General features: G+C 36.7%; 2 protein-coding genes across 2 annotated transcripts; both read right to left on the bottom strand.

The window, feature by feature from the left end:
• Positions 1–2616: 2616 nt before the first annotated feature.
• Positions 2617–6399, bottom strand: LOC131948454 (uncharacterized). The gene is made up of 6 exons (XM_059310063.1): positions 6394–6399; positions 5880–6076; positions 5089–5222; positions 4545–4609; positions 4341–4373; positions 2617–4101 (listed from the first exon to the last, which is right to left on the bottom strand). The coding sequence occupies exons 1-6, from the start codon at positions 6397–6399 to the stop codon at positions 4081–4083; spliced, it is 456 nt and encodes a 151-aa protein (XP_059166046.1). The 3' UTR covers positions 2617–4080.
• A 3293-nt stretch (positions 6400–9692) lies between these two features.
• Positions 9693–53744, bottom strand: LOC131948455 (mucin-2). The gene is made up of 40 exons (XM_059310064.1): positions 53725–53744; positions 50897–51857; positions 42047–43360; positions 39119–41494; positions 32689–36427; positions 32132–32149; positions 31829–31950; positions 31008–31238; positions 30638–30754; positions 28829–29039; positions 27595–27863; positions 26792–27062; positions 26134–26246; positions 25565–25688; positions 24629–24769; positions 24107–24310; positions 23718–23963; positions 23086–23305; positions 22440–22609; positions 21760–21924; positions 21459–21578; positions 20975–21094; positions 20727–20852; positions 18941–19063; positions 18435–18683; positions 17726–17857; positions 16689–16814; positions 16125–16247; positions 15464–15595; positions 14696–14806; positions 14179–14322; positions 13643–13768; positions 13095–13217; positions 12704–12826; positions 12534–12614; positions 11807–11932; positions 11179–11304; positions 10485–10597; positions 10091–10152; positions 9693–9723 (listed from the first exon to the last, which is right to left on the bottom strand). The coding sequence occupies exons 1-40, from the start codon at positions 53742–53744 to the stop codon at positions 9693–9695; spliced, it is 13449 nt and encodes a 4482-aa protein (XP_059166047.1).
• Between the last annotated feature and the right edge of the window lie 18345 nt (positions 53745–72089).

The raw sequence follows: 72089 nt of genomic DNA on the forward strand, positions 1-72089 counted from the left end.
CAAAAAATGTCGCTATTTTAAAAATATAGTAAACTGTACTTGATCAAAAACTTTGTTATGTCAATTAAAATACTGTATATCTTGCTTGCTTTAAAAAAAAACATTGTTGGGAATTATAATTACGTGTAACTATTAACTATAAATGTATTGTTTATTGTAAATAAAAATTATTTCTTTTAATACTCAGCATTGTGTTCATTTACTTTTTATAAGCTTTCATTCATTTCAAGTTTGATTTATTTATTTTTTTTTACCTTTTCAATACATTTAAAAGATGATTATTATAAAGGTTTTTTTTTAAATTAAATTATTGTTCTATTGTTGATTATTTTCAACGGAGCAAAAAACATTGGGAAACGTTTATGTGGATTAAAGTAGGTACCTTGCTGACGCTGTTACTGGTAGAAATGATACAATTCAAGAAAGATCAGCTTGCTTGTTACTCGGTCGAGACAGCCGGCACAATTATTTCATGACTGATGTTATTGTAAACATTGTCCTGTGAAGTGTACATTATTTTATGGTTTTTAATTGCTTAAAACATCGGCCAATACACATAGATAACAATTGCACAAAATGTAAATACAAAGATAGCACCCAACAGGTCAATAATTAAAATTGTAAGAGTGGTTAACAGCGGTTAAAGATTTTATTATCTTTCGTTTGTTGACGATTCTAGTTTTTAATTACACCCACGCCCAGCTCGATACGACATTTCTGTAACAATACACTTTGTACACCTGTCTTCCGCGGCCAATTTGTTATGAGAGTTTCGTGCAACTCTGCCATAGCCACACCGGCAGTAAACCACCATGACACACATAGCCAGCTAGACCTACCACAATGGCTGCTAGGCCAGGTAAAAGCTGCATTTCTAATTATTTTTTTTAATCTAAAAATTATTTTATTTATATCTTCATTGTTTGATTGTTTATACTTGGCTAAAATAATAACCATTGTTTCAAGCCTCTTTTATTTATAGGATTTGGATTATGTTCTTATTCTTATTTAGTTATTTTCATAGTTGATAGGATTTTTCTGCTCTATAAACTAAAAAAAAAATTAATTAGAATCACTAAAAATAAATATTCGTGTAATATGGAATGGAACCGGCAAATCTTCAATGGTTGTGATAAAAAATTATTAGACTCATTGCATCGTCAAATTATAATAATTGTACTTTTTAAAAATGTATTACATTTGACTAGGTCCTACCCACTGAGCCATCGTATGGGAACCATTGAAAGCTAGAGTTACATGTACGTCTTTACCCCCTCCCCCACCTCCCCCCCCCCCTACGTTCTCTCCACCCCCTCCACCAACCACCTGACGACAGCAGACTGTAATCCACACTCTGTAGAGCTATCAGCTAGTGCCTAACGTCTCAGCTTACCTATTTCGTATTAGCTTTCTTACCAGGGGGTGTAACACAGACAGGTTGCTTCCCTTGTGTTAGTGACTGTAGGACGGCTTGCTTCCCTTGTGTTAGTGACTGCTGACAACTCACTGGGGCGAGGGGGATTGATGGCTTCATGTTTACCATATGTTGTATATGGGACATTTTTACAATATGTTGTATGTGGGACATTTTAATATATGTTGTATATGGGACATTTTTAATATATGTTGTATATGGGACATATTTACTATATGTTGTATATGAGGCTTTTTACTATATGTTGTATATGAGACATTTTTACTACATGTTGTATATAAGACATTTTTACTATATGTTGTATATGGGACATTTTTAATATATGTTGTATATGGGACATTTTTAATATATGTTGTATATGGGACATTTTTACTATATGTTGTATATGGGACATTTTTACTATATGTTGTATGTGGGACATTTTTACTATATGTTGTATATGGGACATAGGTATAAAGTACTTTCTTACTGTGGGATGTTAGGAGAGATTTTGGATGACTAGTACATTGAAATAACACCAGTGTCTAATGCACTGAAATAACACCTTTAGCTAGTGCACTGACATAACACCTGTGTTTAGTGCACTGAAATAGCACCTGTGGCAAGATCACTGAAATAACACGTGACATTTACACAGAAATACCACCTTATGTAGTGTATCATGAGACTAGGTACCACCACAACAAAATACCACCTTATGTAGTGTTTCATGAGATTTGGTACCACCACAAGAAAATACCACCTATTAACTTGCTGTTTGAGCAGTCTCAGGCTGTCACTAACCACCTCTAGAAACCAACACCCACCTGCGAGCCATCAACTCATCAGATCCAGGTTCAAGAACTGGTGGCACCAGCTCTAAAACTTGGAACCATGGGATATCAAGAGTTTCATCAAGAGGTGGTACCATCCCTAAAACTTGGAACCATGGGATATCAAGAGTTTCATCCAGAGGTGGTACCATCCCTAAAACTTGAAACCAAGGGATATCAAGAGTGTTTCATCAAGAGGTGGCACCAGCTCTAAAACTTGGAACCATGGGATATCAAGAGTGTTTCATCGTTCCATTTTATAAAAAATAAAATGCTAAAAAATAAATGCACAAAAAATATATATATTTTATTATAAATTATTTATTGATATAAAAGAATTTTTAAAAAATAAAAATAACAAATGCATGAACAATGTATTGAATATAAGTTATGTATATAATTGCAAACATTTCACAACATATGGTAAAAAGCTATACATTTTATTATAGTGACAATCAAGAATATATAAACATAATATTGACATAAAAATTATAAGGCATTAGTATATCACAAATATTTGAACAAAAAAAAACTTTTAATAAAGAAGAAACATTTTAAAAAGTAATCCAAGTACAAATGTTTAAATATCATACATCACATAAACCATCACCTGATTAAATTTACAAGAAATTCCTGTTCCATGGCCAGCATGGTTTATATATTATGTAAAGGCACATTGTAAGAAAGACAGGGGAGGTAAGCATTAAATAAAACAAACAGGAGAGGTAAACAATAAATAAAACACAGTGAGTTGTCTTTTAGCTGAAATTGTTGTAAAAATAGTTCATATGTGGAATAGTTTAAAGGTTAAATTTTAACAGAATGTATGTGTAAACATTTCAGGGAGTCTTAAAAAATTTAGCTGTGATATAACCATCTTATATTCTAACCATCAGGGTTGTAGTCATACACTTTAGTCTATTACCATAGGAGAATATTTTAAAATCAGTTGTGTATGGCTACATCATTGATTATGGCTATGCTTCCAAAAAGTGACAGGATTTTCACAGGAGTGAATCTATGATTAATCTTAAGCTATTAATCTAGTGGCGATTCTGAGATCAAGTAAATAAAACAAATTGCCATGGAATGTTCAAGAGTCATTGAGCAACAAAAACACTTCAACTGTTTAGGGTTGGAACTTTTAAGCTATCAAACAAGATATCAGCACCACAGTGAGCTGGTTTTATTTTAAAAGTTTATCAAAAAGTTAACCCACATATAACAATACATTAATTAAATCTGTAATTAGCTTTGATTGTTTTTTTTGTGCGCTCATTAAAAAATTAAAACCCTTTGATGCATTGTTCGACACAAAATAAAATCTACTTCAAATTTATCACCAGTTTTAAACTCTTTCTATTAAATGCAATTATTGGAACCCTTCCTTTTTAGAGAACCTCTTCCTTACTTAATAATTTTCACAGTAAGAAATAATTTCTCTGAGCCACAATAAATAAATAGATTGGCACCATTTTAAACATTCATTCACCCATTAAAATAGTTTTCATTTGTTAGTAAATAACCTAAGACACAAATAAAATAAAAAGCTGGTATATATAAAAAAAAATTAAACTAAAATTGATTTCATAGGTTAATGATTTTAGAAATTAATTAATAACGTAAGTACTTTATAATTTACAACAGTGTGATCCAACCACTAGGTTTAAGAAATAATTTCTCTGGTTAAAATCTACAACAATTAAACTGCCTTGGTGAATCCGTAGAAACTGGTTGGTTTGTGGTTGAGAATCTAAAGACTGGTTGTCTAGAGGTTGGCAAGAGTAGTAAATAAACATCTGGTAAAGCTGGAAGTGGGTGGAGGTTGGTGGACTATATTTTGGACGTATATCCCTGGAGGTAGAAAAATGTTTTGTTTTGATTGTAACAAAAAATATTTTGACGACAACATGTGAGTAGGAAGGTGCGAGTATATAAAAAAAATATATTTCACAAAATTTTAAGTGAAATGTTGCTTGGAAATAAATGTATGATACAGTAAAATCTTTAGCTATAGTAAAAATCTATTGCATAGCCTCACAATAATACAATTTAAATTCAACTAAAAATGTTTTAATATTTTAATAACTTACTGGACTTAACTTGGGTCTTGGTAACTGGAAATCCTGAAAAATAAAAATTTTGATTATTATTTCATTTGTTGAGTTATAAGATCTTTTACTTTTTGAAAAATGGCAGTCAAAAATAAGATAACATTTGAACTTCCGCATATTGGAATTTCCAATTTTTTTTCTTGTAAAATAATATTGTGACAAAAAATAACAAAACAAAATTACCTCTTTATTTGTATCCAGAATTTTGTATATGAAGTCCCACGAAAAGCTGCCCTTGGCTTTCTCTGCTGAACATGTCAGAATAATAACAGTTACAAAATCTTTCCTTTTAGATAGACCTTATCTAAACTATATGAGACCAATTCTAAACTATAGTACCCAACTTATTTCTGTCACTACATTTCTGAAAAATGCTTAATTAAAAAAAAAGAATTGCTCTAGAATATGTTAAGTAACACATGATAACAACATGGCATTTACCAATGAAAACCACACGGCAAATTTAATGATAATTTTATCCTGCATAAAGCAGAAGCTTTTAATAAACTATCTCAGATTTATCTCAAGAACAGAATTCATGACATAACAGATATACCAACGATTTCATAAAACAGGCCAACAATTGTGCTCTCCATGTTGTGTTCTACATCACTAAAACATTACCACCAATGTGGCTGAGCCTCAGTGTTATGATCCACACAGGCTAGTACATTTCAATTGTCTTGGTTAACCCTGAACCCTCCAGTGAGTTTAGAAATAAATTTACCTTTAGCTCCAGTTTCTGTGCTTGCAGAAGCTCTTGAAGCTACATCAGAAAAGCCATCATAAAACCCTGGTCTGTCTTTCCCGTCAAAAATCCCACGCTTAGCAAATCCTTGGGCGAAAACTGATCTAAAGTGACTGAAGATAAAAACACACAAAGTAGTTAACACAATATGAAGTGGTTTTTTTTTAAAGATGACCTAGTAAATTGCAACAAGTCATTTTTGAGTACACACTTTCTTATATATTTAGATTAATGATACAACACACCTTAAGAAATTAAATTTTACTTCTGGAAATTATTCACCTCTAAAACTAGACTTTACTCTTAGTAATTAAATAAAGTTCCATTTTGAACATGTTGAACTATGGGACAGATGAAGTAGAGTTCACCTGTTTCTGAGACCTCAGCATATGAAGGGCATAAGTACTTAATCTTTACCATCACTTTAAAACCTGTCAGTATCAGTGTTTTACTTACCCATCCTCATCATCTGACTGGCATAAGTACTTAATCTTTAAAAGTAAAGTTTCCCTTTCAAACCTGACGGTCTATAGGGCAAGTGAAGTAGAGTTCACTTGTTTCTGTGACCTTGGCATAAGAGATAGTGTGGTCAGCACTATGCCCAGCCGCCTTTACTTTCCCTAACGTGAGTTAGGTACCCATCAGAGTTGGGTGTACTCAGGGACGGTCTACTGACTTGAACCCGGATTCGAACTTGAGACTTACATGTTAGCAGTCCAGCTCTCTACCGCTAGACCACTCTGTACTGTCAGTATCAGTGTTTCACTTACCCATCCTCATCATCATCTGACTGCAGGGACCTTGTGACAACCAATTTATTTTGCCGCCTCTTCCACAGACAGAGCAGGACAACCACCACAGCAACCAGAAGACAGAAGAGTGGGATGCCCACAGCTAGACCTATGGTCAGCGCCTTGCTGTCAGCTGATGACAGGAAAAAAAAACCCAGAGTCAAACTATTGATTAACTGATACAAAAATAGAAGATAAATAATTTTAAAACATGAGCTATCCCCTAGGTATCTCCTTAATGTTTGTACTAAAAAGATTGTTTAATAAGGTTTACTAACCTAAATTGCAAAGAAAAATGAAACATGCTAGGATTAGAGTATCAAATATCAATCTATTTTTACAAGTGTGGGATTACTTACATGATGTACTGTAAAGAAAAAGAAACAAAAATCAAATAAATTTCAATAAAACAAATACAGACAATACTAAAATAAATTATGCTAAGGCTACATAAATTATGCAAATACCATTTGGTTTACTAAACATTTCTTACCCGCATGTTATCTAAACATTTCTTACCTGCATGTTATCTAAACATTTCTTACCTGCATGTGACATTTGTTGAGGTGTCATCACAGCCAGGACAAGAGCTTATCTTATTGATGATTTCACACAGTGATGTGCTGTTGTTTACTAAACATTTAAAATAAGATACATGATAAATATCTTGCAGTAATGTGTTCATGCAATTCTTGACCTAAACAATGCTGTCATTATAACAATGGGCTGATAGTGGATTAAATACTGTTATTTAAACAGTAATATAGAATATAGAGTCCTTGCAAACACGTGACCTAAATCACGTGATACCTGCGTCCGCCGCCACAGTGGTGTACATCGGACGTAAACACAATCAGCTGTTCACCAGCGCTGGACGTGTTCACCAGCGCTGGACGAGTTCACTGTGTGTAAAGAACGGCACCCGCGGAAAAGGAAAAATACGTTAAAAAACTTGAAATCTTAGGAATTGAAGATCCTTATACTGTTTGACAGTTTCGTGGATAATATAAATATGAGGCCGAAATTTCTAAATAAATATTCTGTTAGTAATACTGTTTGCGTTTCGAGTTCAAGTAGGTGTATTATAGGTTATCTAAATCTGGTTAATGTAGATTATAGATTCTCTGTTAAGTACAAGATTTAGTAGCAACAGATCTAGTACAACCACACTACTGTAGCAAACGTGAGACCATTTAACTCCTACAAAACCCACACTACAACGGCTAATATAATTCATGGGTAATAACCACTGCTGTTCTTAGATCTCAGGCAATCTGGGTAGCATGTTATACAATTTAAGACCCTTATAATCCAGCAGGGAAGTGATCAGACACATTAATACTGATGTTCAACCCTCAATAAAACCAAAGAGGAGTCAGTAGCACTGCCCTCCCCTGAAAATTTCTCACCTCCGTGATACCCTCAGGGCCCAGCAGGGAGAACAAAGGGGAAAGTCCCACTGCTCTCCCCTCAACATTTCTCACCTCGATGTCATGTTATGTCATTTATAGCACACATGGCTTATCAGGGGAAAGTATTAAGAATCTTAACTCTGGACAGCTACACACTAGTATACTAGCTACACACTAGGTGCCTACTGTAAACTACTAGACTGTAGGCCCTATGTAGACCTGCAATTGTATCAATTGTAGACTGGGTCCATTGTTATTATTCTAAACCATCTCACTTATAATGTTTCTAGCTTGATTTGTTTCTTTTATAAACAGTGGATTTTTAAAAAAAATAGCTTAATCATTAACCAAATAATAATAATGTGGTTATTTGTTGTTGGCTGGTATGATCTAGATTCTACTACTAGGCTACATAAACTTAGTAGACTAATTACTAGATATGCATTTTAATTTAATTAAACTCAGTCCAGTATCAGATACATATTGCTGTAAAAAGACACAAAGTAGGTAGGCCATAGTAATTTATTAAAGTCTTCTACTACAATAATATCAATTATATGCTTGTATAAAAAATTTAAAATTTAAGTAGCAGATTCTAGATCTAAGTCTAGTCATACAATCTATTTCAATTTCAGAAAATTTCGTTTGCTAAAAAAATTATTAGATTGTAAAGCAAGATTTTAGATTTTAGAGACAATTACATTAGGCCTACTATGACTACTTTTGATTTATTATGGGTGTATTTTGAATCGAATGTAGATCTAAATTTTGTAATTAAATTTAAGTAAATAAGTAGATTCTAGATTCTATGTCTACCCAGCGGAGCCAGTCACCCTAAATCCAGAATCTAGAGCTGTGGTCCGAATTTTGTTTACGCCATGTTTAGAGCTAGATTCTAGATCTAGATATCAAAACACTATTATTAGGCCTACTATTAGACCTTATTATTCTTATTATTACTTTTGACTTTGTCTTTTACTATTAGTATTTGTGAAGGTCGAGCATATTTGTTTTATTAATAGTTATCTTTTAGAATTAAAATGAAGTTTATTATTTTACTGTCCTTACCTGAAGCAAAGTATCGAGAACTGCATTTGATCAGATTCGTCTACTTAAACTCTAAACGCAAACAGTATTACTAACAGTATTTTTTATTTAGAAATGTTGGCCACATATTTATATTATCTACGAAAACTGTCAATAACAGTATAAGGATCTTCAATTCCTAAGAGTTCAAGTTTTTTAACGTATTTTTCCTTTTCCGCGGGTGCGGTTCTTTACATACAGTGAACGCGTCCAGCGCTGGTGAACAGCTGATTTTGTTTACGTCTGGTGTACACCAGCGTGGCGGAGATGTAGGTATCACGAACGGACGTGACGTCATATGAAAGGACTCTATAGATGAAATTGCTAAGGGGAGTAACTGAAATAAATGGTCAAATACAAATGATGTCACCTAAGGGATAAGCTCAGTAAGGGTGTGATACATGGTGACACAATCATGAACAATTCCAATTTTGGCTAGAATCTTTGACAATTTTTGTGAGTTTTGGTTAAATATTTATCAATATAAACAGTTAGAGAAACCATCTAATCTAGATTAATAGCTTACTCATAAAATAAAATGTAAAGTGTAGTATAAGGTGAGTTATATCAATTGTGTACTAGTTATTTATAAATTTCCTTTTCTTTCCATTAAACTTCCTTTAAAAACAGTGTTAACAAAAAAAGAGTATATTATTATTTATAGTTATGGATCATTTGTTAATGTTTATATAAGATGGTTGTTGACTTACTAGACAATGAATCATACTCTATTTCAGATAAAACTGCAGTTGAATTCCCAAACTGCCAAACTTTGTTGAATAAATCCTTGAAAGCTGTACCCAATTGAACATTCTTATCTTCACTTTTCCCAAGCAGCAAACTGAAGTTTACAATTAGACTGCCCTTTCTATAATACAAAAATGAAACTTGTTGAAATAAACATAGAGGAATTATGAGTAATAAAAGAGATAAACAGAGAAATTATGCTAAACTAAAGAGAAATATTTAAGTTCCATATTTATTATATTACAAAACTAGTCAATGCATAGCAAAAAATAATAATCCTTCAGTGTTCGCTATAATAGGCTATCCAATTGTAAAACTGTAACAAAAAACTATAGTTAGTACAAATATTCAAATAATACCTAAAACACTGAGTATTCAATCTAATTTTTAAAAACTTTCGTTTGCTTTCCCTGAACTGAAGAACCCATAATTAGCTTGGTGGATTAATTATAACACCTATTACAGCAGAGCTTGGTGGTCTTACAGATGTTGAAAAAACAAGACAGGCTACCAAAGACTAATGATTAGCAGCAAGGCAGTAATACACTCAACCATGCAGTTTCTCCCAGGCATCTCTTCTGAACAAAATGGAATTTATATAGAAAATATACACTTTTAACAGTGTCCGCCCCCCCCCCCCCCCCCCCCCGAAAATATCAAGTGCCCCCCCCCCCCCCCCCCCCAAGAGAAAAAAGTCTGGAAGAAACACTGACCATGCACTCCATCCTCTTACATAACACTTGTGTAACCTACCAGCCTAGAAATTTACATAATGCTTGTAACCTACCAGCCTAGATATCTTACATAACTCTTGCAACTTACCAATCTAGAAAAAATACCTAATACTTGTAACCTACAAACCTAGAAAAATTACATTAATACTTGTAACCTACCAACCTAGATATCTTACATAACACTTGTAACTTACCAGCCTAGAAAACTCACCTCATTTCTGTAACTGTCAGTTGTTTCAAAAGTGGTAGACTACTCCTCATGTTCTGGCTCAGCTGAAAAATTAAACAAATAATTGTAAGAAAAATCTAGAAGTATTACTTTGTGGTAAACTAGATGGCTTTATTCAACATTCTCATCAGCAAATGGCATCAATATCAAGCATTTACTTATGTATTTTAGGATCTAAACACTGTATCTTAAAATGCAGTAGTCACAGAAATATATAAACATTACTTCATCTGCTGCAATTGTTAGGTCCAAAAAAGTAACTACAGTCCCACTAACTACCACATTCCACTAAGTATTAAACTACATAATAACATGATAGTTAACTAGCCAGTCTTTCTCACATTCTACACAAAAATAAAACTAGCATTCAACTGACCTCATTGTTCACCTGATCCTTCAGGATTATGTAACTGCTGCTGGATGTATCAGTAAAGTTTACATGGCTAACATCCACAATGAAGTTCAGTTGTGCCATGAACGGTATCCCTTCTAAATTATATAAAATAATCATGAGTTAAAGAAAGAAACTCACAACATTTTTGTTGTAACTTTTAAAAGTGGAAACATGGTTAATATGACCAGTCACACAATTTTTAGACATTCATTTTTTTAGCAAACCAGTTATTAAGGAAAGTTTGGGAATTCAGATGCTAGTATTTACAGTAGAATGCTCAACAAACAAACAATGAAATTTAAGGAAAAAAAATTTCAATATATTCCATGGAGGCTGTAAGTACTAAAGGTTGTATTAATAGCACTGCCACTGTTAGGTAGGGTGGAGCAGTGGAGAACCACTGGATCAAGTCAAAGTCACAGGTTATCCATTTAGTTGAAGTTAAAAATTGTTGTATGGGGAGGTGTTGATAAAAGTCTAACTAAAAATATAATGCTGCAAATGATGACATTTTTGCAGTTTAATACAGAATCTAATGTAGTGTAGAGGACTTGGTCCAGGTGATACTCAGTCACATGACAAGATGGTTCAGTGCATACAGTAACATTTCACCAGACAAACAAAACAACAAACACATAGGCTAATTGCTCCTTTGACTCCCTGATTTTTGCCTCACCTTGACATTTTTTGGTATCATTGTTCCAAAAGTAATCATTGTTACATGAGCAGGTGTAGCTGCCATTGTTGTTTGTACATTGCTGGTCACAAGTATTTAAAGTCTTGTCCAAGCATTCGTCTATATCTAAATGAAAAAGAAATTATTTAAGGAACGAAAACAAAGCATGCAATGAAAAAAGACAAAACATTGTCCACCAAAATGAAACAAAATAAAAGATTTCAATAAGCATGACTACAACACCAGATTCAATCGTTGAAATCACAAAACTTAATGACATAACATGTTTACCTTGGCAAGTCATAAGTGTAGTGTTGTAAATATATCCACTAACACATGTACAATTGAAGCTGCCTGGAATGTTGGTACAGTATTGAAGTTGTGGGCAGATGTTCAGAGTTGGGTCAGTACACTCATTTATGTCTTAACGTTGAAAAAAAATGTATTTATGTTTTTATACAAAATGAATAATACAAAGAATTAATCATTTCAAACAAATACGAAGCAAAATTTCTTTTTAAAAAAGTAATGATGCCAATCAGCAACTGTAGCATTGGTTTAATTTTTGGATATGACAGAAATATTAAACAAAGTTTTACAATTTTATTGTAATATTCCAAAAAGTTACCTTGGCAAGTCTTGAGTGTAGTGTTGTAAAAATATCCACTAAAACATGAACAATTGTAGCTGCCTGGTATGTTGGTACAATTTTGTTGGCAGATGTTGAGAGTTGAGTTAGCACATTCATCTACATCTGAACAAAAAAAAAACATTTTTCAGAAAATACTTTTTTAAACTAATAAAAATTACTATTTATATTTTTTCCATACATTTATATTGCAGCAACAAAACTCCAAAAGTACATTCTAAGGTTTATTTACTTTGTATCCCTTTACCTTGACACTTATTAGACCCATTCAAATAAAAGCCATCAAAACATGAACAGTTGTAGCCTCCATCAAAGTTGGTACATTTCTGTTCACAGGGCTTCGATACTGTGTTAGCACATTCATCAATATCTGAATATCGGAAGTGTTTTTAAAAGATAGTTAGGTTGGATTTTCATTCATCAGCTTCAAATATTTTCATAAGAATATTTAGTATAATTCAGAGAAAAATGTAAATAAATATAGATTCTTTATTCAGATAAACACACAGCTACGAGTTATTGTTAAAAATGCTTTTGAAAAGTTCAACCTTAATTTTCTTACACATAGAATAAAATAAACTAAACAAATTGAAATTAAAAATATTTCTACTCTCTAAAGCAGTTGTTCAAATTTTCCACAAAAATAATAATTTACCTTGACATATCTTTAGTGTAGAGTTGTAAAAATATCCATTAACACATGTACAATTGAAGCTGCCTGGTGTATTTGTACAGTTTTGTAGTTGTAGGCAGTTGTTCAGAGTTGAGTTAGCACATTCATCAATGTCTGGAGAAAAATAAATACTTCTACTTAACAACTGTTACATGGAAGAATGTATAGAACCTTAATGACAAAGATTTCTATTTATATTTTACCTGCGCAGGTATTGGATGAGCTGTTGTACAGGTATCCACTGAAACAGGAACAGCTGAAACTGCCTGGTGTGTTTGTACAGTTCTGTACACAGTTGCCATTTTGTACAGAACATTCATCTATATCTGTATAACAGAAATTATTTTACTTGTAATTACATACTACTTTTGTACACAAAAAATATTGTTACTTCAAGTTTTTAAAAATTGACGCAGAGCAGTTATATTGTTGTCTAGAAGTATAACTTCTTATCAGAATTAAATCAATCAAAATAAATTATAAAAATTTTAAAGTATTTCAACTATAACAACAAGTATACTTTAATGTGTAGCACCATAAAAATGTCATAGATCTACAAAAATGTCATAGATCTCCTTCTCTTATGAAACTGACCTTCACAAGTGAACCCATCAGGCATCAGTTTGTAGCCTGGCCTACACGTACAGATAAAGTTGCCATTTGTGTTGTTGCAGAAGTGTGTACATTTGCTCATGTTCATCTCACATTCATTTATATCTGTTGGGGTTGTACACAAAAGCCATTTTAGTTATTTTTTATAAGTGTTAATTTTTACATCTGTCTAATAGTAATTACTAAACCAAATAGCTAACAAAAGCAGTCTAAAATAAAATGTGTAATGTGTAAATGAAAATGTATAATTCAGTGAAGAATCTCTATCAGGTAAACAAATTTTTAAAGATTATTAAGAAATAAAGTTCCATCGTAAATAGTATAAAGAGTTAGGTGAAGCACATTTGATCAACATCAAATTCGGTAATTGATTCTGATTACAATATTGTTTTCTGGGACACAGATATTATTATTGTAAATAAGTAAATAAAAAAAAAAAACTACTCCTGTATCAAAAACAATAAGAGTAAATAAAGAAAAAACTGTTGTTGAAAGTGTCGTGAATGCCCATGAAACAATCATAAACTTACCAATACAGACACCTGATGTGGAGTTAGACTGGTAGCCAGGGAAACATGAGCAAGTGTAGCCTCCATTCTGGTTGGTGCAGTTTTGGGAACAAGTGTTTAATTTATTGTCCAAACACTCATTGATATCTGCAAACAAAGGTATACATTTAAAAACATGTAAATTACAGACACACCAAGGAACAGTAACTCTGATTACAGATGAGGTGAGGCACAGTAGATTTGAAAGAAGTAACCCAGAGTTGTCTGTTATAAATGGTTCACATTTCTCCAGCATTACTATTAACATTAGGTGATAAATAAATAGCCAAATAAATATTGGTTTATGTTTATAAAGTCTGACAAGAAATTGTACATATAGATTTATTTGTCATAATTTAACTGCCCATGGCTATAAAAAAAAAGCTCAAAGCTTGCCTGAGAAAGATAAATGGTTAAGCTAGCAACCTACATTATCAGATACTATTATTTATGCTAAGAATCTTATATGCTGTCTAGCAATGGCAGAGTGTTGTAAAAATTGTAGAAAAGTGCCAAACCTTCACATCCTGAAGTTCCATTTCTGTATCCAGCCTTACACCTGCAAAAGTCCACCCCTGGTCTGTCAATACAGTCCTCAGTGCTGTTGTTACAGGTTATGTCCCTTGTCTCACACTGGTTGATGTTCTTATCACAGAAAGTACCTAACCAAGGGAGATAATAAAATAGTTGTTAACTACATTTACATTCCTTTGTTTTGTGTTTTTACTTTCATTTATAATTAAATTCAATTTCAAGCAAATTTTTAATTAAAGCTATAACTATATTTATTTTTTCTCACATTAATAAACACATTTTAATTAAAATATAAAATCGGTTAAATATCAGAGTTATAACCTCAGTTTTTTTATGTTTTTAAATAATTGAAACAGCATATTTTTTTTTTCTGAATGAAGTGTAAACACATATAAACATAAATGTATACAATTTTAATACTCTCAAAACTCATAACTGTTCCAGTACATTTAACAAACTGGTCGCCCATCAACAAAAGACATAAGAAAGACATCAACATACCACTGTACCCTGGGGAGCACACACAACCAGTAACAGCATCACATCGTGAGGCACCAGTGGAGCAGGCGCAATACTTGGAGCAGTTCACACCCCACGTTCCACTGGTACAGGCTGTTGGTAAAACAGTGCACCATGTTTTTTTAAAATATGATATTAAAACAATTTAAAACCAATTCTTAAAAGTTTATATGTGCCAAAGTTTTTTTTTAATTATGTTAATTTTTTTTTTAAAATGACACAAAGATCAAAAACTATGAAACATCTTTAAAAAATATTTGGAAAAATATAAAGTCGATTCAAAAATGTTTTAAAAATTGTACTTTTATTTTATGTTTTGCTTTTAATAGAAGCAAATTTTTAATAAGTTCCCTTTTTCATGACCAATATTTATTACAAATAGCCATATTATTATTATGGAGGAATGACATTACTTTTTGTTTTGCATTAAATGAATTTTAACAAATCGTCATTTTTCTGTGACCTCGGCATATTAAGAGATAGTGTGGTCAGCACTATGCCCAGCCGCCTTTACTTTCCCTAACGTGAGTTAGGTACCCATCAGAGTTGGGTGGACTCAGGGACGGCCTACTGACTTGAACCCGGATTCGTACTCGAGACTTACGGATTAGCAGTCCAGCTCTCTACCACTAGACCACTCCGTCCCATATAAACTGATAATGGATAAATAAAATAAAACTTTTGGAAAAAAAACTTTGAAATTCAGGTGAGATGAACCAGAGAGAGGATGAGGGCAAGTTGACCACTGACCTGAACAGGTGCGGCCATCATTTTCCAGCTTGCTTCCATCCTTGCAGGTGCAGATGTAGCTAGAGTTGGTGTTACTGCAGTTGGCGTTACTGCTGCATTTGTTGGTGGTAGGTGAAGCACATTCATCAATATCTGTCAAATAAGAACTCACTGTTTCAATCTACATCTATTTTTAAAGAAAAACAAAACTCCTTAACCTTCAGTTAACTGATAAAGATTTCATGTGATTCTACCACTGTCCAACATAAAAAATAAATTCTAACCTCAAAAACTAACCCTCATTCAAAATAAAGTTTCTGTTTTTCTCCCACTTATTTTATTTTAGAAACCACTTTTCTCACTAATACTTTATACAAATTTGAGTTCATTGAATTCAGCATTGAAACCACCCAGCTCCGATGGGTACCTGACTAAAGTCAGTGAAACTAAAGTTGCTACCCTTTCCAGCCCTTCCTCTGTCAAATTTAGAGAAACAGACAAACTCTGCTTCATCTGGTGATTGACTACACAGTCTAATAGGGTGCTTTACTTTACTTTTGACCTTGTCCAACAAGACTGCTCACAACCATCTATACATGACCAATGTCCAGAGATTTGCCAGAAGATAAACCCAATGCAACCATCAAGCTAGAACACGATGAACTAAAGTATCCAACATTACCATCACAAGTTTTATTATCAGCATTGAGCTGATAGCCAGCATTACAGAAACATCTCTGTACACCCCCCTCCACTGTACAGCCATGGCTACACATCATCGAGTCATCACACACACTGGCAGCAGCTGTAGAAACATGAACCAAACAAACTTTACCTTAGTTTCTGTCCCATTATAAATAATGATAAAAAAATGGCACACACACAAAAAAAAACACAGATCACAACACATGCAGAATTAAACCAAAGATGTTTAAATCTATCTAGCAAATCTGAATCCAATACATCATAAACAATTAATTCAAAATATCATCCAAGTAATCATCTGCAGCCACTGTTGTCACCACTCTATATCCACAAATCCCACTGTCACCAAATATCCACAAATCAAACTGTCACCACTCTACATCCACAAATCTTACTTGCACTGTCTATATCCACAAATCCCACTTGTCAACACTCTAAATCCACAAATCAAACTGTCACAACTCTATATCCACAAATCAAACTGTCAATGGTCTAAATCAACATATCCCATTTGCACCCATCTTCATCCAAGAATCCTTACTTTTCCTACAAGTGACCCTGTCATCAATCAAGTCAAAGCCATCATAACACTGACAGTTGTAGCTGCCTTCTGTGTTGATGCACTTTTGCTGGCATACATCGGTTCCTGTGGTACACTCATCCACATCTGTAACAAACAACAGCACCACCATTGATGATTGGTACAGGTAATGGCCATGGTTGATTGGGGAGGGGTAATGACCATAGTTGATTGGGGATGGGGTAATGGCCATGGTTGATTGAAGCACAACAGCACTGTCATTGATGTTGGGGAGGGGTAATGGTCATTATAATGCCCATGAATGCAGGTTTGGTGAGAGATCATACTAGAATTACAAATGTTCTATGTCTATGAGGCCACCCAGTTTCAATGTGTACCCAGCTTAAATTAGAGAGGATGTGACTTCTTTTAATTGTTGCAGCCATTCAAACCAGCTCTCAAATGGCCCAAAATAGCTCTGATAACTATTTAATATCAATCATAATTTACAGGGGTCTGATACAACAATAGCAGAGAACTAAAATAACGATCTACAAGTCTAATGCAAGTTCTGTACTCCTCTAAGCTGCAGAGTCATGGAAACTAAACAAGAAAGGAGAGAGCCGACTCAGAGGATTTGAAAGAAGATCCCTCCAACGCATCCTCAGAATAAAGTGGGACGACAAAGTCCCGTACAAGGAAATATGGCGAAGGACAGGATTAAATGACATTGTTTCAGAAGTTCAAATGAGGAGATGGAGATGGCTGGGTCATGTCCAACGTATGAGCAAAAGAAGACTCCCAAACATTGCGCTGAAGTGGACTCCGCCTGGAAAGCGAAAGAGAGGAAGACCACTGGGAACATGGAGGAGAGAGATGGAAGAAGAAGTACAGGCTACTGGCAAGACCTGGCATGAACTAAAGTGGCTCGCCCAGGACAGGGTGGAATGGCGGAGATTTGTTGCTGCCCACAGGGAGTGATGAGGATTAACAAACAACTACAATATATCTAATTAGCTGTTGATGTGACAATGCAAAAAAAAGAAACTAGCACAAACCTGCACAGACACCATCACTCCTTCTGGCATAACCTGTCTTGCAGTTGCAGGTGTAACTGCCGATGTTATTTCTGCAGGTTTCAACAGTCAGGTTACAGGTGTTACTTGAAACGTCGGCGCACTCATTAATGTCTGAAAGATTATTTTAACTAAAGCACACTCACTCACATCTGGAAAAATTTTTTAACTAAAGTACACTCATTCACATCTGGAAATTTTTTTTTAACTAAAGTACACTCATTCACATCTGGAAATTTTTTTTTAACTAAAGTACACTCATTCACATCTGAAAGGTTGATTTTAACTACAGCACACTCACTCACGGCTGAAAGATTAATTTTAACTACAGCATATTCATTCACATATGAAAGGTTAATTTTAACTACTGCACACTCATTCACATCTGAAAGATTAATTTTAATTCAAATAGATTTTACCCAGGAGATCATGGCCTACTTTAAGAAATGTTATTTAATCTCTTTTATGAACAATGTCCAGCTGCCTTCAGAAAACAAGTCAGGTATTCATCAGCACTGACTTATAAAGGTCAGTTAACCACACTGCGCCATAAGTTACAACAACCACATCTACAAATTACCACAACCACAGCACAAATTACCACAACCACACCACAAATTACCACAACCACATCACAATTTACCACAGCCACATCACCCCATAACTTACCACACCACACCATTAAAGTTACCTTGACAAGTCCCACTAATCCTTGAGTACCCTGCTGGGCATACACAGCTAAAGCCACCAACAGAGTTGACACAAATTTCTCCGGTGGAGCAGTTGTCCAGCCTTCTCTCACACTCGTTGATGTCTGTGATACAGTTGGTGCCCTCCCACCCCTGGCTACACACACAGCCACGTACTGGGTCACACGTACCGTGGCCATTACACTGACAAAGACTTTTACAGTTTTCACCGTAATACTTGGCAGGACAAGCTGAAAAAATTATTTTTTTCTTATTAAATAAACATAAGATGCAGGTTTTTAAGAACATAGCTGAAAATTATATTTTTTAATTTAATAAAAAATTTAATTTATTGCACAATAACAGTAGACAAAATAGTTTTTAATAAACAAAGGTTTTCTCTAAGCAATTCAAAATAATTAAAACACTATTTTCACACCTCAATCTATTTACTCTGCTATAATTTTTTTTTGTCTCAGTAAAATAAGTTCTAAAATTTTCAAAAAACCTGTGCAGGAAATTTTGTCAGCTGCAAGTGAGTAACCAAGGTAACAGGAACAGTTGAAGCCTCCATCTGTGTCAGTACATGTCTGGCTGCAGGGCTTTTTAGCTAGACCACACTCATTGATATCTGGGGATATAGAGAGATTGTAGGCACAGGGGGTAGATTACATTCATTGATATCTGGGGACATAGAGATTGTAGGCACAGTGAGTAGAGTACACTGATTGATAACTGAGGACATAGAGAGATTGTAGGCACAGTGAGTAGAGTATACTCATTGATATCTGTAGACATAGAGAGATTGTAGATGGAAAGATAAAACTTAGCTAGACCACACTCATTGATATCTGGGGAGAGATTGTAGATGGAGAGATAAAACTTAGCTAGATTACACTCATTGATATCTGGGGACATAAAGAGATTGTAAGCACAGTGGCTAGACTACACTCATTGATATCTGGGGAGAGATTGTAAGCACAGTGGCTAGATTACACTCATTGATATCTGGGGAGAGATTGTAGGCACAGGGGGTAGATTACACTCATTGATATCTGGGGAGAGATTGTAGGCACAGGGGGTAGATTACACCCATTGATATCTGGGGAGAGATTGTAGGCACAGGGGGTAGATTACACTCATTGATATCTGGGGAGAGATTGTAGGCACAGGGGGTAGATTACACCCATTGATATCTGGGGAGAGATTGTAGGCACAGGGGGTAGATTACACCCATTGATATCTGGGGAGAGATTGTAGGCACAGGGGGTAGATTACACTCATTGATATCTGGGGAGAGATTGTAGGCACAGGGGGTAGATTACACCCATTGATATCTGGGGAGAGATTGTAGGCACAGGGGGTAGATTACACCCATTGATATCTGGGGAGAGATTGTAGGCACAGGGGGTAGATTACACTCATTGATATCTGGGGACATAGGGAGATTGTAAGCACAGTGGGTAGATTACATTCATTGATATCTGTGGACATACAAAGATGGTAGGCATGGAAAGATAAAACAGCTAGATTACACTCATTGATATCTGGGGACAGAGAGAGATTGTAGGCACAGTGAGAAAAAAAAATTGATATCTGTGGAAAAATGGAAATTTTGTGGGCATGGTGAGTACAATTTGGTTGCAGTCATTAAATTATTTAAAGTAACAGGTTGGTCAATTGGTAGAGCATTTGACTGGAAATCTCAAGTTTAAATCCACCCAGTTCTATAGGGTATCTGACTGAAATTAGGGAAAGTTAAAGGTGGATGAGCCTAGTACTGACCACACTATTCCTTCTAAGCCGCTGCCACTGAAACAGGTGAACTCTACTTCACTTGCCTCATAGACAATCTGTTTGGGAATGCACATTACTTCTCATTAAATTCTTTGAAAGAGGACACCAGCATTACTTATGAATAAATAATTCAAAAGACCAAACATATAAAGATCAGACAAGGCATCTAACACAATTATATTTTTCATAAAAAGATGAGAAAAGTCTATTCTAAAGGAGCAAAAAACTAGAAACACCAAGCAGCCATTTTGCTCTTTTGATTTCATAACCTCTACACAAGTGTTTGACTTCACCTGTTTGGTGTTTTCAATATTTTAAAATTCTGCATATTTTTTTTTGTGTGCAGATTTCCTTCAATGTTATGCTTATTTGTAAGACCATTAATTTCATTAATAATTACAAATTAAAGCCATCCAATACAGTTAATAATCTGACTTTGGTTTTGTAAATTAGTTATGTATCAAGGGCTTCAACCATCAAATAAAAAAAAAACCTACTGGTGCATGTCTTGTTGTCACCCTGTAGTGCATACCCCTGCCTGCATGCACATGTTGCTCGGCCATTGGTCACCACACACAACTGACCACAGGCCAGTGTTGAACAGGTTGTATTCAGAGCAGCATCTGTCATGTAAAAATACAGTAAACAGATGAGGTTATATTTGGCCAAACAATTGCAGATTTTATTTAGATTTTATTTACAAAGTGATGTCCTGATTAAAAAGTGCAGAAAATTAGAAAGTTACCAAGTTTGCAAGAGCCATTTTGTATGGTGTAACCTTCAAGACATTCACACTTGTAGCCTCCATCAACGTTGACACATTTTTGTTCACAGTTGTTGGTCTGCTCCTCACACTCATTGATGTCTGAACAAATCAGGGGAAGTAACGTTTTGTAATCAAGGGAAGTAACGGTTTATAATCAAGGGAAGTAATGTTTAATAATCAAGGAAAGTAAAGAAATATAACTAAGGGGAATAAAGCATTCTTATTTAGGGAAAGAAAGTATTGTAACCAAGAAAAGAAATGCATTATAACCAAGAGAAGTAAACAGAAAATCTCATAACAAAGAGATTTTACATATTTTTAACTGTTATTGAAAACTATTGTATATTGTTAAAGAACTTTTTACAATTATTCTTTTAACCAGTTTTTATAAAATGTTCACACTTTAACCTAAAATATAGATTAGATATTTATTTATACTTATAAACAATAAAAAGGCCTATACCTCTGCATGTTTTTAAATCTGAATTCAATCTGAATCCATTGGAGCAAAAACAGAAAAAGGATCCATCTGTGTTTGTACAATTCTGGCTACAAACATTGTTGACATTGCATTCATTGATGTCTAAAAAAATAATTAAAATCTTCATAAACAAATTCTTATGTTTTAATTTTTTTGTAGTATATAAATATTCAAATGTTTTCATAAAAGATGGAACTATCATTAGTAAGTCTATGAAATATATTTAAAACACTTACATCAAAGATAAATTATTACAATCAGTAAGTCAATGAAATATATTTACCAACGCATGTGTTCCTTGTGTTCTTCTCATAGCCAGTAGGACAAGGGCCACATGTGTACCCAATAGAGTTATTTCCCTGTTGAGCTGCTGTCATGTCTGTACAGTTCTGGCCAACTGCACAAGGGGAGTCTACACACGCGTTGTAATCTTTATCACAATTTTCACCTGGTAAAACATGGGAGACACTGGTACAGCGAGCAGATCATCAATTTACACTTAAACTGACATGTAGCTTTGATCATAACTATAAGGTCATCAATATAAGATTACTAGCTTACACATGTACCATTGTGCTAACTTCATCAGTTTAAGATTACACATGTAACATTGTGATCGATATGGGATCATCAATAAAACAATAACTTTTGTAGAACTACTATGACTACTTAACTATCAGTAGAACAGCCAACACAAATAGTAGGCCTGCTATGTTTAACACAATTTGTATTACAAAATAAATAGCTAACAGAAGAGGCACAGACTACCAGCAAAATGAAATAATATAGAAAATGTAAATAGTTTTGAATAAAAGTCACAGACTTAAAATTTAGTGATACATGAGTGTTGATTTAAACTTATGAAACTTAATTCTTATATTTATTGTTCACAGTAATGTTCACTTAACAAAATGTAATGTAAAACATATTACTATTATTAGTAAACCAGAGGGGAAGTAATACCTGTATAAGCAGGGAAACAACTGCACCCATGCACAACAAAGCTTGTCCCATTGGCAGATGACCTGATGACATTTGGGTCACAAGTGCCGTGTCCACTACAGTCAGGACACATGGACACAGGGATGTTGACAGAATTGGACAGTCCTCCTTTGGAATCATTGGCAATGACCCTAAGATGTTTCATTTTAGAGAAAGGTTAATTTCTTGTTGATAAATTATTTACTGACCCTAAGATGTTTCATTTTAGAGAAAATTTAATTGCTTGTTGACGAATTACTTACTGACCCTAAGATGTTTGGTTTTAGAGAAAATTTTATTTCTTGTTGATGAATTACTTAAAAAACAAAAAAAAACACTCTCGAGAAGTTAAGGCTTTAAAAATAACTCAATACATTATAAATCAACAGAGTACTTTATAATGAGAAGATAAAATTCTTGACTAAATCAGGCAGAGGACAAAAACTTTAATATAACTTGAAAATAATTCGTGCTATTGGTATTGTATTAAATTATATAGTTCTCTACTTTGTAATTAGGTGACATACAGTGGTTCATATTTTATGCTAGGTTTTCATTACCAAACAGTAGAATGTAACAGCTCTTGGCTCTTTATTTAAAATTTAGAAACCAATAAAATGTAACTTACACGATAGACACAGGCTCATTGGGGTTGGGTAAATTATAGAAAATAGTTCCATTGTTTGCGATGGAGACTCCTTTGACATTGTTGAGTATGACATAAGTGATGGCGTCACCGTCAGGGTCAGTGGCACGGACAGTGAGGGTCGCTGGTTTGTTGGCCACAACCTCCCACTGGCTGTTGTTGTTGAGTCCAGAGGTGACATTCAACATGGGCAAACTGTTGGCTGCAGGCAGGAGATTAAGTTAATGATTAAGGGAAATATTTTAAACTGTTGGCTTTTGGTAGGAGAAAAAGGGAAATATTTTAAACTGTTAGTAGGATATGAGGGGAAATATTTTAAACTGTTGGCAGGATATGAAAGGATAGTTTTGGATCTAGGGATTAGTGTTGGCCTAATTGTTGGTTAATGAAACAAATGCTGTATGTTAGTGTGGGAAATTAAGCTATGTAAAAGTAAACATACACTAAATGACAACATCAATAAAGAAAAATAGCCTACACAGGGACACTAAAGCAACCAATGCTTAAATAATAGTAGCCTGTGCAGTTGTAATAAACAGAAAAGAATTAGTGTTAAAAACTTACATAAGGAAACTCTAGTAGCTGTGGACTCATCACTAGTGCTAAAAACTTACATAAAGAAACTCTCGTAGCCGTGGACTCATCACTAGTGGACTTGGTCAGGCCAGCAAAAGCCTTACTCCCAGTGGCCAGATAATCAAAGACACAAGCATCATTGTTGCCACATAGTGCTACTGCAGCAGCCATATCTGCCTGATTCGCTTCCTCCTTGAACAAGGGCACGAACTCTGGGTGGCTGTAGTTTTTAGCACTCTCTCCATACTTGTATTTAAAAATAGTGTTACTCTCTGTTACCTCCCCTGAAAGATATTTAAAGAATTAATTTAAGAAATACAGAGCTCTGCTTTAAATAAACACTTTACTTACAAGTAAATCCTTATTCAAGTAATCTTCAGACAAAATCTTCAAAAATAAAAAAGTATCAAATGTTTCAAATATTTACATTGTTTTCCAAAGTTTTCGAAGATTTTTCTTTCAGTATCAGTTTGACTTGAATTGAGAACTGTGCCATTTGGAAGAACAAAATCATCTGAAGGATTTCCATTAAAATTTCCCAGAAGTCCAGTTGTTTTTCCGGCCAGATTTTTAGTAAGCTCAACAGTCAGGTCCAAACTTTTGAGTCCTATGGAGATCTTTAGGCTCACTCCTGAAGGGGGGGGGGGGTGGAAAGTGGATTTAATGCTTCAGCAAGTTGGCATGAAATGAATGTGTAACAGTCTTACAGTAACTTTAATAGGACGGTTTTGCTTGCTACAGTTTTGACAAGTGACAGTATGGATGGTGACAGTTGGACATGACATTGTGACAATTTTGAGATGCGAAAATGTGGATGGTGATAGTTTGACATGACTCTGTGACAAATGACAGCTTTGACAAGTGACAGTATGCATGGTGACAGTTGGACATGACTTTGTGACAAGTGACAATTTTAAAAGTGACAGTGTGGCAACTGACAACAAACTACCTGCAGGAAACGAGGCAATGAGGTAGGTTTTGTTGCCAGTGTCATCCCGCTCTACTGTGAAGTTTTCCAAAGACTTCCTAAAGTCTGTGTTGGCATAAAACTCAGTGGTCAGGTCCTGGTCGTCCCCAAAGATGGTCATAGCTATAGATATGGTAGATATTAAGTTAAACATATTGATAAAGTAGATCGTTAAAGATATTGACACAATAAGGTAAATGGTTAAAGATATTAACACATTGAAGTAGATGGTGATAGCAAAAGATATTGACACAATTAAGTAGATGGTCATAGCTTAAGATATTGTAGATATTAAGTAGATGATAAATGAAATTGATACAACTAAGTGGATGGTCATAGCTAAACATATTGACACAATTAGGTAGCTGTTGATAGCTAAAGATATTGTAGATATTAAGTAAATGGTTATAGCTTAGGATATTGTAGATATTAAGTAGATGGTCATAGCTTATGATAATATAGATATTAAGTATATGATTAATGATATTGACACAATGAAGTAGATGATCATAGCTAAAATTATTGTAGATATTAAGTAGATGATTATAGCTAAAAATATTGACAAAATTAAATAGATGGTCATAGCTTAACATATTGTAGCTATTAAGTTAAAGATAGTGACACATGGAAGTAGATGGCCAAAGCTAAAAATACTAATTTAGGAAAATAGACAACAATAGCATACAACAGGAAACATGTAACTTAATAAATGTAATTAACTGAAAAAAGAAATAAAGCTACCACATTGTCCATTTTTTCACAAGCCCTTATGGCATAGTACTAATCACAATCTCCATTTAATTCCTTTCTCTCAAACTCAGCATAAAATGTAGAGTTTGGATCTCCCTCAGAGCATGAAATGTAGAGTTAAATCTGTATCCGAGGCCAAAAATGTAGCCTAATCTCCCACCTACTCACCAGTTTTGCTCAGAGAAAGCTCCACTTGCAGTCTTGCTGTATTGAGTTGTCTGGCAGCAAAGGCCACAAACACTGTTGCGTTTGTCAAGGATCCATTAGCACTCTCTGCACGGTCTGTCCTAGTCTGAAAGATATTCAACAGTTTTGTTTCATTACTCATAGACATTGAGCTTTTTAAGTATTCAAACACAAAAATATTCAACAGTTTTAATTCATTATTAATAGACTGAGCTTTTTAAGTAGGCCTATTCAACCACAAAAATATTCAACAGTTTTGTTTCATTATTCATAGACTTTGAGCTTTTTAAGTATTCAAATACAAAAATATTTAACAGTTTTGTTTCATTATTCAAAATTAAAATATTTATAGCAAAAACAATATTTAAAAAGTTATATATTTTTAATAGATAAAAATTATCTTGCATTTCTAGAGTCGATATTTACCAAATTTTTTAACAGTTGTATTACTAAATAGTGTACACATTCTAATCAACACTATCCAGACGTATAATTAAAATACTCAAACCAGATAAAAGTAAGAGAAATAAATGAAATCTGCCTCAACAGACCTGAAGCATAAAATTTTTCTCCTTGATGTCCATCATAGTGTACTCAGCCCACCCATTCAAGGTGTAATTGTTCATGTCCAAAGTCACAATATGGGGGTCACCGTAAAAATCAGCTGAGGAGTAGTTAACAAGGATTATCTTCTATATCAATAAGGAATATGTATCTCCTCTATATAAGATTTACATTAGAAGAATAAGAAAAATAAAAAAATACTGTTTCATTAGAATTATTTTAAAGATAAAAAAAATACAACCCCCCCTCCCCCCATGGCAAAAAATTCAGCACATTGACTCATGAAAAATGAAAATCAGTTTGCAAAACTCAAATGTCAAACTTTTAAAATGATAACTCAGAAAATATTTAGAACCATCACCATCTATTCACGTTTGTGGGCAAGACACATGGGGCAGATGTAGGATTCTTCATCTGTTTTAATTACCTCGGCTTAGGAAGGGATAGTGTGGTCAGCACTATGCCCAGCCGCCTTTGTTTCCCTAATGTGAGTCAAGTACCAATCAGAGCTTAACGCACTCAGGAACATCCTGCTGACTTAAGCCTGGGATCCAAACTCAAGACTTTCAGGTTAGCAGTCTAGTGCTCTGCAGCCATGGCAAGTAATAGTAACTTGTGTTGGAAAGGGTAGTTAACTATACTCACCAGTTACATATTCAGCACTGAGGCTACAGCCCATATCAGGCCTGACCTGGTTGAAGAGGTCACAGTGTTGCCTGGTAGAATCCTTACAGCACCAAATCTTTGGGTTCATGTCCTCCTCAGCTGACCTGCGCAGGTCACCAAACGGATCTTGTGTCAGGATATGTCCAGCCTCAGGCACACCTGTGATGTAATGGGCATTACGCCAGGCGTTGGACCACTGCCGCCAATCACTGGAATTACCTGTGGGGGGCTCGTACAGGTAGCAGCAGAGCTAGGGAGGAAATAAGTCAAATTAATTCACCGGAAATTACCAACATTTTAACTACTTGAAGTGTTAAAATTGGCAAAATTATTCAACATTTGTTTTCTAATTCATTACATGATAAAATATTTAATAGTGAAAACCTTTGTTGTTGTAAATTAAATAATTAAAGACATTTATTAAATAAATTACAAAAATTTTGATAAATATTACATTTTGATTTGCTTGTAGTAGATCTATTTATCATTACAATAATACAATTTTAAAAGTTTAGAGAAGCCTTAACAAAAGCAAGATTTGTTAAAACAAAAGAAATTAGGTCTAAAAGCTGGAATATATTTTTGCTTATTAACAAAACAAGAAATTGTTCCCCTTCTTTAACACCTTAATGATTCACAATAAAAACTGTTTGGGAACATAATAAGATTCCTATATCAGTGGCTTATAAAGTATTTTTTTATTCTGATTGATCAACTAAAAGTTAAATTATTTGCAAACAAACATTAAACGATTGTATTTTAAAGCAAAAACAATTTCTTACTTTATTTAACTTGTTCCCAGGCAGAACCTTGCTGAGGTGTAGTGGAGTTATGGCGTAGCAGTAGATGTTGTTGTTGGCGCCCCTCTGCTCCAACAGCCACCACTGCTTCCCCAGCCTCTCCAACGTGCAGGGACACTGGAACAGCTGGTCCATGTCCTGCTTGAACTTGGCGCTCTCCGCCAGGGCTATGTTCTTCTGGTAGAAGTTGCTGCATCTCTGGGCCTGGTTTTGGGCTTCACCCACTTTATCAATGTACGTCCCATACCTCCCTGGGGTCAAGTAAACAAACATAACACATAAGATACATATCTGTACAGGGTTGATAGAAGAGGACCCTCTGTCATGGTGTAGATTTGTATGTGACTGGACTAAACAATTTAGAGTAATGTCTAAATACTCTCTAGCCAATATATAAAATAAGGGGCCTACTTTAGTAAAAGAAAATTTAGATTAATTTAAGGTAGGGAAATTATTAAGGACTATTTAAAGCTAGTTTGTACTGACAGTAGTCAATATGGTTTGAGAGTATGAGATGTCGTTTTAGTTATTTGATAGATTGTGTGTAGTGTATGACTCAATGATAATAGCTATAATGTAGGAGAAAAGACTAGTTTCATATAGTATTATTCTTTTGAACTTGTTATATTATTGATTATGCACGGAAATAAGAAAGATTCTGCCATCACTAAAAAAGACAGTGTAGAACAATATAACAGGGTACATATAGTTATATATAAAGACCCCATAAGCCAGTTACACAAAAGCAATTTACCTAAAAGCCATTTTCCTTAACTTAAAGCTAATTTAACAAAAGCAGTCTGAATAGCCAAAATGAAATTAACCATTTTGAAAATAAATTTAAACTTGATTGTTCTCAACAATCAAGAAATAGACTATTTATATACATAAACAGCAAAAGTAATTAGCAACTTTGTGCTCTTTTTAATTAATCAGCAAGCCATCGTGCATTGGTGCTGAATGTAAATGAATGTTTTTTGAAATTCTAAAAAAAAAACCATTATTTTTGCAACAATCCTAAAATTTTGTATGCAGAAAGATGGTTAACATATAACATGCAATTTTATTTCATTGTATCAGTGTTGATGAGAAATGACTGAGAAAAAGTCCAGGATCAAAAACATAACATTTTAAAGGACAACTAGTTGATAGTTGCTAATTTTAAACATGTGTATTAGATCTATGCATTTAGTGTACAAACATATGAGAGCTGTACCTGCAGTGCCAACGCTTTGTCCCAGGTAAGTGGTCAAGACAGTGCTGGTCACCCCCAGGTCTCTAACAGTATTAGGGTTGACATAGCCCACCACAATACGTCTGTTCTGTACGTAACTCCACGACATGCCGTTACTCTTATACATGGTAATGGTGTAAGCCTTTTCACCATCTGTTGCGTAGATCAGCTGGAAGGTGTTCGTTTCTGGTGCCTAGAAGGAAACAATTATTTTTTTTAGTTTCTGGTGCCTAGAACAAAACAATATTTTTCTCACAGTTTCTGGTAGAGGCAGAAATTTGTAATATTGTACCAAAATGCTAAAATCATAGTAAAGTACATTAGGAAAAATTTCTACCCAGCCAATTTTAATAACATGTATCTGAAAGTGAGTGAATAAGTAATTTAGCAGGGGTCTAGAGTATTGGAAGTAATTATTATTTTGTCCATACTTTGTGTGATTCAGGGATGGCTTAAGCTAAAGGTTCTTAATTAGTTTGTTACTGGGATTCAGACTGAACAGATTTGGATTTACAATCCCATTCATGTATAAAAGAAACTGTATTATGATACTAGTTTATGATACGTATTTTAATGTTTTCAAAATACAGTGTTTATATAAATAACAAGAAAAATGGCCCGTTGAGGAAGGATACAACGGGCGCTAGGCTGATAGTGCTGTCTCTTTTCTCTAAACTAAAACCACCCCACCCCCCCCCCCCCCCCCACACACACCACCCCCCACCCCCAAAAAAACATGTCTACCGTCCCATTCAACGAAATATAATTATATACTTTTTCCAGTGTCCGCCCCCTCCCCGAAAATTCTACCCCCGCCCCCGAAAATTTCAAGTACCCCCCACCCCTCTCCGGGAGGAAAAAGTCTGAAAGAAACACTGGTGTCGCGCTTAGCCACTACCCAAAGAATTGCATTAAAGAAATTGCAAGAAAACCACTTTTTAGATTAGACACATTAATTAGGCGGTAATTTTATTATAGAGTATCGATGAGGAAATTTCTTTTGAGTTGGGGAGGGGGGGGGGGGGCTCAGACGTTCTTACGCAGGGGTGGGGCTTCGCCCCTACCCAAAGAATTGTATGAAAGAAACTCTTCACGCAAACCACTTAGATTAGACAAAATTTCCTTTTTATTCAATGTTTACTCGAGAATCAATGACGTCATATTACTGTGTGGGGGTCGGCGTGGTCGAGTCGGTAAAGCTCATGGTTGCTAAACCGAAAAGTCTCGAGTTCGAACCCTCGGGCAGATGAGGCTCGTTAGCTGGGGACAGTCACTCTTCTAGGAGAGACAACTCCAAAATTAAACAACTGCTGCCTTGTAGTTTGTTCTTTGTTGGACAAAGGCTATGGAAGCAAATCCAAAAAGAAAAGCAGGCTGAAATCGGAGTCAATGGCCTCAATGGCGCATAACCAGTTGACACGTAACGCTTAATTGCGTTGGAGGCGTGGTCGAGTCGGCAAAAAAGCTCATGGTTGATAAATTCGAACAGTCTCGAGTTCAAACCCACTGGCAGATAAATCTCGATCCCCTTCAACACTAATAATTAAGAACGAAGAAGAAGAAGAAGAAATATTACTGTGTGCACTCTCCGGCTTGAGATTATTTTCTACTCTATGCTAAATGTGACGACCTCATACTTCGTTTTTCGAATTACTATGCATGTTTTTAATTTGCTTGTGTTTTCTCTAGAGCGTTCTTGTCAGATAGATAGATAGACAGACAGCAAAACTATTAGTATTAATGTAGTGAACATGATATGATGACCACAAGGACAATTCTCTTGGCACTTACCTGTGAGCTGGCGTTGTTACTGCATGAGTACCACGCCAGGGGGCGCACACTGTCCCATGTGGCCACAAGAACGGTCGACGCCTTAAAATCTCCAGAGCTGGGATAAAACGTAGCTACCTGTAACAGCATGAAGATATTAGCACTAGCCATTATAATTATAGTATGACAAAAATTTGGAGTAATGTTTAAATACTGTCTAGCAAATATAACAGATAGGCTTATATTAGTAAAAGAAAATTATGATAATCTACAAGTATATAATTTACATCTGTACCCAGCTATTTAGTATGCCTACACATCAATAATAAAGCAGTATAAAAGAATCACATTCCAGCAAAGCAGCAAAAAAATGTTTAAAATGTAACCTTACCTCTCTGGAAGCTTTCTCTAAAGTTTTGTTGAGTTGCGGTGAATAAAAATAAGAGCCAGAAGTTCTCTGGGACTCGTACAAGTGGTACCAGACTTTCTGAGACTGGTCACATGGGTCCATCGTGGTCCAGAATGGGGCCACAACACTCTGACCACGGGAATACGCAGCCTGCAAGTTCTGTGAGTTGGCTGTCCTGGGCTCACCAAAAGTTAGAGCACCGTTGAACAAAACCTGAACAAAAGTTAGAGCACCGTTGAACAAAACCTAAACAAAAGTTAGAGCACCATTGAACAAAACCTAAACAAAAGTTAGAGCACCGTTGAACAAAACCTAAACAAAAGTTAGAGCACTGTTGAACAAAACCTAAACAAAAGTTAGAGCACCGTTGAACAAAACCTAAACAAAAATTGAATTCATTTTATGCTTAATTAATGAAATAGGGCTAGTGATTCATTTTATGTTTATACTTGAACATAACCTGCACAGTATTTTTATTCAAGCTAATGAATTATATGTTTATAGCTGAACAGAAATTGCACAATATTTTAGATTTTTAAATGTTTATATGATGTAGTACTTAATGAAATTTATCTCAAGAATTTGATTTATATGTATAGCAGTCTAATATTTAGTTTTAAATATTAATGTTATTGTGTATCAATAAAAAACCTAGGATAAAAATTGAAATTAGATATCATCTCTGTAGGACTACAACAAACACACCATCACATCAATAAATGTATTTAGTTAATTACACCTTACATCATATTACAAATATATTACACATGGCACCCCATCAAGTGAATTAATGTACAACTTACATGAGCATATGACATGACGCTAGATCCAAATGGCACCCCATTGCTAAAGTAAACAGTTTGGCTTAAGCTCTCTGCAAGTGTAATATTAAAGTCTCCAGCATTGGCCCCAAACTCGTACAGGGCTGAGGAAACAAACAACAATCTTAAAGACTATCATTGATGTGACACATAGCTACAATATCTTACAAGTACTGAGGACACAAACAAAATAATCTTAAAGACTATCATTGATGTGACACACAGCTACGATAACTATATCACACAAGCTAGAATATCACCAACAGCTGAATCTATTTCTCTTACCTTGTTGCACTTTATCATCTGTGAATACAATTGATACAATCAATTTTAGTAAATAAAAAAAATGTAGTTTGTAAGAAGCAGTCTAGGACATTATCCCAAGCCACTAGCCTGTGTGATTACCCAACAGCTTCTAGATAATTTACCCCTGTAAAATTGCCCATTTAATAATTACTCGGAAAGTAATTTCATGGTGTTGTAGGCACAAGGTAGCTTTTATTGGGTGAGCTGTGTATGCTCATATGGTGGAGTATACTAACTATGCCTAAAATGAATTGATTGATTTCACATGCTGTGTCTATTCATCATCCAACTCACAAAGAGTAGTGTTAGTGATGAAGGAAGAGAGAGTAATAATCATGGGAGGTAATTGCCCAAGTAAACTAATCTAGTGGTAATGTCAGGGGAAGATGGGTAGTAGTTTACAAGGGGTAGTGTCCTTTTCCTAATATGAGATAAGTATTTAAAAGGAACTTCTTAAATGTGACTTGAATTTACATATTAAGATTACAAAGCAATAAAACAAAATTTACATTTTAAAACAATCTTAAAAATAATACCTGAAGGCATGGTGGTAGGCATGGATGTTGTGGTATCAGCTTGGAGGGTAGTTAGTTTTGTTGTTAGATATGTAGTTAATGTGGGCTGGCTAGTTGATGGCAAAGCTGTTGTGGATGGTGGGGTCATTGTAGTTGTTACTGTAGGTGATGTCATGGTTGCTACTGATGATGTTGTTGTTGCTGGACTGGTTGCTGTAGCTTGAGTTGTTGTAGACGATGTTGTTGCTGGACTGGTTGCTGTTGTTGCTGTAGATTGAGTTGGTGTAGACGATGTTGTTGCTGGACTGGTTGCTGTAGATTGAGTTGGTGTAGACGATGTTGTTGCTGGACTGGTTGCTGCTGCTGTTGCTATAGATGAAGCTGTTGTAGTAGCCAGAGTTGAAGAAGATAATGTGGTTACTGGACTAGATGCTGTTGTTGATGCAATAGACGATGCAGATGTGGTAGCTGGAGTTGTTGTAGATGATGTTGTTGTTGCTGGACTGGTTGTTGCTGTTGTTGCTATAGATGACGCTGTTGTATAAGCTTGAGTTGTTGTAGATGATGTTGTGGTTGCTGGACTAGATGCTGTTGTTGTTGCTAGAGATGATGCTGTTGTGATAGCTAGAGGTGTAGCTGATGTTGTGGTTGCTGGACTGGTTGCTGTTGTTGTTGCAATAGACGATGCAGATGTGGTAGCTGGAGTTGTTGTAGATGATGTTGTGGTTGCTGGACTGGTTGCTGTTGTTGTTGCTATAGAAGATAATATTGTGGTTGACTGAGTTGCTGTATATAATGTTGTTGTTACTGGACTAGTTACTGCTGGTGTTGTTATAGATGCTGTTGTGGTGGCTGGAGTTGTTGAAGATGATGTAGTTACTGGACTAGTAGTTGCTGTAGATGATGATGTTGGGGTTGCTTGACTTATTGTTGTAGAAGATTCTGTTGTAGGTAATGTTGTTGTTAATGGAGTTGTAGATGTAGTTGATGAAGTTGTGGTGGCTGGACTTGTTGCTGTTGTTGCTATAGATGGTGATGTTGTGGTGGCTGGACTTGTAGATGATTCAGTAGTATTTGCAGGAGTTGCTGCTGTAGATACTGTTGTTGTTGTTAATGAAGTTGTAGATGTAGGTGATGAAGTTGTGGTTGCTTGACTTATTGTTGTAGATAGTTCTGTAGTGGTGGCTATGGTTGTAGTTGAAGATGATGCTGTCGTAGCTGCTGGACTTAAGGCTGTAGATGATGATGTTGTCTCTAAAGATGATACAGTTGATGTTGCTGGAGTTGATGATCCTATAGTAGATTCTTCAGATGATGATGGTGCTACTGTGGTTACTATTGTAGTGTCTGATACAGTTGCTGTAGTAGATTCTTCAGATGATGATGGTGCTACTGTTGTTACTGTTGTAGTGGCTGGTACAGTTGCTGTAGTAGATTCTTCAGATGATGATGGTGCTACTGTTGTTACTGTTGTAGTGGCAGGTACAGTTGCTGTAGTAGATTCTTCAGATGATGATGGTGCTACTGTGGATTCTATTGTAGTGTCTGATACAGTTGCTGTAGTAGATTCTTCAGATGATGATGGTGCTACCGTTGTTACTGTTGTAGTGGCAGGTACAGTTGCTGTAGTAGATTCTTCAGATGATGATGGTGCTACTGTGGTTACTGTTGTAGTGGCAGGTACAGTTGCTGTAGTAGATTCTTCAGATGATGATGGTGCTACTGTTGTTACTATTGTAGTGTCTGATACAGTAGCTGTAGTAGATTCTTCAGATGATGATGGTGCTACTGTTGTTACTGTTGTAGTGGCAGGTACAGTTGCTGTAGTAGATTCTTCAGATGATGATGGTGAAACTGTTGTTACTATTGTAGTGTCTGATACAGTTGCTGTAGTAGATTCTTCAGATGATGATGGTGCTACTGTGGTTTCTGTTGTAGTGGCAGGTACAGTTGCTGTAGTAGATTCTTCAGATGATGATGGTGCCACAGTGGTAACTATTGTAGTGTCTGATACAGTTGCTGTAGTAGATTCTTCAGATGATGGTGCAACTGTTGTTACTGTTGTAGTGTCTGATACAGTTGCTGTAGTAGATTCTTCAGATGATGATTGTGCTACAGTGGTAACTATTGTAGTGTCTGATACAGTTGCTGTAGTAGATTCTTCAGATGATGATGGTGCAACTGTTGTTGCTGTTGTAGTGGCAGGTACAGTTGCTGTAGTAGATTCTTCAGATGATGATTCTGCTACTGTGGTTACTATTGTAGTGTCTGACACAGTTGCTGTAGTAGATTCTTCAGATGATGATGGTGCAACTGTTGTTACTGTTGTAGTGGCAGGTACAGTTGTTGTAGTAGATTCTTCAGATGATGATGGTGCTACTGTTGTTACTGTTGTAGTGGCAGGTACAGTTGCTGTAGTAGATTCTTCAGATGATGATGGTGAAACTGTTGTTACTATTGTAGTGTCTGATACAGTTGCTGTAGTAGATTCTTCAGATGATGATGGTGCTACTGTGGTGTCTGTTGTAGTGGCAGGTACAGTTGCTGTAGTAGATTCTTCAGCTGATGATGGTGCCACAGTGGTAACTATTGTAGTGTCTGATACAGTTGCTGTAGTAGATTCTTCAGATGGTGGTGCAACTGTTGTTACTGTTGTAGTGTCTGATACAGTTGCTGTAGTAGATTCTTCAGATGATGATTGTGCTACAGTGGTAACTATTGTAGTGTCTGATACAGTTGCTGTAGTAGATTCTTCAGATGATGATGGTGCAACTGTTGTTGCTGTTGTAGTGGCAGGTACAGTTGCTGTAGTAGATTCTTCAGATGATGATTCTGCTACTGTGGTTACTATTGTAGTGTCTGACACAGTTGCTGTAGTAGATTCTTCAGATGATGATGGTGCAACTGTTGTTACTGTTGTAGTGGCAGGTACAGTTGTTGTAGTAGATTCTTCAGATGATGATGGTGCTACTGTTGTTACTGTTGTAGTGGCAGGTACAGTTGCTGTAGTAGATTCTTCAGATGATGATGGTGAAACTGTTGTTACTATTGTAGTGTCTGATACAGTTGCTGTAGTAGATTCTTCAGATGATGATGGTGCTACTGTGGTGTCTGTTGTAGTGGCAGGTACAGTTGCTGTAGTAGATTCTTCAGATGATGATGGTGCCACAGTGGTAACTATTGTAGTGTCTGATACAGTTGCTGTAGTTGATTCTTCAGATGATGGTGCAACTGTTGTTACTGTTGTAGTGTCTGATACAGTTGCTGTAGTAGATTCTTCAGATGATGATTGTGCTACAGTGGTAACTATTGTAGTGTCTGATACAGTTGCTGTAGTAGATTCTTCAGATGATGATGGTGCAACTGTTGTTGCTGTTGTAGTGGCAGGTACAGTTGCTGTAGTAGATTCTTCAGATGATGATTCTGCTACTGTTGTTACTATTGTAGTGTCTGATACAGTTGCTGTAGTAGATTCTTCAGATGATGATGGTGCTACTGTGGTTACTATTGTAGTGTCTGATACAGTTGCTGTAGTAGATTCTTCAGATGATGATGGTGCAACTATTGTTATTATTGTAGTGTCTGATACAGTTGCTGTAGTAGATTCTTCAGATGATGATGGAGCTACTGTGGTTACTATTGTAGTGTCCGATACAGTTGCTGTAGTAGATTCTTCAGATGATGATGGTGCTACTGTTGTTACTGTTGTAGTGGCAGGTACAGTTGCTGTAGTAGATTCTTCAGATGATGATGGTGCAACTGTTGTTATTATTGTAGTGTCTGATACAGTAGCTGTAGTAGATTCTTCAGATGATGATGGTGCTACTGTTGTTACTATTGTAGTGTCTGATACAGTTGTTTTAGTAGATTCTTCAGATGATGATGGTGCTACTGTTGTTACTGTTGTAGTGGCAGGTACAGTTGCTGTAGTAGATTCTTCAGATGATGATGGTGCTACTGTGGTTACTATTGTAGTGTCTGATACAGTTGCTGTAGTAGATTCTTCAGAAGATGATGGTGCTACTGTGGTTACTATTGTAGTGTCTGATACAGTTGCTGTAGTAGATTCTTCAGATGATGATGGTGCTACTGTTGTTACTGTTGTAGTGGCAGGTACAGTTGCTGTAGTAGATTCTTCAGATGATGATGGTGCTACTGTGGTTACTATTGTAGTGTCTGATACAGTTGCTGTAGTAGATTCTTCAGATGATGATGGTGCTACTGTTGTTACTGTTGTAGTGGCAGGTACAGTTGCTGTAGTAGATTCTTCTTCAGATGATGGTGCTACTGTGGTGTCTGTTGTAGTGGCAGGTACAGTTGCTGTAGTAGATTCTTCAGATGATGATGGTGCTACAGTGGTAACTATTGTAGTGTCTGATACAGTTGCTGTAGTAGATTCTTCAGATGATGATGGTGCTACTGTTGTTACTGTTGTAGTGTCTGATACAGTTGCTGTAGTAGATTCTTCAGATGATGATTGTGCTACAGTGGTAACTATTGTAGTGTCTGATACAGTTGCTGTAGTAGATTCTTCAGATGATGATGGTGCAACTGTTGTTGCTGTTGTAGTGGCAAGTACAGTTGCTGTAGTAGATTCTTCAGATGATGATTCTGCTACTGTGGTTACTATTGTAGTGTCTGATACAGTTGCTGTAGTAGATTCTTCAAATGATGATGGTGCAACTGTTGTTACTGTTGTAGTGGCAGAAACAGTTGTTGTAGTAGATTCTTCAGATGATGATGGTGCTACTGTTGTTACTATTGTAGTGTCCGATAAAGTTGCTGTAGTAGATTCTTCAGATGATGATGGTGCTACTGTTGTTACTGTTGTAGTGGCAGGTACAGTTGCTGTAGTAGATTCTTCAGATGATGATGGTGCAACTGTTGCTATTATTGTAGTGTCTGATATAGTTGCTGTAGTAGATTCTTCAGATGATGATGGAGCTACTGTTGTTACTATTGTAGTGTCCGATACAGTTGCTGTAGTAGATTCTTCAAATGATGATGGTGCTACTGTTGTTACTGTTGTAGTGGCAGGTACAGTTGCTGTAGTAGATTCTTCAGATGATGATGGTGCAACTGTTGTTATTATTGTAGTGTCTGATACAGTTGCTGTAGTAGATTCTTCAGATGATGATGGTGCTACGGTGGTTACTATTGTAGTGTCTGATACAGTTGATGTAGTAGATTCTTCAGATGATGATTGTGCAACTGTTGTTACTGTTGTAGTGGCAGGTACAGTTGCTGTAGTAGATTCTTCAGATGATGATGGAGCTACTGTGGTTACTATTGTAGTGTCTGATACAGTTGCTGTAGTAGATTCTTCAGATGATGATGGTGCAACTGTTGTTACTGTTGTAGTGGCAGGTACAGTTGCTGTAGTAGATTCTTCAGATGATGATGGTGCAACTGTTGTTACTGTTGTAGTGTCTGATACAGTTGCTGTAGTAGATTCTTCAGATGATGATTGTGCTACAGTGGTAACTATTGTAGTGTCTGATACAGTTGCTGTAGTAGATTCTTCAGATGATGATGGTGCAACTGTTGTTGCTGTTGTAGTGGCAGGTACAGTTGCTGTAGTAGATTCTTCAGATGATGATTCTGCTACTGTGGTTACTATTGTAGTGTCTGATACAGTTGCTGTAGTAGATTCTTCAGATGATGATGGTGCTACTGTTGTTACTGTTGTTGTGGCAGGTACAGTTGCTGTAGTAGATTCTTCAGATGATGATGGTGCAACTGTTGTTATTATTGTAGTGTCTGATACAGTTGCTGTAGTAGATTCTTCAGATGATGATGGAGCTACTGTGGTTACTATTGTAGTGTCCGATACAGTTGCTGTAGTAGATTCTTCAGATGATGATGGTGCTACTGTTGTTAATGTTGTAGTGGCAGGTACAGTTGCTGTAGTAGATTCTTCCGATGATGATGGTGCAACTGTTGTTATTATTGTAGTATCTGATACAGTTGCTGTAGTAGATTCTTCAGATGATGATGGTGCTACGGTGGTTACTATTGTAGTGTCTGATACAGTTGCTGTAGTAGATTCTTCAGATGATGATGGTGCAACTGTTGTTACTGTTGTAGTGGCAGGTACAGTTGCTGTAGTAGATTCTTCAGATGACGATGGAGCTACTGTGGTTACTATTGTAGTGTCTGATACAGTTGCTGTAGTAGATTCTTCAGATGATGATGGTGCTACTGTTGTTACTGTTGTAGTGTCTGATACAGTTGCTGTAGTAGATTCTTCAGATGATGATGGTGCTACGGTGGTTACTATTGTAGTGTCTGATACAGTTGCTGTAGTAGATTCTTCAGATGATGATGGTGCAACTGTTGTGACTGTTGTAGTGGCAGGTACAGTTGCTGTAGTAGACTCTTCAGATGATGATGGAGCTACTGTGGTTACTATTGTAGTGTCTGATACAGTTGCTGTAGTAGATTCTTCAGATGATGATGGTGCAACTGTTGTTACTGTTGTAGTGGCAGGTACAGTTGCTGTAGTAGATTCTTCAGATGATGATGGTGCTACTGTGGTTATTGTTGTAGTGTCTGATACAGTTGCTGTAGTAGATTCTTCAGATGATGATGGTGCAACTGTTGTTACTGTTGTAGTGGCAGGTACAGTTGCTGTAGTAGATTCTTCAGATGATGATGGTGCTACGGTGGTTACTATTGTAGTGTCTGATACAGTTGCTGTAGTAGATTCTTCAGATGATGATGGTGCAACTGTTGTTACTGTTGTAGTGGCAGGTACAGTTGCTGTAGTAGATTCTTCAGATGATGATGGTGCAACTGTTGTTACTGTTGTACTGTCTGATAGAGTTGCTGTAGTAGATTCTTCAGATGATGATGGTGCTACTGTGGTTATTGTTGTAGTGTCTGATACAGTTGCTGTAGTAGATTCTTCAGATGATGATGGTGCAACTGTTGTTACTGTTGTAGTGGCAGGTACAGTTGCTGTAGTAGATTCTTCAGATGATGATGGTGCAACTGTTGTTATTATTGTAGTGTCTGATACAGTTGCTGTAGTAGATTCTTCAGATGATGATGGAGCTACTGTGGTTACTATTGTAGTGTCCGATACAGTTGCTGTAGTAGATTCTTCAGATGATGATGGTGCTACTGTTGTTACTGTTGTAGTGGCAGGTACAGTTGCTGTAGTAGATTCTTCAGATGATGATGGTGCAACTGTTGTTATTATTGTAGTGTCTGATACAGTTGCAGTAGTAGATTCTTCAGATGATGATGGTGCTACGGTGGTTACTATTGTAGTGTCTGATACAGTTGCTGTAGTAGATTCTTCAGATGATGATGGTGCAACTGTTGTTACTGTTGTAGTGGCAGGTACAGTTGCTGTAGTAGATTCTTCAGATGATGATGGAGCTACTGTGGTTACTATTGTAGTGTCTGATACAGTTGCTGTAGTAGATTCTTCAGATGATGATGGTGCAACTGTTGTTACTGTTGTAGTGGCAGGTACAGTTGCTGTAGTAGATTCTTCAGATGATGATGGTGCTACTGTGGTTATTGTTGTAGTGTCTGATACAGTTGCTGTAGTAGATTCTTCAGATGATGATGGTGCAACTGTTGTTACTGTTGTAGTGGCAGGTACAGTTGCTGTAGTAGATTCTTCAGATGATGATGGTGCTACGGTGGTTACTATTGTAGTGTCTGATACAGTTGCTGTAGTAGATTCTTCAGATGATGATGGTGCAACTGTTGTTACTGTTGTAGTGGCAGGTACAGTTGCTGTAGTAGATTCTTCAGATGATGATGGTGCTACTGTGGTAACTATTGTAGTGTCTGATACAGTTGCTGTAGTAGATTCTTCAGATGATGATGGTGCAACTGTAGATACTGTTGTAGTGGCAGGTACAGTTGCTGTAGTAGATTCTTCAGATGATGATGGTGCAACTGTTGTTACTATTGTAGTGTCTGATACAGTTGCTGTAGTAGATTCTTCAGATGATGATGGTGCAACTGTTGTTACTGTTGTAGTGTCTGATAGAGTTGCTGTAGTAGATTCTTCAGATGATGATGGTGCAACTGTTGTTACTGTTGTAGTGGCAGGTACAGTTGCTGTAGTAGATTCTTCAGATGATGATGGTGCTACTGTGGTTATTATTGTAGTGTCTGATACAGTTGCTGTAGTAGATTCTTCAGATGATGATGGTGCAACTGTTGTTACTACTGTAGTGGCAGGTACAGTTGCTGTAGTAGATTCTTCAGATGATGATGGTGCTACTGTGGTTACCATTGTAGTGTCTGATACAGTTGCTGTAGTAGATTCTACAGATGATGATGGTGCAACTGTTGTTACTGTTGTAATGGCAGGTACAGTTGCTGTAGTAGATTCTTCAGATGATGATGGAGCTACTGTGGTTACTATTGTAGTGTCTGATACAGTTGCTGTAGTAGATTCTTCAGATGATGATGGTGCAACTGTTGTTACTGTTGTAGTGGCAGGTACAGTTGCTGTAGTAGATTCTTCAGATGATGATGGAGCTACTGTGGTTACTATTGTAGTGTCTGATACAGTTGCTGTAGTAGATTCTTCAGATGATGATGGTGCAACTGTTGTTACTGTTGTAGTGGCAGGTACAGTTGCTGTAGTAGATTCTTCAGATGATGATGGTGCTACTGTGGTTATTGTTGTAGTGTCTGATACAGTTGCTGTAGTAGATTCTTCAGATGATGATGGTGCAACTGTTGTTACTGTTGTAGTGGCAGGTACAGTTGCTGTAGTAGATTCTTCAGATGATGATGGTGCAACTGTTGTTACTATTGTAGTGTCTGATACAGTTGCTGTAGTAGATTCTTCAGATGATGATGGTGCAACTGTTGTTACTGTTGTACTGTCTGATAGAGTTGCTGTAGTAGATTCTTCAGATGATGATGGTGCAACTGTTGTTACTGTTGTAGTGGCAGGTACAGTTGCTGTAGTAGATTCTTCAGATGATGATGGTGCTACTGTGGTTATTATTGTAGTGTCTGATACAGTTGCTGTAGTAGATTCTTCAGATGATGATGGTGCTACTGTGGTTATTGTTGTAGTGTCTGATACAGTTGCTGTAGTAGATTCTTCAGATGATGATGGTGCAACTGTTGTTACTGTTGTAGTGGCAGGTACAGTTGCTGTAGTAGATTCTTCAGATGATGATGGTGCAACTGTTGTTACTATTGTAGTGTCTGATACAGTTGCTGTAGTAGATTCTTCAGATGATGATGGTGCAACTGTTGTTACTGTTGTACTGTCTGATACAGTTGCTGTAGTAGATTCTTCAGATGATGATGGTGCTACTGTGGTTATTATTGTAGTGTCTGATACAGTTGCTGTAGTAGATTCTTCAGATGATGATGATGGTGCAACTGTTGTTACTGTTGTAGTGGCAGGTACAGTTGCTGTAGTAGATTCTTCAGATGATGATGGTGCAACTGTTGTTACTGTTGTAGTGGCAGGTACAGTTGCTGTAGTAGATTCTTCAGATGATGATGGTGCTACGGTGGTTATAATTGTAGTGTCTGATACAGTTGCTGTAGTAGATTCTTCAGATGATGATGGTGCAACTGTTGTTACTGTTGTAGTGGCAGGTACAGTTGCTGTAGTAGATTCTTCAGATGATGATGGTGCTACTGTGGTTACTATTGTAGTGTCTGATACAGTTGCTGTAGTAGATTCTTCAGATGATGATGGTGCAACTGTAGATACTGTTGTAGTGGCAGGTACAGTTGCTGTAGTAGATTCTTCAGATGATGATGGTGCAACTGTTGTTACTATTGTAGTGTCTGATACAGTTGCTGTAGTAGATTCTTCAGATGATGATGGTGCAACTGTTGTTACTGTTGTAGTGTCTGATAGAGTTGCTGTAGTAGATTCTTCAGATGATGATGGTGCAACTGTTGTTACTGTTGTAGTGGCAGGTACAGTTGCTGTAGTAGATTCTTCAGATGATGATGGTGCTACGGTGGTTACTATTGTAGTGTCTGATACAGTTGCTGTAGTAGATTCTTCAGATGATGATGGTGCAACTGTTGTTACTGTTGTAGTGGCAGGTACAGTTGCTGTAGTAGATTCTTCAGATGATGATGGAGCTACTGTGGTTACTATTGTAGTGTCTGATACAGTTGCTGTAGTAGATTCTTCAGATGATGATGGTGCAACAGTTGTTACTGTTGTAGTGGCAGGTACAGTTGCTGTAGTAGATTCTTCAGATGATGATGGTGCTACTGTGGTTATTGTTGTAGTGTCTGATACAGTTGCTGTAGTAGATTCTTCAGATGATGATGGTGCAACTGTTGTTACTGTTGTAGTGGCAGGTACAGTTGCTGTAGTAGATTCTTCAGATGATGATGGTGCTACGGTGGTTACTATTGTAGTGTCTGATACAGTTGCTGTAGTAGATTCTTCAGATGATGATGGTGCAACTGTTGTTACTGTTGTAGTGGCAGGTACAGTTGCTGTAGTAGATTCTTCAGATGATGATGGTGCTACTGTGGTTACTATTGTAGTGTCTGATACAGTTGCTGTAGTAGATTCTTCAGATGATGATGGTGCAACTGTTGTTACTGTTGTAGTGTCTGATAGAGTTGCTGTAATAGATTCTTCAGATGATGATGGTGCAATTGTTGTTACTGTTGTAGTGGCAGGTACAGTTGCTGTAGTAGATTCTTCAGATGATGATGGTGCTACTGTTGTTACCATTGTAGTGTCTGATACAGTTGCTGTAGTAGATTCTACAGATGATGATGGTGCAACTGTTGTTACTGTTGTAGTGGCAGGTACAGTTGCTGTAGTAGATTCTTCAGATGATGATGGAGCTACTGTGGTTACTATTGTAGTGTCTGATACAGTTGCTGTAGTAGATTCTTCAGATGATGATGGTGCAACAGTTGTTACTGTTGTAGTGGCAGGTACAGTTGCTGTAGTAGATTCTTCAGATGATGATGGAGCTACTGTTGTTACTATTGTAGTGTCTGATACAGTTGCTGTAGTAGATTCTTCAGATGATGATGGTGCAACTGTTGTTACTGTTGTAGTGGCAGGTACAGTTGCTGTAGTAGATTCTTCAGATGATGATGGTGCAACTGTTGTTACTGTTGTAGTGGCAGGTACAGTTGCTGTAGTAGATTCTTCAGATGATGATGGTGCTACTGTGGTTATTGTTGTAGTGTCTGATACAGTTGCTGTAGTAGATTCTTCAGATGATGATGGTGCAACTGTTGTTACTGTTGTAGTGGCAGGTACAGTTGCTGTAGTAGATTCTTCAGATGATGATGGTGCTACGGTGGTTACTATTGTAGTGTCTGATACAGTTGCTGTAGTAGATTCTTCAGATGATGATGGTGCAACTGTTGTTACTGTTGTAGTGGCAGGTACAGTTGCTGTAGTAGATTCTTCAGATGATGATGGTGCAACTGTTGTTACTGTTGTAGTGGCAGGTACAGTTGCTGTAGTAGATTCTTCAGATGATGATGGTGCTACTGTGGTTATTGTTGTAGTGTCTGATACAGTTGCTGTAGTAGATTCTTCAGATGATGATGGTGCAACTGTTGTTACTGTTGTAGTGGCAGGTACAGTTGCTGTAGTAGATTCTTCAGATGATGATGGTGCTACGGTGGTTACTATTGTAGTGTCTGATACAGTTGCTGTAGTAGATTCTTCAGATGATGATGGTGCAACTGTTGTTACTGTTGTAGTGGCAGGTACAGTTGCTGTAGTAGATTCTTCAGATGATGATGGTGCTACTGTGGTTACTATTGTAGTGTCTGATACAGTTGCTGTAGTAGATTCTTCAGATGATGATGGTGCAACTGTAGATACTGTTGTAGTGGCAGGTACAGTTGCTGTAGTAGATTCTTCAGATGATGATGGTGCAACTGTTGTTACTATTGTAGTGTCTGATACAGTTGCTGTAGTAGATTCTTCAGATGATGATGGTGCAACTGTTGTTACTGTTGTAGTGTCTGATAGAGTTGCTGTAGTAGATTCTTCAGATGATGATGGTGCAACTGTTGTTACTGTTGTAGTGGCAGGTACAGTTGCTGTAGTAGATTCTTCAGATGATGATGGTGCTACTGTTGTTACCATTGTAGTGTCTGATACAGTTGCTGTAGTAGATTCTACAGATGATGATGGTGCAACTGTTGTTACTGTTGTAGTGGCAGGTACAGTTGCTGTAGTAGATTCTTCAGATGATGATGCAGCTACTGTGGTTACTATTGTAGTGTCTGATACAGTTGCTGTAGTAGATTCTTCAGATGATGATGGTGCAACAGTTGTTACTGTTGTAGTGGCAGGTACAGTTGCTGTAGTAGATTCTTCAGATGATGATGGAGCTACTGTTGTTACTATTGTAGTGTCTGATACAGTTGCTGTAGTAGATTCTTCAGATGATGATGGTGCAACTGTTGTTACTGTTGTAGTGGCAGGTACAGTTGCTGTAGTAGATTCTTCAGATGATGATGGTGCTACTGTGGTTATTGTTGTAGTGTCTGATACAGTTGCTGTAGTAGATTCTTCAGATGATGATGGTGCAACTGTTGTTACTGTTGTAGTGGCAGGTACAGTTGCTGTAGTAGATTCTTCAGATGATGATGGTGCTATGGTGGTTACTATTGTAGTGTCTGATACAGTTGCTGTAGTAGATTCTTCAGATGATGATGGTGCTACTGTTGTTACTGTTGTAGTGGCAGGTACAGTTGCTGTAGTAGATTCTTCAGATGATGATGGTGCTACTGTGGTTACTATTGTAGTGTCTGATACAGTTGCTGTAGTAGATTCTTCAGATGATGATGGTGCAACTGTTGTTACTGTTGTAGTGTCTGATACAGTTGCTGTAGTAGATTCTTCAGATGATGATGGTGCAACTGTTGTTACTGTTGTACTGTCTGATAGAGTTGCTGTAGTAGATTCTTCAGATGATGATGGTGCAACTGTTGTTACTGTTGTAGTGGCAGGTACAGTTGCTGTAGTAGATTCTTCAGATGATGATGGTGCTACTGTGGTTATTATTGTAGTGTCTGATACAGTTGCTGTAGTAGATTCTTCAGATGATGATGGTGCAACTGTTGTTACTGTTGTAGTGGCAGGTACAGTTGCTGTAGTAGATTCTTCAGATGATGATGGTGCTATGGTGGTTACTATTGTAGTGTCTGATACAGTGGCTGTAGTAGATTCTTCAGATGATGATGGTGCTACTGTTGTTACTGTTGTAGTGTCTGGTACAGTTGCTGTAGTAGATTCTTCAGATGATGATGGTGCTACTGTGGTTATTGTTGTAGTGTCTGATACAGTTGCTGTAGTAGATTCTTCAGATGATGATGGTGCTACTGTGGTTACTATTGTAGTGTCTGATACAGTTGCTGTAGTAGATTCTTCAGATGATGATGGTGCTACTGTGGTTACTATTGTAGTGTCTGATACAGTTGCTGTAGTAGATTCTACAGATGATGATAGTGCAACTGTTGTTACTATTGTAGTGTCTGGTACAGTTGCTGTAGTAGATTCTTCAGATGATGATGGTGCTACTGTGGTTATTGTTGTAGTGTCTGATACAGTTGCTGTAGTAGATTCTTCAGATGATGATGGTGCAACTGTTGTTACTGTTGTAGTGGCAGGTACAGTTGCTGTAGTAGATTCTTCAGATGATGATGGTGCTACTGTGGTTACTATTGTAGTGTCTGATACAGTTGCTGTAGTAGATTCTTCAGAAGATGATGGTGCAACTTTTGTTACTGTTGTAGTGGCAGGTACAGTTGCTGTAGTAGATTCTTCAGATGATGATGGTGCTACTGTGGTTATTGTTGTAGTGTCTGATACAGTTGCTGTAGTAGATTCTTCAGAAGATGATGGTGCTACTGTGGTTACTATTGTAGTGTCTGATACAGTTGCTGTAGTAGATTCTACAGATGATGATGGTGCAACTGTTGTTACTATTGTAGTGTCTGATACAGTTGCTGTAGTAGATTCTTCAGATGATGATGGTGCAACTGTTGTTACTGTTGTAGTGGCAGGTACAGTTGCTGTAGTAGATTCTTCAGATGATGATGGTGCAACTGTTGTTACTATTGTAGTGTCTAATACAGTTGCTGTAGTAGATTCTTCAGATGATGATGGTGCAACTGTTGTTACTGTTGTAGTGGCAGGTACAGTTGCTGAAGTAGATTCTTCAGATGATGATGGTGCTACTATGGTTACTATTGTAGTGTCTGATACAGTTGCTGTAGTAGATTCTACAGATGATGATGGTGCAACTGTTGTTACTATTGTAGTGTCTGATACAGTTGCTGTAGTAGATTCTTCAGATGATGATGGTGCAACTGTTGTTACTGTTGTAGTGGCAGGTACAGTTGCTGTAGTAGATTCTTCAGATGATGATGGAGCTATTGTGGTTACTATTGTAGTGTCTGATACAGTTGCTGTAGTAGATTCTTCAGATGATGATGGAGCAACTGTTGTTACTGTTGTAGTGGCAGGTACAGTTGCTGTAGTAGATTCTTCAGATGATGATGGTGCTACTGTGGTTACTATTGTAGTGTCTGATACAGTTGCTGTAGTAGATTCTTCAGATGATGACGGTGCAACTGTTGTTACTGTTGTAGTGGCAGGTACAGTTGCTGTAGTAGATTCTTCAGATGATGATGGTGCTACTGTGGTTATTGTTGTAGTGTCTGATACAGTTGCTGTAGTAGATTCTTCAGATGATGATGGTGCAACTGTTGTTACTATTGTAGTGTCTGATACAGTGGCTGTAGTAGATTCTTCAGATGATGATGGTGCTACGGTGGTTACTATTGTAGTGTCTGATACAGTTGCTGTAGTAGATTCTTCAGATGATGATGGTGCTACTGTTGTTACTGTTGTAGTGGCAGGTACAGTTGCTGTGGTTACTATTGTAGTGTCTGATACAGTTGCTGTAGTAGATTCTTCAGATGATGATGGTGCTACTGTTGTTACTGTTGTAGTGGCAGGTACAGTTGCTGTAGTAGATTCTTCAGATGATGATGGTGCTACTGTGGTTACTATTGTAGTGTCTGATACAGTTGCTGTAGTAGATTCTTCAGATGATGATGGTGCAACTGTTGTTACTGTTGTAGTGGCAGGTACAGTTGCTGTAGTAGATTCTTCAGATGATGATGGTGCTACTGTGGTTATTGTTGTAGTGTCTGATACAGTTGATGTAGTAGATTCTTCAGATGATGATGGTGCAACTGTTGTTACTGTTGTAGTGGCAGGTACAGTTGCTGTAGTAGATTCTTCAGATGATGATGGTGCTACTGTGGTTACTATTGTAGTGTCTGATACAGTTGCTGTAGTAGATTCTTCAGATGATGATGGTGCTACTGTTGTTACTGTTGTAGTGGCAGGTACAGTTGCTGTAGTAGATTCTTCAGATGATGATGGTGCTACTGTGGTTATTGTTGTAGTGTCTGATACAGTTGCTGTAGTAGATTCTTCAGATGATGATGGTGCAACTGTTGTTACTGTTGTAGTTGCAGGTACAGTTGCTGTAGTAGATTCTTCAGATGATGATGGTGCTACTGTGGTTACTATTGTAGTGTCTGATACAGTTGCTGTAGTAGATTCTTCAGATGATGATGGTGCAACTGTTGTTACTGTTGTAGTGGCAGGTACATTTGCTGTAGTAGATTCTTCAGATGATGATGGTGCTACTGTGGTTATTATTGTAGTGTCTGATACAGTTGCTGTAGTAGATTCTTCAGATGATGATGGTGCAACTGTTGTTACTGTTGTAGTGTCTGATACAGTTGCTGTAGTAGATTCTTCAGATGATGATGGTGCTACTGTGGTTATTGTTGTAGTGTCTGATACAGTTGCTGTAGTAGATTCTTCAGATGATGTTGGTGCTACTGTGGTTACTATTGTAGTGTCTGATACAGTTGCTGTAGTAGATTCTTCAGATGATGATGGTGCTACTGTTGTTACAGTTGTAGTGGCAGGTACAGTTGCTGTAGTAGATTCTTCAGATGATGATGGAGCTACTGTGGTTACTATTGTAGTGTCTGATACAGTTGCTGTAGTAGATTCTTCAGATGATGATGGTGCTACTGTTGTTACTGTTGTAGTGTCTGATACAGTTGCTGTAGTAGATTCTTCAGATGATGATGGTGCAACTGTTGTTACTATTGTAGTGTCTGATACAGTTGCTGTAGTAGATTCTTCAGATGATGATGGTGCTACGGTGGTTACTATTGTAGTGTCTGATACAGTTGCTGTAGTAGATTCTTCAGATGATGATGGTGCAACTGTTGTTACTGTTGTAGTGGCAGGTACAGTTGCTGTAGTAGATTCTTCAGATGATGATGGTGCTACTGTGGTTACTATTGTAGTGTCTGATACAGTTGCTGTAGTAGATTCTTCAGATGATGATGGTGCAACTGTTGTTACTGTTGTAGTGGCAGGTACAGTTGCTGTAGTAGATTCTTCAGATGATGATGGTGCTACTGTGGTTACTATTGTAGTGTCTGATACAGTTGCTGTAGTAGATTCATCAGATGATGATGGTGCAACTGTTGTTACTGTTGTAGTGGCAGGTACAGTTGCTGTAGTAGATTCTTCAGATGATGATGGTGCTACTGTGGTTACTATTGTAGTGTCTGATACAGTTGCTGTAGTAGATTCTTCAGATGATGATGGTGCAACTGATGTTACTGTTGTAGTGTCTGATACAGTTGCTGTAGTAGATTCTTCAGATGATGATGGTGCTACTGTGGTTATTGTTGTAGTGTCTGATACAGTTGCTGTAGTAGATTCTTCAGATGATGTTGGTGCTACTGTGGTTACTATTGTAGTGTCTGATACAGTTGCTGTTGTAGATTCTTCAGATGATGATGGTGCAACTGTTGTTACTGTTGTAGTGGCAGGTACAGTTGCTGTAGTAGATTCTTCAGATGATGATGGTGCTACTGTGGTTACTATTGTAGTGTCTGATACAGTTGCTGTAGTAGATTCTTCAGATGATGATGGTGCAACTGTTGTTACTGTTGTAGTGGCAGGTACAGTTGCTGTAGTAGATTCTTCAGATGATGATGGTGCTACTGTGGTTACTATTGTAGTGTCTGATACAGTTGCTGTAGTAGATTCTTCAGATGATGATGGTGCAACTGATGTTACTGTTGTAGTGTCTGATACAGTTGCTGTAGTAGATTCTTCAGATGATGATGGTGCTACTGTTGTTACTGTTGTAGTGGCAGGTACAGTTGCTGTAGTAGATTCTTCAGATGATGATGGTGCAACTGTTGTTACTATTGTAGTGTCTGATACAGTTGCTGTAGTAGATTCTTCTGATGATGATGGTGCTACTGTGGTTTTTGTTGTAGTGTCTGATACAGTTGCTGTAGTAGATTCTTCAGATGATGATGGTGCAACTGTTGTTACTGTTGTAGTGGCAGGTACAGTTGCTGTAGTAGATTCTTCAGATGATGATGGTGCTACTGTTGTTACTGTTGTAGTGTCTGATACAGTTGCTGTAGTAGATTCTTCAGATGATGATGGTGCTACTGTTGTTACTGTTGTAGTGGCAGGTACAGTTGCTGTAGTAGATTCTTCAGATGATGATGGTGCTACTGTTGTTACTGTTGTAGTGGCAGGTACAGTTGCTGTAGTAGATTCTTCAGATGATGATGGTGCAACGGTGGTTACTATTGTAGTGTCTGATACAGTTGCTGTAGTAGATTCTTCAGATGATGATGGTGCTACTGTTGTTACTGTTGTAGTGGCAGGTACAGTTGCTGTAGTAGATTCTTCAGATGATGATGGTGCTACTGTGGTTATTGTTGTAGTGTCTGATACAGTTGCTGTAGTAGATTCTTCAGATGATGATGGTGCAACTGTTGTTACTGTTGTAGTGGCAGGTACAGTTGCTGTAGTAGATTCTTCAGATGATGATGGTGCTACTGTGGTTACTATTGTAGTGTCTGATACAGTTGCTGTAGTAGATTCTTCAGATGATGATGGTGCAACTGTTGTTACTGTTGTAGTGGCAGGTACAGTTGCTGTAGTAGATTCTTCAGATGATGATGGTGCTACTGTGGTTACTATTGTAGTGTCTGATACAGTTGCTGTAGTAGATTCTTCAGATGATGATGGTGCAACTGATGTTACTGTTGTAGTGTCTGATACAGTTGCTGTAGTAGATTCTTCAGATGATGATGGTGCTACTGTGGTTATTGTTGTAGTGTCTGATACAGTTGCTGTAGTAGATTCTTCAGATGATGTTGGTGCTACTGTGGTTACTATTGTAGTGTCTGATACAGTTGCTGTAGTAGATTCTTCAGATGATGATGGTGCTACTGTTGTTACAGTTGTAGTGGCATGTACAGTTGCTGTAGTAGATTCTTCAGATGATGATGGTGCTACTGTGGTTATTGTTGTAGTGTCTGATACAGTTGCTGTAGTAGATTCTTCAGATGATGATGGTGCAACTGTTGTTACTGTTGTAGTGGCAGGTACAGTTGCTGTAGTAGATTCTTCAGATGATGATGGTGCTACTGTGGTTACTATTGTAGTGTCTGATACAGTTGCTGTAGTAGATTCTTCAGATGATGATGGTGCTACTGTTGTTACTGTTGTAGTGGCAGGTACAGTTGCTGTAGTAGATTCTTCAGATGATGATGGTGCTACTGTTGTTACTGTTGTAGTGGCAGGTACAGTTGCTGTAGTAGATTCTTCAGATGATGATGGTGCTACGGTGGTTACTATTGTAGTGTCTGATACAGTTGCTGTAGTAGATTCTTCAGATGATGATGGTGCTACTGTTGTTACTGTTGTAGTGGCAGGTACAGTTGCTGTAGTAGATTCTTCAGATGATGATGGTGCTACTGTGGTTATTGTTGTAGTGTCTGATACAGTTGCTGTAGTAGATTCTTCAGATGATGATGGTGCTACTGTTGTTACTGTTGTAGTGTCTGGTACAGTTGCTGTAGTAGATTCTTCAGATGATGATGGTGCTACTGTTGTTACTGTTGTAGTGTCTGATACAGTTGCTGTAGTAGATTCTTCAGATGATGATGGTGCTACTGTTGTTACTGTTGTAGTGTCTGGTACAGTTGCTGTAGTAGATTCTTCAGATGATGATGGTGCAACTGTTGTTACTGTTGTAGTGTCTGATACAGTTGCTGTAGTAGATTCTTCAGATGATGATGGTGCTACTGTTGTTACTGTTGTAGTGTCTGGTACAGTTGCTGTAGTAGATTCTTCAGATGATGATGGTGCTACTGTTGTTACTATTGTAGTGTCTGATACAGTTGTTTTAGTAGATTCTTCAGATGATGATGGTGCTACTGTGGTTACTGTTGTAGTGGCAGGTACAGTTGCTGTAGTAGATTCTTCAGATGATGATGGTGTTACGGTGATTACTATTGTAGTGTCTGATACAGTTGCTGTAGTAGATTCTTCAGATGATGATGGTGCAACTGTTGTTACTGTTGTAGTGGCAGGTACAGTTGCTGTAGTAGATTCTTCAGATGATGATGGTGCTACTGTGGTTACTATTGTAGTGTCTGATACAGTTGCTGTAGTATATTCTTCAGATGATGATGGTGCAACTGTTGTTACTGTTGTAGTGGCAGGTACAGTTGCTGTAGTAGATTCTTCAGATGATGATGGTGCTACTGTGTTTACTGTTGTAGTGTCTGATACAGTTGCTGTAGTAGATTCTTCCGATGATGATGGTGCTACTGTTGTTACAGTTGTAGTGGCAGGTACAGTTGCTGTAGTAGATTCTTCAGATGATGATGGTGCTACTGTGGTTACTATTGTAGTGTCTGATACAGTTGCTGTAGTAGATTCTTCAGATGATGATGGTGCTACTGTGGTTACTATTGTAGTGTCTGATACAGTTGCTGTAGTAGATTCTTCAGATGATGGTGGTGCAACTGTGATTACTATTGTAGTGGCAGGTATTGTTGCTGTAGTTGATTCTTCAGATGAATATGCAACTGTGGTTAAAATTGTAGAAAAATAATTAAAACAATTAGTCCAGTTTAGATGCTAGATGTAGACTTTTGTTTGGTAGATCTAAGAGGTCTAATTGCTTGGACTGAAATGTCATAAATTTTTGTTGATTAATGTAGATCTATCTTATTTCATAACAGATTTAACATAATTGGTGGTACTGCTGTCTTTTTCTACCTAAGCTAGATCGTAGATGTATAATCTTGTTTAAAAATAATAATCTGAATTATGAATAATTATTAATTAATTATTAATTATGATCATCTGAACATGTAATAGAATAACCATTTTATTTTTATTTACTTGTTTTATTTAACAATATTTAGATCTAATTTGCATTTTTTAAACCTTACTTTTGATTTCCTTTAGGGCTTTGACTTTCAATTTTTAGTATTATAGATCTACAGTTTAAACTTAAATTCTACATTTTGTAAATAAACGTTCAAAAAGTAAGCCTCCCCTCCAAAATTGTTATATGGACGCCAGCGAGAAAAGTCTCAAAGGTATTTGAGAGGTCCATAAATTAATTTAAAAATCATGCACGGTGTAGTTACAATTAATATGGTTATAAAATCCTGTCTGTCTGATTTTTTTCGGACTTTACTAAAAATTGGATGTATTTGATGTTTTTAATATTTTCGGTAACTAAATAAAAAAATTTTTAAAAAGCAAAAACAATTTGGTTTTCACGTGTTATTGGGGACATAAACAATGGCATCCTGCTATTGGATAGGCCGTCATAGATTTATTGTACACATTGTAAGCTAAAAATAGAAAAACTAGGTCATGGTGTTTAAATTTGTATTGTTATTTAAAAACTTGATTTGCAAAGTTTTGTAAACAAATAGTTATCGATCACTAAGTTACTGTACAGCCAATCAATATTTGTCTTACGAAAGTGAAACATCGGGTTATAACTTAGGCTTGATGAAAATAAATAGAAATGTGTAGCCTTAAACTTTAAACTGAACAAATTATTTTCAAGTTCTCTGGATTTGCAACTTTTATATTTTATAGCAATTTCAATAGGGCCTATAAAATTTCTAAATTAATTTTAGGCTTAAGTTTTTTTTTTTTACAGTCTAAATCTTAAAAGCATGTCAACAACATTATGGAAGGAATCTCGTCAACTCGCTGGTGTCCTAATAAAATAATTAATAAAAGTTAAAGTCAAAGTAAAAGTAAAAGGCCTTTAAATTTTAAATAATAAATAAAGTTTAATTAGGCCTAAGCCTTATGCCTTATAATTTATATTGCTTATGATCAATAATCCTAAGCCTAAAGTAAATATAGAATATAGACCGAATAGTTACAAATAGATCTATTTTCTAGTTCTAGAATCACTAGGAATCTTTAGTAAAAAAAAATTAAAATTTTGTGGTGTTACCTGTGCAACATTTTGTTAACATTAATTGAATGAAAAGTATGGTAGTCCAAGCAGTAACCAGATTTAATTGTTTCATATTTGAGATTCGGGCTTTTCGTCTTTTTAATGCCTGAAATGTAAGATAATGTGTCATTTAAAGCTGAATAACTCCAAAAAATCTAAACTTTTTGTCAAAATTATAACAATTAGCAGCGTAGACAGTGGGTGAATAGTAATAAGAAGCTCCCTTATTCGCCAGAAACACCCATTATAATTAAATAATAACTGTTTGTAAGCATGTCATTGTGAACACTCCCATCATTAACAAGACTGTTATTGGTAACACGGTATTGGTATTGAGGACCTTAAGTGGGCCTATTAGATTAGACCAGTGGCGTAGCTAGGTCGGGTGTCACCCGGTGCGGCACTTAATGGTGTCACCCCCCAGAGGCGTAGCGACCCTTCCCGGGGACAAGCTCCCTCAAACTTTCGAATAGCACCCCACCCCCTCAAACGTTCGATTTGTACCCCCCCCCCAATTTTTTTTTTCCATTTGCACCTCTTATAGGACTATTTTACACTCGAATTAATCACTTAATGAAGTGGAATTATTATTTTTCTCTATATATTTTACTATTTTTTGCCTTGGTGTCACCCCCCCCTAAATGGTGTCACCCGGTGCGGTCCGCAACCCCCCCCCCCCCCCCCCCGCTGCGCCTCTGGATTAGACTAGGCCTATAAGATTTAAAATTACCGTCCTAATGGACCATATTAGATCACCCTCGATATTGGCCTAAATATATTTCATTTATAAATTCTCATTTTTTGCAACGAGGCACGACACCATAAAAAACGTAATTGCAGTGACTAATAGCGTATTGACCCATCGCTGACTGCTACCAGAACTAGAGCTTCTTCCAAGCATCTCTTCGGGGGGCGAATATTCACTGACTGCTACTTTACGGTGTTGGTACTCTTTGAACTACACTTGGCTGTATTTAATATGATGGCCTACAGCCGCAGTCTGGAACACTTGGCCAATGGCACTCTGGATCAGTGGGCTTAAGGCAACATGGGCTGAGGGCAGCATGTATTAGTGGGCATAGGGCAGCATGGATTAGTGGGATAAGGGCAGCTTGGATTAGTGGGCTTAGGTCGACATGGACCAGTGCGCTTAAGGCAGCATGGAAAAGAGGGCTTTGGGCAGCATGTATTAGTGGGCTTTAGTCATCATGGACAAGGGGGCTTAGAGCATGGACAAATGGGCTTAGGGCGGCATGGACAAATGGGCTTAGGGCAGCATGGACCAATAGAGTTAAGGGAATGTCAAATAGTGGGATTATGGAATCATGAATCTGTGGCCTTCGCAAAGCAAGGACTAGTGTCTTAAGGCAAAAAGAATTAGTGGGCTTAGGGCAGCAAGTTTTAATAAATTATGTCATGAGTTCTAAAAACAAATCAATAAGCATGTGGTCGGCGTTGACGGGTCGGTGAATTACGTTAAGTTTAGGGATAAAGTGTAATGGAACAAGTGAGACAATTAAATTAATCGAAAGAGTTCAGTATTTACACTGGGTGAACGAAGGGAAGCAACTCCCCTTATCTCCATCACCATACACTGGCCAACTTCAGTAAGCTCCCGTCGGTTGTTTTACAAGGTAAATACATTGTATAAAACAAGTTTATTTATTAGCATTATAATATATTATGTAATTAAACAATATTAAAATTAGTCATGTATAAATACAGTTTTCTTATTTTTTTTAAAATACGTAACAAATACAACTGGGTGGCGAATGGGGGCTGGATCGGATTAATGGCATTTCATTTAATTTTAATGGGGAAATTAACTCTGAGATACGAGCAATTTGACAAACGAGCAATGCACGGAACAAATCGAACCCATATCTCGAGGTAGCACTGTATTTGAAGGACTGTAAAGTGTTACTGGGGTGGGGAGGGGTCGTTTAGAGCAGCTACCCACACAATCACTTACGTGTGTTGATGTTAAATAGGGGAACGGAGTGGTCGAATAGTAGAGCGTTCGACTGCTAGCGCGAAAGTTTCGAGTTCGAATCTCGATTCGGGCTATTGACTGCTGGACGTCAAGTGACACACGCTAGGGAAACAGGTGACTGGGCATAGTGCTTTAGACAATATCCTTTCATATGGCGAGGTCATTGAAACAGGTGGACTCTACTTCATCTGTCTTGTGTGTCTTGTATACGAATGGGAGAAGACGACAACGATGATGATGAAGTTGTAAAATGTGAGATATCGCCCTGCCCAATGGGTAGTCTACACGTGTTTCTAGCCTAACCGTTACGCTTCATTGCTCACACTATAAGATACGCAGGCCATTGCAGTCCAGCGGATAAGGATATTCGTAGCTCACATCTCAAACAACTTAACTAATGTTTTTTTTTTTAATTTAAATTTTGGTCTACGCTCAGATAGACTATCATGATTACATTATAATTTAAATAAATTTAAATTTGTAGAAAAATAAAAATATATACTTACTTTAAAAATACCGCTTTTTACAGATAAATCCATTTGTAAAGTTACATAGTTTTACTCCACTAGGAAATTAATCGAAGAACTAATTTAAAATTTGTGTGTTTCAAAAACAGCCTATAAATTATTTTTTTTTAAATTTAAGAAATGAATGTAATTTTAATGTATGCCAACTATTTAAAATAAAAGTATCACTGAAATAACAATTATCACTGATGTAAAAAGTAAACCATCCAAGAATCTTAGAACAGTGCCATTGTTAAATAACACGGGCGTGTAGTTTGAGCATGTGTCCGACCGTTAGCCGCATAGCCCCAGACAACAGTACGAGATTCCTGCTTGAATGGCCTCTATTATCCTAGCACCGGCTGAAGAGGGGAGGTAAACGCCGTATTTTCGGTTACTTCCCTTGTGTCGTCATGTCGCAAACCGTTCACCTTTAAGCCTGGCGGGGGGTGATCTGTAAACCGGGGCAGGACTTGGGGAGGGGTGATGGGTGGGGTATCGATTTAGAAGAAAAATGGGGGGGGGGTGTCGTTTTGATTATTTAAATTCTATAGCTTTTACAAAGCTGCATTAAAAAACAAGGGTAGAGTGTTTTAATGGTAAAAATTGGAAATTATAATTGTAACCGGCCTTCTTCAATACAGCAATTAGCTTTTTTATTTTTAAATTTACGCCTTAAATGCAATGAAAAACTTCAGCGCCGTAGCTCTAATAGCTCTGCACCTAGCAGGCAGGTATGTAGATAGGCGATCCGGGGCCGAGGTATTGCGGGGTGGCCTAACAACATATATTATGTTAATTATTTTTTGAAAACACGCCCGGAGCGGAGAAAGGGCAGCGGTGCATACAACAGCATGGTTAGTAAATACACAGGCTCTTGAAGACACATCGCAGACATATGCATACGGCCAATGAACAAGCCAGATGTGTTTTACATGTTTAAAAAAGGCTGTGAACATTTTTGTGAATATTTTTTTTACTACAAATTCATACATAAATAAATGTTTTTCTGATTCCGTATCTGATAATCTCAAGTGAATGCTTCAGTTAAAATATAGAATTGTAAAAAGGTGTTGTGTTAAATAAAAAGTTGACTAGCAAAGGTACAGATGGTAAAAGTGTGACAAAATATAATATTATGGGGGGGGGGATACAGAATGAAGATACTTTTGATAGAATTGCGATACGACTGAATGTTAATTAAAATTATAAAAAGATTATTTATGTGGAAGAATTAAAGAGTATTTTAATGAACATACGGAATGGAGAATTATTTTAAAATAATTTCTATGAATGAGGAAGTAAAGTTGTTTAAGGGAAGACACGGTTGGGTGACTACTCATGGGCGTGCCTTGAAAACCTGACACAGACAGAGCTCTGGTATGATAGTCAGAGCTTGAGGGTTGGGTGGACGAAGGGGGAACCTAGAAGAGAATCAGGCGGCATAAGACAATAGTTTTTTCAGTCTGTGACAGATATGGCTTTGGCTGTCGTCTAGCGTTGGTGGTTGGGGGGGGGGGGGGAATTCCTAGGAGATTTGTATGTGAACTTGGAAGAGATCTCAGGGTAGGCTTTAGGCAGTGGCGTCGTTAGGTCGGGTGTCACCCGGTGCGGCATTTCGTGGTGTAACCCCCCCCCCCTAAGAAACAAAGTATATATATATATATATATATATATATATATATATATATAAATATATATATATATATATATATATATATATATATATATATATATATATATATATATATATATATAAATATATATATATATATATATATATATATATATATATATATATATATATATATATATATATATATATATATATATATATATATATATATGTGTGTGTGTGTGTGTGTGTGTGTGTGTGTGTCGGCATACATAGGCCAATAATTTAAATATATGCCACATACGAGTAGACTGCAGACTTAATAGCAACGATGTTTATCTATAGTCTGTAGATTTTGCAATTTTTCGCCTTGGTGTCACCCCCGTAAATGGTGTCACCCGGTGCGGTCCGCACCCCCGCCCCGCCTTCGCTACGCCACTGGCTTTAGGTGAAGGTTTGGGGGGAAGAGTAGCTTTCCAAGAATAAATGCGATGTTAATGTCAGACTTGTTACTAGACTAAATTTCACTAGTTGTTTTATGGGGCGGGGAACTCGTTGAAGAATTATTTTTTTAACGAGGAAACCGATTATCTGTTATTAATTTAACTCTTAAAGCCATCTACATCTTTAATTAACGTTGTATTACATCTAACAAGACAGGTGGTGATACAAAATTAGAATATTAGTACATCTTAATGTAGGCCAGGGGTGGGGTAGAGGGGACTACAGCCCCAGGTGGGTCTCTGTAATACGACTGAATTACACAAGACAAGAATGTTTTCATATAAAAAATTTTGCTAGTTATTTCATTGTAAAAAAAAAACAACCTGTGAAGCACGGGTTTACAAAGCCTAATAAAAACTGCACATTTTAAATCCGGTTAACTGATTCATTATGAAGAGAAGTGTATTGTGTTGTTATATTTATTGTCGTGTTGTGATATTTATTGTCCAGTTTCATTTTAAATCGGGAACACCCGTACCAAGGACGATGGGTGCGTCCTAAGAAGGTCGCTCACATTGCACGATCGTATTTATTAACCTCCCTTTGATGACGTCTTGTGACGCCATGGCAAGCAGAAATAGGTAAAGTTGTGACGCCCAGAGACGCCAGGATCAGATGATGTAGGTAAAGTTGGGTGGCGCTCATTGTTAGAGGGTTTATCGTGGACTAACACGGGTCAAAGGTTACGTGAGATAAATGTGTTCTGGTGAAACGAAATGGAGAATTAAGTTCATTAACCCGAAGAGGTTATGTACACGTAGGAGATATTAAATTCTTAATTTAATTTTAGCTAAGCGAAGATTGTATATTGTACTACTGAAACTTGCAACGGAGGCGTAACTATCCTTTCTTGCGCCCAAGGCCCCCCCCTCCCCTCCTATTTATAAATAGTTATAAATGTTGCTGAAAAGCACGCCTTCTCCCTTTTAGAAGGTTTGAAGCTTTTTTAGGCAATAGGTAAAAAAAAGTTAAATCAGTCTTTACTTTGATTGCATATGTAATGCAGCTCAAAATGAGATTTTTGGTTGTTGTTTTTTTCTACCGCCTTAGGGTCCCGTCTATAGTTGGCACCCGGGTCCCACCCGCTTCACCTAGCTACGCCCCTGTCTTACAATGGATCCCATCCTAAGCGCCCAATAATATCTAGCGAATATCCGAGTTTACATAAGAAAAAAAGGGGTTTCTCCCAAGTCAGTTAATCAGAATAACTTAAAAACAGCTAAACATTTATTTCTCTATTTTCTATACCAGAAAGTTGTTGCTCCATAGATGAGTGATCCTAAACTAACGTTAACCCTTATTCCATCAACCCTTTAAAACATCGATACCATGGGTGATGTTTATTTACACAATACAAAGACGACCAGATATCATGAAACGGGAATGTACTCATACTTAAACAGATACGTCACTTTATGTGTTGAATACTAAAAACGTTGTTTCAGTAGTATGCATTAAAACGTGCATTAAAAGCAGTAGTATGCATTAAAACGTTGTTTCAGTAGTATGCATTAAAACGTTGTTTCAGTAGTATGCATTAAAACGTGCATTAAAAGCACATGAACTCTGCTAGGGTGCCACTCCAGATGGCCAGTCAACAATCTTGTATTGTACGTTTGGCGGCAGTATACCAGTAAACAATCCTCTATTGTTCATTTGTTGCCATTATTCCACAGTTTATGGCCTGTCAATGACATGCTGTCGTCTATAATGGTATAAACCGTATGCTCAGAAGTGGGCAATAACTTTATACTACTACTATAACTCTTATTTTTTAAACACATCTCTTGACATTTTTCATTGTGAGTCTTTTTAAAATAAAAGTTATGTCTTTATTTGTTGTACCAAGAAGAACAGTTCAAAATTCAAGAGCTCCTAGAATAACTCATAGATCATTGATTTACAAACTGAGAGGAGTGGCTCAAGGGGAAAGTGCAAATTAGGAGGCTTATATCGAGTCGCCAAAGTGCATATATATATATATATATATATATATATATATATATATATATATATGTACTCGATTTATATATATATATATATATATATATATATATATATATATATATATATATATATATAACCTTGATCTCCAGACACTACCAACTTGATCTTTATACACAACCAACTTGATCTTCAAGACACTACCAACTTGATCTTGAAGCACTACCAACTTGATCTTGAAACATTACCAACTTGATCTTGAAACACTACCAACTTGATGTTAAGACATCACCAATTTGATGTTTAAGACACCACCGACTTGTCCTTGAGACAGTATGAATCACTTACCAATCGCCCATTACCAATGTAACTTTTTCACGTAGCCCATTATATGTGAACCAGTTGCAAATATGGCCATACAGCATTCAATAAAACACATTCACCCCAGTCACATCGCTCTAAACATCCGGCTGTTTCAACCCAGACTTCACACAAGACTGATTTTTTTCAAACATCTTTCACCGCAAATTCCGTTAGATCATTAATTTTTTTGTTGAGATTTTTAGCACCAGCGCATGACTGACACGTGATACAAAGATTGCATTGAGGTCACGGCTAATAAAAAAAGAACGACATAGGGGCTGTTGCAGAGCTCAGTGGAAGATCATTTATATATATATTGTACTGAATAGGGATGTCTAATAACTCGATTTTTCATAATATATTTATATATATAATACATATATAATTTATTCACATACACACACACAAACACACACACACACATATATATATATATATATATATATATATATATATATATATATATATATATATATATATATATATATACATATATATATATATCCTAATATATAAAAGCCCATGTGCGCACTTCTCTCTCTCTCTCTCTCTCTCTCTCTCTCTCTCTCTCTCTCTGCCTGTCCGCAAAATATTTTCGCCGGATATCACGTCAGAATCTTCAGCGATATATGGAGAACATGCTACGGACTTTTGTTGAAAATAATATGGTAGATGTTTTAAATGTATTACCACAATTTTATTTAAAGAAGAAAAATAAAAAATAAAGGCGTATTCGAATGTAGAAAAACAGTTTTAATTATTCAACAGGAAAAGCGTTTATAGGTGTGAAAAAGAATGCATAAAACAGTGACGTCACTAATGTTTATACATTAACTAATGACGTCATCTGCCGTGTTTAGAATAAAAAGAAATGAACTATTTCATTCAAATATTATTTAGATCTACGTACGCTATAAAATTTATACAATACAATTTTGCTCGGGCTAAACTTTAAAAAAAAAATTCTATTAGGATTCTAGATCTAGAGATTCTAGATCATCTAGATCTAGAGATTCTAGATCTAGATCTAGATGATCTAGATCTACGGAAAAACTAGACTTACACAGATGTAGACCCTACCTAGATCTAGAATCTATTCAAATAATACATTTCTATACTAAAGTATTTCAGGCCTTAATTACTTTATTGAAATCTTTGTTTATCTATACAATTTGCTAATCTCTATAATATATAAAGCAAAGTTGTCGGGTGCCCGATAGTGCACTTCCCGGCGCCGCAGACGCTGCAAATTTGGCAGGACAGAATACGGGGGCCGGTTGGCCGAAAAGTCTACGATGAGGGAGTCAAAACTGACCTCGACTTACCGGCGCCTTATATGAGCTATAAATCGAAAAAAAAATATCCACGTAGGAACCTCTTCATAACTCCTGAGGTCGTAGACCGACCCTCGGGCGAATTAATTAAGCATTCAAATTCTCAATGTTTTCGAAAGCCTAAGCGAAGCTGGGCAGCATACCTAGTATATATATATATATATATATATATATATATATATATATATATATATATATATATATATATATATATATATATATATATATATATATATATATATATATATATATATATATATATAGTATTAACAACCCACGTTTTGTTGAATATTTATGAAGTTATGTATGTTAGATTCCGTAGACACGCCTAGGGGTGACTGGATCTACCAGGAAAAATCCCAGTGCCCCCCCCCACCCCCCACCCCCGGGAAAATATCCAGAAACGGTCTATTGATGATTTAATTATTTTTTAAAGATTTTATTGGTATTTCATCATTTCAACATTTCTATTCCCTATTACCAAGGCGTAAATTCAGGCGTAAAAATTGGGTAGAAAAGAAATGCTCGATGAAAATTTTAATCTGGTGTCGGGGTCGTTTTTTAAATTTCCCGGGCCTCTTTGATGTAAATAGTCCAACCCTGCTCAAATCTAAATTCTGCTAATGTTCCTTTAACCAGTTTTTTATGTTTATAAATAAATTATGCAGTGTAGGGTGTGTACCTTAAGTTAAAATTTACCGTAGTTTAGTAATAAGACTATTTTTTAAGAAAAATATTAACGACAGTTCACAGGTGAAAACTTGGCAGTGAAAACAGTTTTAGTACAGGTAAGAAACAATAGCTCTGACGTCATGGAGAGGTTGTGTCGGCGTGACCTCACAGGGCGTGCTGGCCTCGCCTTGGCTAAGGTCAAGGTCACCCTCGCCCCTCTCGTACAGAAATTATGAGTTTTGTCTTGTCTCGTGGTGTCATGGTGTCAGTTGTGACTCGCGGTATAGTAGTGTCAGTTATATCTCGACAAATCAATCATGATTTATAGGGTCCTTAATTAAAGGCCTGGTGTTTCATGTAGTAACGAGTCGTTATTTTAATTTGAATGTTTGTGCTACAAAACTAACAATACATCATGTGCTACAAATCTAACAATATATCATGTGCTACAATTACAAATCTAAGAATATATCATGTGCTACAAATCTAACAATACATCATGTGCTACAAATCTAACAATACATCCTGTGCTAGCTCCTTATTACAATTTGTACATCGATGTCAAACAAGCTCAAATACCATTGGTCTATTTTATAAACTAGTCTTCAAGTTCAGACGAGTTATAATATATTGCATTCATCTATTTTACAGACTAGACGAAGGTCAAGCAGCTTAATATAACATTGGTCTATTTTACACACTAGACCGAAGTCAAGCAGCTTAATATAACATTGGTCTATTTTACCGACTAGACCACAACTTTATCCAGTCTCCGTAAATCTAGACAACTAAACAACCAATTATGACATTTTTCATTCAAAATTTTCTGTTTTATAAGTTGTGATTATTGCTTAACGGACTTTGTTGAGAAAACGCAAAATGTCAAACGCTCAAAACTAAACATGCCTTTCTTATCAATGACAATGCCAGTACAATGAATAGGGGGTGGGAGGTGTCAACAGGTAAACACATACATTAGCCTTACAGGTAGAATCTGGTGGTGATACCACGACAGCATTATCAAGTGTTAATGGGGTATACTTGATCAAGCGAGACACAGTTCTAAGGTGGCAGATTTTCTCTCGACTCAACGGTTTTGATTGAGATGATCTGAAAGCGTTTGGCTAGGGTTGCTATTAGTTTTAACTCATAGAATTATACGCATTTTTATATTAAATATTATAAACTAGGTTATAGTTATATCTAAGGGTTGTTTGAATTTGTGGGTGGGGGTGATGTGATGGTGTGGTTGCCTAGGGTAGGGGACACGTGGAAGTCACGTGACGAAGGCGCCTGAGTTGTCAAGATTGACCAGGCCTCCTACGAAAAACGGACCTGTGACTTTTTTTTAAATTTATAATTATCGACTACATTAACTAGTGTGACTTCACTGTGCCAGTTAAAAATAGGCCTGCTCTTGAAATAAAGTAACCTTGTTATTCTAGCCTAGAAAAATTTACCATCTTACATTTTCACAAGATACGATCAGCTAGCTTTTAACCTCTAATCGAAAATATACCATCTTTCATCTGAACAAGATTTGTCATTTAGATAACCCCTGACATAAATTTGCCAGCTTTCAGCTTGGAATATCCGGTATTCTAGTTATAACACCCAGTACGCCTATTATCATTTGTACCTGTTCATCATCTTCTCATAGAAATGAAGCGGCGACGAATGAATTCCTTTTATGTTCAAAATGACGCGAGTCTTGGAGCCGGGGTTACTGTATAGAAACTTGCAACCAGTGTAAAAAGCTGAACGGTTGAGTTATCAAGCAAATGGGTTGCACCGTTTTCAAGCGGCGGTGGTTGGGCTGTTCTTAGGGGAGGAACAGTTGTGGTATTGTTTGAGGTTATGCTTTGTTGTTGTTACGGGTCAGTTGTAGGTTAGTTTAGAATAGGTTAGAATAGTCTAGACCTAGGGGAGAGTGCCTGTGTGAGTGGAGTTCACCTTACTGTGTAGTTACCCTTGTGTGTTTATGTCTTGTAATCCCAAGGTCGAATGCGGGTATAAAAGGGGGAGTGAACGATTGTGGGGGGCAGTCAGCGGGTTAGTAGCGGTTAGGACGAGGGCTGTTATGGTACGCTTGAATGCATTGAGACAAATAAAAGGAGTGAAATTATACACGAAGCGTTGTTATTGATTTGAAATGAACCCAGAACGTAACAACTGGTGGCCAGTATGAATCAAGTAGAAGCATAAACGTGATGCTGTCCTGTCGTTTGCCTGATGCTGTCCTGATGTTTGCCTGATGCTGTCCTGTCGTTTGCCTGATGCTGTCCTGTCGTTTGCCTGATGCTGTCCTGTCGTTTGCCTGATGCTGTCCTGATGTTTGCCGGTTGCTGTCCTGATGTTTGCCGGTTGCTGTCCTGATGTTTGCTGGTTGCTGTCCTGATGTTTGCCGGTTGCTGTCCTGATGTTTGCCGGTTGCTGTCCTGACGTTTTCCGGTTGCTGTCCTGATGCTTGCCAGTTGCTGTCCTGATGTTTGCCGGTTGCTGTCCTGATGTTTGCCGGTTGCTGTCCTGACGTTTGCCGGTTGCTGTCCTGACGTTTGCCGGTTGCTGTCCTGACGTTTGCCGGTTGCTGTCCTGACGTTTGCCGGTTGCTGTCCTGACGTTTGCCGGTTGCTGTCCTGACGTTTGCCGGTTGCTGTCCTGACGTTTGCCGGTTGCTGTCCTGACGTTTGCCGGTTGCTGTCCTGACGTTTGCCGGTTGCTGTCCTGACGTTTGCCGGTTGCTGTCCTGACGTTTGCCGGTTGCTGTCCTGGTGTTTGCCGGTTGCTGTCCTGACGTTTGTTGGATGCTGTGGGGATGCCGTTAGCCCGACGCTATAGCTGTTTGACAGAGTATGTAACAACATCGACTGTGAGTTGCAAATTTTTGTGATGTAGAATGGTTGAGATATGAGTAGGAGTCATAAACCAGTGTAGCCATAGAGCGCACAGGGTAGACTCAAATTTTTGTGATGTAGAATGGTTGAGATATGAGTAGGAGTCGTAAACCAGTGTAGCCATAGAGCGCACAGGGTAGACTCAAATTTTTGTGATGTAGAATGGTTGAGATATGAGTAGGAGTCGTAAACCAGTGTAGCCATAGAGCGCAGGTTGACTCAAATTTTTTGTGATGTAGAATGGTTGAGATATGAGTAGGAGTCATAAACCAGTGTAGCCATAGAGCGCAGGTTGACTCAAATTTTTTGTGATGTAGAATGGTTGAGATATAGGTAGGAGTCGTAAACCAGTGTAGCCATAGAGCGCACAGGGTAGACTCAAATTTTTGTGATGTAGAATGGTTGAGATATAGGTAGGAGTCGTAAACCAGTGTAGCCATAGAGCGCACAGGGTAGACTCAAATTTTTGTGATGTAGAATGGTTGAGATATGAGTAGGAGTCGTAAACCAGTGTAGCCATAGAGCGCAGGTTGACTCAAATTTTTTGTGATGTAGAATGGTTGAGATATGAGTAGGAGTCATAAACCAGTGTAGCCAGAGAGCGCACAGGGTAGACTCAAAAAAATTGTGGTCTGGAAAGTTCTTAGATTCGGTACGATGCAACTGGGTGTGTATGATTTTTTTTTTTTTTTTGTTAGTTACACGGATGATTTGTGCTAGCTCGAAATTGTAGCAGTTCTGTATGTTGTCATTATGTATTTCATTGTATATACAATCTGTCATATACATTCTTCGGAATGTATATTTTTAACTTGTCTACTAGTGTATGTGTATGAAAGGCTTTGTGTTTTTTATTTAGCTAGGATTTGTTAGTCAGTATTTGTAGTTATTACTACAAATACTTAGGTGGGGGGTAGTGTTACGGGTCAGTTGTAGGTTAGTTTAGAATAGGTTAGAATAGTCTAGACCTAGGGGAGAGTGCCTGTGTGAGTGGAGTTCACCTTACTGTGTAGTTACCCTTGTGTGTTTATGTCTTGTAATCCCAAGGTCGAATGCGGGTATAAAAGGGGGAGTGAACGATTGTGGGGGGCAGTCAGCGGGTTAGTAGCGGTTAGGACGAGGGCTGTTATGGTACGCTTGAATGCATTGAGACAAATAAAAGGAGTGAAATTATACACGAAGCGTTGTTATTGATTTGAAATGAACCCAGAACGTAACAGTTGTGGGGCGTAGACCTGAATGAGGAAGTTGGGTTTTTTGGGAGGTGTAACACGACAGTTTGGTAAGATGTAATGAGAGTTTGGTACGAGGTAACGCGAGAGTTTGGTAATAAGTAATCGGGAGTTTGTTGATATCAACAGTGGCCACAGTGGCCATATATTCTATAGAGGCAACAAACTAGAGGCCATTTAGGGCAGATATTCTAAAAGTGATAAAGGCCATATTGGTAATAAAGACAAGACATTATATTGGCCAAATTGTACACACATAGAGGCCATCCATTAGAGAGGACATAGGCCATCCATTAGAGAGGACATAGAGGCCATCCATTAGAGAGGAGAGGCCACCCATTAGAGAGGACATAGAGGCCATCCATTAGAGAGGAGAGGCCACCCATTAGAGAGGACATAGAGGCCACCCATTAGAGAGGACATAGAAGCAATCCATTAGAGAGGACATAGAGGCCACCCATTACAGAGGACATAGAGGCCACCCATTAGAGAGGACATAGTGGCCACCCATTAGAGAGGACATAGAGACCACCCATTAGAGAGGACATAGTGGCCCACCCAATACCATCCAAGAAGGGAATAGAAATTGTTAATCCCCAAAACCTAAACATTAACGTGTAAACATCGCAATGGTTTTTGATTTTTAAATTCCGATTTCTTTTTATTTACAAGACAAGACAAACAAACAAGAAGCGGAACAGCCCTTTACTACACTTTAATAAGTCCTTTGTTGATTTAAACGCCTCTTCCTTGTCGAGAAATTCTAACCAAATAAACCCCACTGTTCTTATCGCTACCCCCCTGCTATGTTAAATTTAAATTCTACCTAAATATGTTGTAAGCTGTCTCGTGATTTACGTCTTTTTTAGAGAGAAAAACAACATGAGCGAACTCCCACAACCACCGCGTGGATCCTCTTCGATCCAGTTTTGAATACTGGGTACAACAAGGAACCCACCACCTTATATAGGGTCTAAATATAGTGCACAAAACGTTAGCGACGTCACAAGAAGAAAAAAAAAGATTTTTTTAAATACAATGGCACGAATAGAATACTCCGCGATTGGCATTCTTTACACTGGGCAGACAGTCAAAAACGGTTCTAGTTTTTTTGGACCCGGAACCGCCACTTGTACTTCGCCAGAGGTCGTGGGTTTATTGTTGGTTGAGGTCCGTAAGTTTTGAAACGATTCGACATTTGAAACATCTGTGAAACGATCGGTAGTAAATTAACATAGGGTAGTTGAAAGAACATGTCACTCAGCGTGTAATATACGAGAAACATGTATATATTTGTGTTGGTGTTGAATGAGCAGCTACTGTTGTTTTGTTGATATTGAAAAGAAATCCACATAGAAAAGGAGTACTTTTAAAAATAGCAACAGAAAGTGTCAAAATAATGTTGCACACGTATTACTACACTCATTATGTCCCTCGCCGATTGAAAATAAGGTGGCCTGGTAAAGTTTGCAACAACAATCTATGAGGGGAGGGTGGGGGTGTGATGGACTAAAACCTACTGGAAAAGTAATACAGACCCGTAAAAAGGGATTGATTGATTGGACACATGGCGTAAACAAACAAACAAACAAACAAACAAACCATCAACATCAGACAGACATTATATTGGAATCCTCAAGGAGAGAGAAAAGTAGGTAGGCCAAATCAAAGAAGGCCAAAACAAACAAAGGTAGGCCAAAACAAATATAGGCAGGCCAAAATATATGTATATGAGGCGGGTTATGTGATGGTGTTTTTTTTTTCTTGAACTTCTGTTTATCATAAAATGTCAATACAGTGAAGTACCAGTAATGCAGCTGGAACCTGCTCCAGCGTGTATATCTAGAAGTGCTAGAACAATTTGTTTGATTCTTCAAAAAGGAAATTTATTTTCTTTATCTTTTTCATTTACTACATTAATATAACGAGCCATTATAATTTACACATGATTTATATAAAAAGGTTCCAAAATCCAATTTTTAAATATTTAAATAACGAGACAGTATCTACACACGAACAATGCTAGCAAGATTAATTCAAATCTGATAAATGAATCAATTTTTTTCTATGTTAATCCTGGTTTTATGGTTTCAATCAGCAGACGACAGACAGGTCAAGGCACTGGCTAATCCTGCGGATCTCTGTTGCTCTGATACATATGACGCTATCTACTTGCTGTAAACCTGGGACTATTGTGCTTTAAGAATTGTCTGGGAAATCAGACGAGATATTGATTTTTTAAAATGTTTTTTTATTTTTTAAAAACATGTTATCATTTTCTTAAAGCGTATTTCTGTTGTTGAGAGAAAGAATTAATTAAAAACCTGCCGTAGCATATAAACAGCCTTTAAGATTTGACTGCTTAAGTGGTAGGTGGTTAGGTGCTAGGTGGACTAGGGTTTGTGTGGATTATGGGCTGAGTAAGGTTAGGGTACTTGGGCTTTGCTGGATAGGGACTGGGTTATTTCCTAGCCATTCAATGGCATTCAAGCCTATTGGATGAATTGGAAAGAATAACAATTATTTGTTATTATAGAGGGAGAATTTTAAACTGGATGAACCTTCCTGATTCTTCCTTACAAAATAATTAAAATGTATGAACATAAATTTACATTAGTTGAAACTTGCAAGGTTTTCTAATTCTATAATAAATTAAAACAAGTCAGGCATTCTATGTAAACTATCTATTTCACTTTTTAAACCCTTAATCTCCAACCCCAAAGTCCGTCGTTGGGGGCTTCATTTCTACTCAAATCGTCACGTTCCTCAACATTCATTCAATGATAACAGCAGTACTGTAATCTCATGCTAGATTAAATTTATTAAATGTTAACGAATTCTCAATACAGAGTTACCGTTCATTGTGAAGGGTGACCTCCCTTGTCGATTAATGCCCCTGATTTTATAGGCGTGAACACGAATGTGCACAAAAGCCATTCATACGACCGGTGATCAGGTTTAAATGGGTTAAAGAAATAACGGCGTCTATATCAATTGACTTGTTAAAATATTCTATCAATCGATAATTGGCATTAAAAGGATCCTTGAAACGGCAGCGTGAACTTCTAAAATTTAAATACACAGACGCACAAAAATGTTAGGAAAATTTATGTTTATATATATATATATATAATTATATATATATACATATATATATAATTATATATATATATATATATATATATATATATATATATATATATATATATATATATATATATATATATATATACATATATATATATATATATATATATATATATATATATATATATATATATATATATATATATATATATATATATATATATATATATACATATATATATATACATATATATATATATACATATATATATATATATATACATATATATACATATATATATATACATATAACTATATATATATATATATATATATATATATATATATATATATATATATATATATATATATATATATATATATATATATATATATATATATATACATATATATATATATATACATATATATATATACATATATATACATATATATATACATATAACTATATATATATATATATATATATATATATATTATATATATATATATATACATATATACATATATATATATATATATATATATATATATATATATATATATATATATATATATATATATATATATATATATGCCCATACGTAGGCTACATACGTATAGAGAACATTTAATCATGCGTGACATACATGTAGACGGCGTGAAATATTCCTAAATCAAAATCTGCTAACTTGCAGATTGTTCTTGAGCTGAACAAAGACTATGACATTAAAACCAGCAAGAAAAGCCGGCAGAACTCAGACAAAGAGCCATAAGGCGCGTACCATATTGACTCGGTAGTCACTTCTCCAGAATACGTCATACAGTATTTTTGTTTAATTTATCATTCATTTTAATACAACATAATAAATAAGATACTTATCATTCCATCTTTCTAAATTAGTGGTTCCCAACCTTTTTCGAGTGGCGACCCCCTTTTATAAAAATTAAGTGACCCGCGACCCCCATAGAATTAAAAAGCCGAAATTAGTATGGAAATTAATAAACACTAAAATAAAATTTTCTAGTAGACTTTCAATATGAACTACTCTTGATAACTGTTTTAATACCATGAGTAAAATTGCATACTATTCACTAAACATTCGTGGTAAAAAAATTTTAAAGCATTTTTTTGTTAACGAAAATCTATCATCGAAAAGTTAATCAATTTTACGATTGGGTATGAATGGTAAATACTACACCAAAATTGAGTGTGCAGTTTTTTATCTTACGCGTAATCATTCTACAAATCAAAGAATTCATCTTGTAATTCATCGGGAATGCGGGCAACATCGAGGGAAGAAGAGAATGGATAATGCGTCAATGCAGATTCTTTTATTTTCAGCTCAGAGAAATAGCGCTGCAGTTCGTTTTCACTTGATTCAAGATGCCCAGAAATTTCTTCTTTCAAAATTTTAATTATCTCACAATTAGATTCATCTACCACACTGCAGAGTTTCTCAATTTTACAATATTTCCAAGATTTATTTTCTTCGCCGATTTTGCAGCTTTGATAAAAATGCCCCGAGATAATCATGGAAAGTGATAATATTCGTACATTTTCCCTGAAGCTTCAGGTTATGCTTATGTTGATGTTCGAATATTTCTGCTAGGTATGATACTCTCTCCAACAACTCTATGTCGTTTTAAGTATACCAAAAGGTCTTGTTTTCTTTGCACTTCCAAGAACAATTTGATTTCAGATTTCAATTCAAAAACACGATTCACAACAATTCGTTTGACAGCCAGCGCACTGTAGTGTAGAAGAGCAGAACCTCGTGATCTTTATTCAGGTCTTTGCTCAGTTCTTTGAAGGCTCCAGATTTTATATAATTTACCACCTATACTAGCAATGGAGTCTTGATGGCGATTGGTGAGGGCAATGGTTAGGGAGCTAAATCTTTTCTGCT

Source organism: Physella acuta, unplaced genomic scaffold (genome assembly GCF_028476545.2).
Source record: "Physella acuta isolate Inbredline_101_S28 unplaced genomic scaffold, ASM2847654v3 ptg000647l, whole genome shotgun sequence".
Taxonomy (NCBI): Eukaryota; Metazoa; Mollusca; class Gastropoda; family Physidae; genus Physella; species Physella acuta.

What these genes read in the sequence shown, in the direction of transcription:
- LOC131948455 (XM_059310064.1), bottom strand. Translation starts at nt 53,744, where the DNA reads ATGCTTTTAAGATTTAGACT. An exon ending in ACAAAGCGTTGGCACTGCAG is followed by an intron (nt 27,864 to 28,828) that starts GTACAGCTCTCA and finishes ACTTGACCCCAG; the next exon opens with GGAGGTATGGGACGTACATT. An exon ending in AAATGGCTCTTGCAAACTTG is followed by an intron (nt 20,853 to 20,974) that starts GTAACTTTCTAA and finishes TTTACATGACAG; the next exon opens with ATGCTGCTCTGAATACAACC.
- LOC131948454 (XM_059310063.1), bottom strand. An exon ending in TTCTGGATACAAATAAAGAG is followed by an intron (nt 4,374 to 4,544) that starts GTAATTTTGTTT and finishes TTTATTTTTCAG; the next exon opens with GATTTCCAGTTACCAAGACC. An exon ending in CAAGACCCAAGTTAAGTCCA is followed by an intron (nt 4,102 to 4,340) that starts GTAAGTTATTAA and finishes TTCTACCTCCAG; the next exon opens with GGATATACGTCCAAAATATA.